The sequence below is a fragment of the Adiantum capillus-veneris genome, chromosome 26, assembly GCF_014529385.1.
Source record: "Adiantum capillus-veneris isolate H3 chromosome 26, ASM1452938v2, whole genome shotgun sequence".
Lineage (NCBI taxonomy): Eukaryota > Viridiplantae > Streptophyta > Polypodiopsida > Polypodiales > Pteridaceae > Adiantum > Adiantum capillus-veneris.
This window is the reverse complement of record NC_140956.1, coordinates 106,519,445-106,591,533: the sequence shown is the minus strand read 5'-3', so window position 1 is coordinate 106,591,533 and position 72,089 is coordinate 106,519,445. Positions and strand designations below refer to the sequence as shown.

The 72,089-nt window shown below is 42.8% G+C and overlaps 1 protein-coding gene across 1 annotated transcript; it reads right to left on the bottom strand.

The window, feature by feature from the left end:
- Window positions 1-15,841: 15,841 nt before the first annotated feature.
- Window positions 15,842-31,103, bottom strand: LOC147423951 (uncharacterized; the record flags this gene model as incomplete). The annotated part of the gene is made up of 8 exons (XM_086501532.1): window positions 15,842-16,008; window positions 17,709-17,813; window positions 21,409-21,534; window positions 28,647-28,728; window positions 29,980-30,086; window positions 30,197-30,334; window positions 30,470-30,570; window positions 31,069-31,103. Coding segments are annotated over 8 exons (861 nt in total), but the record flags the coding sequence as incomplete, so codon positions are not given.
- Between the last annotated feature and the right edge of the window lie 40,986 nt (window positions 31,104-72,089).

Here is a 72,089-nt window from a genome sequence, read left to right as displayed (position 1 = left end):
ACTAGGAGAGGGTAATAGAAGCAAATTTATCCCGAATTGCAATTAGCACAAGCTAGCATTTGTTTGTTTTTCCCTCATTATTTTGTATTCAATGTTGGGGGTGTAGGATGGCCTACACTCCTTGTGGAAATTTCTACATGAGGTCGATGTATTCATGATGCAGTGTTCGGGAAAAGTGTGCCTCAGCTTAGCCTTGAGCCGGTTGCAAAATCGAAGTAGCCGGTTGAGGGGAGGGCAAGAAGGAGAAAATTTTGCTTAAAATACATGAAAAATAGTTTAATTTTGCAAAATAACTTGCTAGTATTTTAAAATTTCCGGTTCAGATTTGTCTTGGAGGGATTTTGGTATGTTTGTGAAAATGATTTTTCCCGAACATTGTGATGCACCATATGTCTATATGTCATGTTCAATAGGTCAAACTAGCATCTCTTTATAGGCCCCATGAACCAAGGAGTATCAGTATAAAAACGGGTCAGAATTCTTTATGTATGCATCACTATGGTGAGCCCAAAATCCTCTCTCTCTCTCTCTCTCTCTCTCTCTCTCTTCCCTATATTACGAGCTTGATGTAACTCATTGATGCATGGTGGAATGTGATGAAAGAGGCCGCTTGATTATAATTATAAGTGGTTCTTTTATTAATGCCTCTTAACTCTACAATTGGTAATAGAGCTCTTAAGGGATTGAAATCTCCTAATCCTATACATCCTATCATCGATCATTAGTTGCACTCATTAGAATTCTACTTAATGGAACTTGGTCAGTATGCGATTTAGGCTCTTGGAAAAATGGTCAATAGTAGTAACTGGCCTTATAGATTGAAGTGTAACCCACATGATAGCATTGATCCCTAGAAGGCTAGGGACTTCTAAACATATGGCCAAAGATTATGCATATGAGAACAACATTGATTTTGATGAGTTTTTTTTGCCGCGCTAGTTGTATTTATACCATTTGTCCATATGAAACTTGTAATGGTTGATATATACATATGTACTTAAAGACTCCTTTTTTTTTTTTTATAACAGTTACTTGCATGAGGAAGTGTATGTAAGAGATCAAGACTCTTCAATGCTGAATCTCCACCAAACTACTCCTCTTATAGAGACCCTATCTCCAATTTTTTAATAGTTATTTGCATAAGGAAGTGCATATAAGAGATCACAACTCTCCAATGTTGAATCTCCACAAACCAATCCTCTTATAGAGACCCTAGCTTCTATCTTTAGGACCTTGCCAAGCGTCTACCAAGAATAGGCATCCCTCTGGTCCCATTCCCACTTAGCCCTTAGGACTTCGTAGCCTCTACACCTCAAGACCTTTGTCATGACATTACTCCCCTCTTTAAGAAAACTTTTTGTCCTCAAAAATATTATTGAAACTTTTTCCTAAAAGCACCAATGCCTAATGTCATTTAGTCTAACTATCTACTCATTATCAAAGGTTGAACCTTCTAAAAGTATTGATTGCAATCGTACTATCGACTCAAATGTTTAGAGAGAGTGCCCCTTTTGCCAAAAGGGCTCACCTAATACAAGATTCTACCTCGATTGACTATGCAAAACATATTGGTACTACTCTTTAAATAAATAGGTGGTCAAAACGTCTTTTTTTGAGTCTTATTAGGGAGAATAAATCAAGATTCTCACTTGAGTGAAAAAGAAAAAGGTCGTTCAAGTAATCAAAAGCACAAGTCAAGATTTGGCGGGTGGTGCATATAGAAGAACGGGTGGCCCGTGCAAGTTGTTCTCGTGAGAGCAAAATCGAGAAGTAGAATACATTTTTTCTAATCAATGAAAATAAGGGTAAACTTGAAATTATCCCGTTTTTTAGGCCGAAATTTTTGCTAGCTGATGAAAATAAGGGCAAACCTTGAAATTATCTTGGTTTTTAGGTCGAAATTTGAAGCTTTTGTCGATAATTACACTAAAAGAGGTTTATTAAATAGAATCTAAGGAAATGCTCGTGAGACCTTTGGGGAAAAAAAGAACAGTAGGGCACATGGAGAGAGAGGGTTGGGGGGAAGGTAGAGAGAGTAGTGCCCTGAGGGGATCTTTGAATGCACAGTTGGTTGGCCTCCCATATAGCAATACGAGTCAAGCTGAGAGAGGGGGAGAGAGAGGAAAGTGTTTGCAATGTGGTAGCATTGTCAGAACTCAGGGCGACCAAGAAGAGAGAGAGAGAGAGAGAGAGAGAGAGAGAGAGAGAGAGAGAGAAAGAGATTGATTTTTCTACCATGCTGTTGCACAATGCCATCGCCGGCGTCGATCTCATGCAGTGACGGACAGATGACGTCCAGGGTCAGTTTTGGGTTAGCTAGACTTTGGTGAGAGAGGTGCGGCATCCACTAGCATCGATACGAGGTGTCCTCTTGGAAGAGAAGCAAGCACAAGAAAGAAAGTGAGAGGCAGAGACAGACATTCTGATCGATAATGAGAGGGGAGGCACAAAAATCTTGGTGGGAAGTGAATGCCTTGAAGAGTAGGGCATAGCACATGCAGAGGCAGGTGAGAATGGAGAGATAGAGAGGAAGGCTCCAACCTCTAAGGGCTTGCGATGCAACATATGGTTTGGCGCACATGGGAAGGGGGTATGCCCGCTGATGGCGACTCTGCAGGGCAGTCACGGCGAGGGCACACTGTGTGATAGCAAAAGGTCCTTTTGATTCAAATTTTGAGATTGTATCTACTGGTCTCTCTCTCTCTCTTTCTCTCTCTCTCTCTCTCTCTCTCTCTCTCTCTCTCTCTCTCTCTCTCTCTCTCTCTCTCTCTCTCTCTCTCTCTCTCTCTTCCCCTTCCCCTTCCAAGCAAACAAGAGGTCCAAGTTGCGTGCAAAATACAGATGAACTCGGTACAAGCAGGGAATGGTGGTGAGATTAGCTGAAGGTGTGTCCATTCCGTAAGCAGTAGAGCCAAGCCGACGTAGAGAAGGTGCGGAGGGGGAGGGGCAATTGCATGACATGGGCATGAGGTTGCGTGGGAATCGCTGGAGCAAGCTACTTTTGATTTTTGAGATGGTTGGGAGAGGAATCTTGGGGTTTAATTAATTAATGATTGAAAAAGAGACCCAGTAGTAGTGGTGGTAGTGAAAACATGGAAGACTTAAATACTAGTGTAGATTAGTCAAAGTTTAGTGCCTTGTGTCTAATTCCTCAGGTACATCTACTCGTCACATGCAAAGTAAATCCAAAAACTGATGATGTTCTTTGCAAAGAAGAAGATCTCTATGTGGAGTGACTGAATTGAATTGAAAGGATCCGAAATACTTTTAGTAGTTAAAAGGAAATTTTGGTGCACTTAGGTGACGTCTTTTTGTTCAACTAACAAAATAGAAACTCAACAATATGGTGACGTTGGAAACTTACAAACCTTTGTATGTCATGAGAAAGCATGATGGTCTCAAAAACCCTAGGCAAAAGTGATGTGACAGCGGCCCTCATGTACCATCGTCTAATGTAAGTGCCTTGCAGACCCTAGTGGCCTAGCTTTGTAAAAGGTGGAATCCTGATTCCTTGGGAGGGCACACCACTTGGAAATTATTCACAATCTACACAACATAGAAATGGAAAAAAGGGCACATGAGTCTTGGCAAAACTCATGCAAACTTTTTTTTCTTTGGGCAAAACTCACAATGGTGAGTAAATTAGATTGACAATGACAAAAAGTTACATATTACTGCCATGCTCATACCTAGCCATTACAACTCTTACAGGTTCCTGATACAAGGGCTAAAAGGGGAGCCACCCGAACAATGCATGGTCCTTATCTATAGAGCTAGCTAAAGCAATGCGAATTATCTTGTTCCATTCACCAAAGTTCTCAAATTTCCCAAAGGGTAGGATCGCCCCCTTCTTTCTTGTATTATCTTTGTGAACCTGGCTGTTTCCATGGTTCTATCGAATAAATGACATTCCTAGCTTTCTAGACTTGTTTGAAGTAGAAAAATCTAACAATCTTTGTTGCAATAAGCAACTCCTGGCTTTGAAGAACCTTCCCTCCTGTAATGGAAATGGCCTATGAAGTTTGAGAGTAGCGAAATTAGGAAATTAGATGAAGCACTTTCGTGAGATTACTTTCTGAACATAGCGGGTGAACTTAATTGATGGTAGCAACATAAACATGGTACTTAGTTAACGTGGCATGAACAATACTTTTGCCAGAGAGAGAGTTTAGAGAACATGACAATAGTTGAGGACTGGATACGGAGCCGGTCCCCCCTCCAATAGTCATTTGTATTATGGATTCTCCCATCAAGAGAGACTTGGTACAATACAATCTTTGTGTTCCTTGTGACCTAGGTGATGCAATGAAGATGGAAAGCTTCATGCATCACAAACATAACATAAAATTTGTAGAAAGCATTAACTATCCCAAGCCTCAGTCCCAAGGCCTCAAACACCTTCGAAGGTAGAGAGAGCTAGCGGGGAATGACGGTAGGGAAGAGGAAGAAGAAACATTCCATAGGAGAAAGAAATAGTTTCTCACTTATCATCTCTCTTTTTGCTAGCATACATAATAGCATAGTAATGAAGATGGAGAAGATGGCAAGCTTAAGCATTGAAGCATGGCTCTTCGTTGGATTTGCATTCCATAGCCAAGAGTGTTGGTGTAGGCTCTCACTTCTCACAAGCTTGAAGAAGGAGGTGGAGTTCCTCAACTTTCACCAAGTGAGAATGATCCACAAAATGAGTGCGTGTGTGTGGTGTATACCCCCCAGCACACCCCCTGCTTGCTTGGGGCGAGTTCCAACCTTTTCACATGCTTCAAGCTCATTGGACCCCTCTCCCCCTAGCCAATCATATGTAGCATGCATTCAAGTACTTGGGTAGTCTTTGGATAAGTGTTCTTCTTACCCCTTAGAGAGAGAGAGAGAGAGAGAGAGAGAGAGAGAGAGAGAGAGAGCTTGAAAATATCTAGATATTTGTTGGATGGAACTAGAAGCTCATTGGACCCCTCTTTAGCCCAACCAATAGCATTCAAGTACACCATGTGGCTAAGCTTAGGGAGAGTCTGATATGTGTCCCATGTGCCCCTTGAGAAAAGGGGTGCCCTTTGGGTGAGTGGGAGGTTAAGTCAAAGATCTGCCTAACTTTGGGACTTTCCCAAACCTTTGTAGGGTCTCTTTTTGACTCAAGCACCTTACCCCCCATGCATGGGAAGCTTCTGAAGTACCTTCCTCATTAAGTTTGTAGGGTCTCTTTTGACTCAAGCACCTTACCCTCCATGCATGGGAAGCTTCTCAAGCACCTTCCTCATTAAGTATGACAAGCACCTCAAGTACCTTAGTCATCAAGCATGACAATCACCTCAAGCACCTTAGTCATCAAGCACGACAAGCACCCCAAGCACCTTAGTCATCAAGCACGACAAACACCTCAAGCTTAGGTCGGGTTCCCACCTCAAGCTCAGTCCTAGCCTTCAGTCCTAGCCTAAGGTCAAAGGAATTCTAGCACTAACCATTGGAGGTTTTTAATGAAGCTAACCCTAAGGTGTTTTAAGCTCCATTAGATGCACATTGCTCTTTGATAGAATACCTCCTTTTGGACCCCTATTGAGATGTAACCATCTCTCCTCTTGGTCCCCTGCTGAGGTAAGTCTAGAAGCACTTATTGCACATTGCTCTTCGATAGACCATCTCCTTTCGGACCCCTATTGAGATGCAACCATCTCTCCTTTTGGTCCCGTGTTGAGATAGGTCTAGAAGCACATGTCTTTATTCTAACTCTTGTTCCCGTTTATTCTCCCACATTAAATGATGAGTTTAAAATGAGAACATCATTTGGTAAAGTTAGATATTATATTTTATGACATTACCTCTCTCTTGAAATCATAGTCGTCCTCGACTATGAGGTAGAGAAGATAAGCTTAGTCATTAGTCCATGTTTCTTAGCAGGTAGAGGATCCCTTTTTACCCTACGACATCATTCCAAGATGGATGACTAGTCCATTTGGTGCTTGTGAGACATAGCTGCCGCAAGCATGTATGCTCTTTAGTCCATATTATACTTCCAAAGTAGAGTGACAAGTTCTACTTGGTGTTTGGGAGACGTAGTCACCACAAACATGATTCTAAGCATGCATACTATTTAAATTTGCGAACAATAAAAAGAGAACTAGTCTTATAAGACAAAAACATTTTTCATTTAAAATGCATTTTTATATGCTTACTCTAGTGCAACATTGTAAGCATTGACAAGGTTCATATTATCCTTAAGCTAGGTTCCTTGCATCCATTTAGCATCTTTAAAAGGATAATTCTTTAACTTAATAAGGTATCGTCAGATAATCTTACCGTTACTTAATACCTTGTCTTCATGTCATAGGATGGACTTAGATTGAAGTACTTCTTTTTTATCTTCGATTTTTGGAGGGTCTACAACCATTGATTTTTTTTGGTGGCGCTCCTTTGTAAGGCTTATGTAGGTTCTCATGGAAAACATTGTGCATGAGCCAATGATTGGGCAACTTCAATTGATAAGCCATCTCATGATTGGCTTTAGAATTTTAAGGACCATAGTATCTTTTTGCTAGTTTAGCGTCATACTCTTGGTGGTCCGTAGTACTCTTGCCCGTAGTATGCCTCAGATGAGCCTTGAAAAACTTTAGCAAGACCCAATCGTTTTCCTTAAAGGCTAAGGCGCTTCTGTGCTTATTAGTAGCAACCCTTTTTGCCTTTCCTGTGAGATGGACATAACCCCTTTAATCTTTGGAAAAGATTCTTATAGGTCTAGGCTATATTCATCAGCAACGAAGATCTTCCCATGTACTTTAAGTAGTAAGGGACTTTTGGATCTTCCTTCTTTAACCTCAAAAGGTACTTTCCCTATAGAAGTATGTACAATATCATTGTACACATACTCTATAAGAGGTAGGTACTTCTATCGTTGAGAACATTGATCTACTTCTATGACATAGGCTTTTAATATATCAAGAATCCTTATATTAGTTATTTCACTTTGGTCATCCGTTTGTGGATGATAGGCCGAAAGAGAAATTTAATCTACTTTCTAGATTCTCAAAGAGACCCTTCTAGAAATTAGTGGTGATTCTAAGATCTTTGTCCGATACTATGGGTGTTGGAAATCCATGATGCTTGAAAGTTTGAGATCTGAAGAGGATTGCCATTTGATGTGCCTTAATAGTCTTTTTGACAGGTATAGACTGTGTTTTCTTGTTAAGCCTATCAACTGAAACAATCCAAGTTTCTTCCCTCGATCAGATTTCAACTTTTGGTATACCACGCATTTTGAAACATACTCTTGTATGTTTACTTTTCATGGTAGACCAACATAAATACATTTCTACTCCTTGGAGAGTAGATTATGGATTCCCTCTTTGCCCCGCATAAGGAGAGTATGGGATTCATACATGACTTTCTTATTGTATGGGTGAGTAACACATAGCCTATTGCCGTTTGGAAGATAACATCCTTCAAGGTGAATGGTTTTTTTTTCTTCCCTATTACAAAAGGTACTTAAAGTTTCAGTCAGTAGCATACTCATCTATCATAAAAGATAGATCATTGTGAGTTGCTATAGACACCACATTTACCCTTGGTCGTTGTGAAAGGGCATCAACCACTTGATTGTGCTTGTTAGCAATGTGAGCAATATGAAATTTAAATTGAAAAAGAAAATTTGCCCACCTCATTTGTTTGTCGGAGAGCTTGGTTTGCATCATGAAGTTCTTGAGGCTTTGTGATCCATTTGTAGTATGAATGGAGTCCCCAAGAGATAGTGTTTCCACGTGTTTAGGGCATATAGAATAGCTAGTAGCTCTTTTTTGTATTTGCCCAATAGTCACTTATCGAAGTTGAGCCTTTGACTCTCATATGCTATGGCATGCCCTTATTGAAGCAAAATAGCTCTAAGGCAATCACCACAAAGCATCACATTGGACCTCAAATGGCTTTGAGAGATCTAGTTGTGTGAGCACACGCTGAGAGATAATATTCTCAAAATATTCTTGCACTTTTGCACTTCATGAATACTTAACGTTCTTTTTTTTGCTAAGTCATGTAATGGTCCTGCTATTAGCGAGAATTTTTTCTATGAAGCATCTATAGTATGCACACATACCTATGAAGCTTCATACCTCCTATAGATTCCTTGGATTATGACATCCTTTTATTAACTCTAACTTTGTTGTATCCATACGGGTGCCATCTTTAGAGATAATGTGACCTAAATATTGAATCTCTTGTAGGAAAAATTCACTTTTCTTTTGATTAATGACAAGCTTATTCTCTCTCACAACTTGAAAGATTACCTGGAGGTGTCCATTGTACTCCTTAAGAGAATTTGAATGGCCTGAAGATTTTTGTCCATCATGAGTTTGTATGCGTCTGGAGAATTTGTCATGCCAAAATTTGTAAATGATCAAATAGAACTTCTACCCGTGGGAGGAGAAATCTATTTTTGATAGTGATCTTATTTAGTGCTCTATAGTCGACACACATGTGATATTGTCATCTTTATTTTGCACTAAAAGCAATGGTGAACAAAATGGAGAGGAGCTAGACCTCACCATCCCTTTTTCCACCAATTCATGCACTTGCCTCATGATCTCCTCTTGTTGAGCTTGTGAAACTCGATAAGGAGGCTTGTTAGGCGGTGAGCTTCTTGGTAGGAGCCCAATTGCATGGTCATCATCCCTCATTTTAGAGGTAGCTCACTAGGGATGTCATGAATGAAAACATCTTGGAATCCATTTAGGAAATTAGACAACTCTAATTCCTCCTGATTCCCTTTATTGTAGGGATATGGTGTTTCCCAAGTCATCAGCATATATATACATGCTCTCTTCCCTGTAGGTGAAGTAGATTCTCCTTCTAGGGAGATTCATGTTGGAAGCCATGCGGTTAAACCATGGTGCCCCAACGACAACATTCTCATGTTTGAGAGGAGATATGAAGAAGTCCTTTTTCTCCACATAGCTTTGGACACGAAGCCTTAGTTTTCCAATTAAGGAAGTAACTGAGACGTCTTGTCTCTTGATAGCTCCATTGGCTTCCAATGCATCTCCCATCTCGTGGGCTTGTATGCATAACTTAGTGGTCAATTCCGTGGATATGAAGTTGTGAGTTGAACCAGGGTCAAAAAAAATAAAGGCATCATGCTCTTTTATCTTTCCCCAAGCATAGGAAAGGAGAAATCCTTGGCAATGAGCATCCTCTTTTGGAGCTTCAAACATAGAGGCTCTAGGAGTCTCATTGCGGGCAATTCTCTTGGGGCAAGGACGATAACCATGGTCTTGATCCCCACACTTAAAACATTTGTGGTCCTTACAAAAAGATTCTAGCTCTTTAGGAGAGAGTTTATATTTACCTTTGTAAACTACCTTCTCCTAGGACCGATTGTTGTTGTTGTTGGAATAGCCTTGGTAAGAATTTTGGGCATTGGTTTTCCTCTTGGAATCACTTTTGTCTTTATTTTCCATGGGCTTGACATACCGTCTAGCCCCTTGTTGAAAATTGATGCGCGAAGCAACCATGGTGTGGTGGATTACTTCGGTAATAGAACCAGGCCGTTGAGAGCTAACATACTGGGCCATCTATTTGGGTAATCCCGCATAGAATTGTTTCTTTTGCACGGCAAAGTCTATCTTTTGAAAGACAGTAGCCTTGAGATGTAAATCCCAAAACTTGTCCACATATTTATGGATAAACTCATGAGAGAGAAGACTCAAACTCCGCCATTCGGTGAGCACTTTGTCCTTTGCATCGCTTGCAAGGAATTGCTTCATGATGGAAACTCGTAGAGTTTTCCATGTCTTTGGGGCTTCGTCGTTGCCATGAAAGTGCATAGCTACATGGCGTAGCTTGGAGGACTCCATGAAGCCCTCCTCTCCAAAGGCCGCATCAAATTTTTGGATGAAGGCCAATACTTTGTCAGTAGCACCAAAGGTGCCATCATAGGTGAGAAAAAAGATACTCTTTCCTCCCTCTTTGAACTTCTTGAGATTTTGGGACCTTCGCCATGCAGAGTAAGCTTTGCGATGTCCTCCCTCTTGTATTCTCTAGGAGAATAGCCACAGCTTTCATCGGTAGAGGAGGAAGGTGAAGAAGAAGGAGAAGAGGGTGACCTCTTTCTTGCCCTTTTCTTCCTTTGTTTCCTCTCTTCCTTTTTGAAGTGATGAGGAGAAGGAATATGGGTTAATCGTTTCCTCTTGGGAGGAGTTGGTGATCGTTTGGTCCACCTTCTTTGTGGAGCCACATCTTTGGAGGAATTTAGGGATTCATTACTTTCTTGATCTTTGGATTCGTCCTCTCATATGGGGGAGAGTCTTCTTTTGGGCGTCTCATCAACAGGCCTCCTAAGCTCTCCCTCCTCTTGGAGAGGAAAGGAAATCCCTTAAGCACGAAGTTGTTGAGTAACTTCGGCTTGCAAAGCGGGGTTGCCCATAGCTTGTTGCAACCTAGTGACAAGATAATTAACAAACATGGGGGCATCATCATTAGCACCTTCATGTGCAAAATCAAAGTTATCAATGTTCATTCTACTCTCTCGGTTATTATCAGCCATGTTAATTAAACTTATGTGTTTACTTAGTGTATGCTTTGGCAATTCAAAAGCTTAGTTGCTACTCCTCTTAGCCTTTGAAAATAGGAACTTAAGTATCTACACCCACGCCTCAAATTGGTTAATTATAGAGAGTAGTGGAGTGAGTCTAACATAGCGAAGTTGCCGAGGGATAGCTCCTTTCGAACTTCGTATGGATCAATAATGGTAAAACCATAGGCAAGTCTAAAAAGACTCTATTATTAAGACCAAAGCTCTCGAGGTGTGCACCATATCTCACATAGTGGGCTCAACAAAACCGATAATAGATCTCAGTCCCACTTACCCTACTATAATTAACAAAATCAACCATTAATAGGCTACTTAAGGACCTCTCTTCTTAAGCAAGAAAAGAGAAACCAAATGCTCTGATACCAATGTAATGGAAATGGCCCATGAACTTTGAGAGTAGTGGAATTAGGAAATTAGATGAAGCACTTTTGTGAGATTACTTTGTGAGCATAGCGGGTGAACTTAATTGATGGTAGCAACATAAACATGGTACTTAGTTAACTTGGCATGAAAAATACTTTTGCAAGAGAGAGAGAGAGTTTAGAGAACATGACAATAGTTGAGGGCCGGATTCATATGGAGCCGGTCCCCCATCCAATAGGCATTTGTATTATAGTTTCTCCCATCAAGAGAGACTTAGTACAGTACAATCTTTGTGTTCCTTGTGACCTAGGTGATGCAATGAAGATGGAAAGCTTCATGCATCACAAACATAGCATAAACTTTGTAGAAAGCATTAACTATCCCAAGCCTCAGTCCCAAGGTTTCAAACACCTTCGAAGGTGGAGAGAGCTAGCATGGAATGAGGGTAGGGAAGAGAAGAAGAAACATTCCATAGGAGAAATAAATAGTTCCTCACTTACCATCACTCTTCTTGATAGCATACATAATAGCATAGTAATGAAGATGGAGAAGATGGAAAGCTTAAGCATTGAAGCATGGCTCTTGGTTGGATTTGCATTCCATAGACAAGAGCGTTGGTGTAGGTTCTCACTTCTCACAAGCTTGGAGAAGGCGATGGAGTTTCTCAACTTTCACCAAGTGAGAATGATCCACAAAATGAGTGTGTGTGTGGTGTATACCCCCCCAACACACCCCCTTCTTGCTTGGGGCGAGTTCTAACCTTTTCACATGCTTCAAGCTCATTGGACCCCTCTCCCCCTAGCCAATCACATGCAACATGCATTCAAGTACTTGGGTAGTCTTTGGACAAGTGTCCTCCTTACCCCTTAGAGAGAGAGAGAGAGCTTGAAAATATCTAGATATTTTTTGGATGGAACTAGAAGCTCATTGGACCCCTCTTTAGCCCAACCAATAGCATTCAAGCACACCATGTGGCTAAGCATAGGGAGATTTTGACATGTGTCCCATGTGCCCCTTGAGAAAAGGGGTGCCCTTTTGGGTGAGTGGGAGGTTAAGTCAAAGATTTCCCTAACTTTGGGACTTTCCCCCTCCTTTGTAGGGTCTCTTTTTGACTCAAGCACCTTACCCCCCATGCATGGGAAGCTTCTCAAGCACCTTCCTCATTAAGTTTGTAGGGTCTCTTTTGACTCAAGCACCTTACCCTCCATGCATGGGAAGCTTCTCAAGCACCTTCCTCATTAAGTATGACAAGCACCTCAAGTACCTTAGTCATCAAGCACCGCAATCAACCTCAAGCACCTTAGTCATCAAGAACGACAAGCACCTCAAGCACCTTAGTCATCAAGCACGACAAGCACCTCAAGCTTAGGTTAGTTTCCCACCTCAAGCTCAGTCCTAGCCGAAGGTCAAAGGACTTTTAACACTAACCATTGGAGGTCTTTAATGAAGCTAACCCTAAGGTCTTTTAAGTTCCATTAGATGCACATTGCTCTTTGATAGACTACCTCCTTTTGGACCCCTATTGAGATGTAACCATCTCTCCTCTTGGTCCCCTGCTGAGGTAAGTCTAGAAGCACTTATTGCACATTGCTCTTTGATAGACCATCTCCTTTTGGACCCCTATTGAGATGCAACCATCTCTCCTTTTGGTCCCGTATTAAGATAGGTCTAGAAGCACATGTCTCTATTCTAACTCTTGTTCCCATTTATTCTCCCACATTAAATGATGAGTTTAATATGAGAATATCATTTGGTAAAGTTAGATATTATATTTTATGACACCTCCCAAGAAAAGATCGTTCTTATAGTAGTCTATCCTCCAGGTCATTTGCTTCTTTTGCATATCTTACTCACGCGCAAGGCCACTGATCACAGGGCACTCCTTGAAAAGATGGAAAAGGTCTTTGCTAGCCATTCTGCATTGAGAAAATATTTCCGGGCCAATTCCCGTGGAAAGAGCCTTTACCCCGGTCGCAAGGCTCCCCATAGTATCTTCCAAAGAAATACCTTCATATTGAGTGGCCATTATGGGCACCAGATGTTCTTGGTGAATTCCTCCCATCTTAACTATGGCCACTTCATGCCTTACTTTCTAGAGAAATACCTTCATATTGAGTGGCCATTATGGGCATTGGATGTTCTTGGTGACTTCCTCCCATCTTAACTCTGGCCACTTCATGGCTTACTTTTTGTTCAAAGGAGAGAATCAATCTATCGAAGCCATAAGCGTGTGGTATACTTATTTAGTTTGTGGCTTAAAGAAGTGTCCTTCCTTAGGCGATTGCCATGCTTTCCACCCATACTCAGATTTGCAACTAGGTAGGCATCAGCTGTCCAACCGTTCCAGGGCTCTGCTGATTAGTACCCTTTCAGTCCCATCCAAGTTGTATCGGAGGACCATTTGGTATGTTCTTTTCTACCAATTACTACTATAATCCCAAAATTGGTCCAATTATCAAATGCCTTTGTTATTGGTCTTTCTAGCAACTTTCCTCCATAATGGGTTCAAAATGATGCTTTCCACCTTAGAAAGCCACATGGACCAATGAGATGCGGAGTTTTGAAAATACCTTGTAAGTTCTCCCCACGACAACATCTCTGTCGCTCTTTTGCATTTCCGAACAAAGCTCGTGCCTTGCACCCTTGAGCTTCATGCTAGCCCACCGAGGGGCAAGTAGTTTGTCGTGTACCTCGAGCCAACCTTGCGAGTAAAGCTTGGCATTGTCCATTATGGCACTGGCCATAGTAGCCCAAGGTTGGTCTTGCTTTGTAAATGCGACTACAAACTTAGCAGTTAGGGCCTCCATGTGGATACCAGGGTTAAGAATCCCGAGGACGCCTTGCTCGACCAGTCTCGCAATTGTTTTCCAGCTAGCCCACTGCCAGGGCATCGAGTCTTTGGTGTTGTTCTTCCATAGGAATCTTTTTACTGGTTTAAGGAACTCTTTCCAATTGCATTTAGCAAGTTTCAATAGTGGACCCATGAAAGCTATATACGGGAGCATGAACGAGTTGATCATTTTCACTCTACTCTGGAAGGGAAGAAGCACATACTTCCATCTGCACATCTTTCTTCTTATCTTCTCCATGACCCAAGTGAATTTTTGCTTGTGGTTAATACCCACCCCTAGCGGGGCTCCAAAGTGTCAAAATATCTTCCCTCAACTTTATGCAAACTTTTAAAACATTATGTGACTTTTGTCTTCAACAATGTTTGTGAATTTCATCCTTGGAAACTCATTGTGAAACAAAGCCCCTAAAAATTTTCTCATGGGGGGGGGGGGGGAGTGTGCACATTGCCCAAAATAGGGCATTGACTCTCTTAATATATAGAAGACAACCCAAGACCAAATATATCCTTCTAATCTTGCAAGCACGTCAAATTAGGGGAATCTGAGGAGATCTGGTGGTTTGGAAAAGGCGAAACTTGAAAGTAAAGCCAAAAAAGAAGAGCGGGCAGGTCGCTGTCATTTAAGCCGAGTGTCTAGCGGGTCTCCAACGGGTGAGGTATGGTGCCCCAGACGCTGCATGGGCCATAGGAGAGAGAGAGAGAGAGAGAGAGAGAGAGAGAGAGAGAGAGAGAGAGAGAGAGAGAGACGTGCAATGTGTCGGAAGGAGGGCGGTGACATAGATATTGTCGAGGGTGGGAGGCGACAACATCTGTGTGTCCGGGGTGTGTGTGTCTGTTACAGGCGGGACATAGGCTGCTCTTGACGGTGGTTGATGGGATGGTAGGGCAGAGAGCCTAAGGGTCGCACGCCAGTGCTACTCCCCAGCCAAGCTGTAGTAGCAGCCTCTCTCTCTCTCTCTCTCTCTCTCTCTCTCTCTCTCTCTCTCTCTCTCTCTCTTGCAGAGGAGGCTCAGGCCGGAGTGCACGTGCTGCATGTTATTGCGATCAAGGTAGGAGCCGGGTAGCTGACGATCTTTGTTGCGTGCAAGTGCTGAAGGCTTTTGGGATGAAGGTAGAGGTGTTGCTGATGAAGCAGAAGAGTTTTCCTTTTGAGCTCTTGATTCCAGAAGGAATCTTGGGTTCAAATTAATTAATGAAAGTGAATTTAGACCCAATATGTGGTGGCAGTGAGTAGCAACAAGAGCGAAAAAGAGAGATGTAGTCATAGCTTTTGCTTTGGCTTGTCGTGCAGAGTAAAAAAAAATTCGACGAGATTGAGGCAACCTCTTTTGTAAGCACATACCCGTGTTGCAAACGATGGAAGTTGACTAGTACTTTTTCCTCGCCTGAAGGTGCTTCTTACTTGTTGCCCTTGTCGAAACACATCGGTGCCCAAAAGAATAACCGGCTCTAGTTCATGTGCCAAATGAGCAACACCTGTTCATTGAAAGAAGCTCTAATACCATCATAAAAAAGCAGGACTCTCGTGTTCTAAATCTCCACCAAGCTACTCCTCTTATAGAGAACTTTGGCCTCTATCATTAGGAACCCTTGCCAAGCATCCGCTACTAGGAATAGGAGTCCCACTACCCTATTCCCACCTAGCCCTTACTTGTAGCATTTAGGCCTCATGACCTTTTTCTTTAAAGTGTTGGTCATGGTTTTGAAAAAGGGAAAGAAAATAAAGTGTCCAGGTTGAAAAAGGCCAGTATGTTGCCGCAATTTTTTAAGCATGACAAAATAAAGGGTATCTCATGAGATACCCTTCAAAAAGTGAAGCAAAAGGAAGAGAGAGAGAGAGAGAGAGAGACATGCCACGTGTCCACAGGCACTTGATCAGAGGTAGGGATTTTTTTTTTCCTGCCAGGTATCGCACAGCCGGCTCAGCCAGAGCGCAGGTCTGACGGGGTTTGCCTCGCCACAAGGCGGCTGCTGTCCTTGTCGAATTCAACGCCCATGCAGATTGGACCTCCTCTTGCTTAGTATGGCTATCGCCAACGTGTAACTCTCCTCAAAGGTCACCCTCTGTAAACTGCGTCACCCCTCGCAGATGCAACCGCCACCTTTTCTGATGCAACTGGCGCAGCCTCTACTGATCCTTTGCATGCTCGTGGCGGCCTCCCTTTGCCTTCACCGCCTTCCTCTGCAGGGCGACGAACTGCAGGGCAGATTCCATCGCCTTCAGCTGCGAAGCATAAGCTCAGCTCTCCCTCTCCCTCTCCCTCTCCCTGCTAACCATGTGGACCGCGAGGCTGGTGAACATAGGGAAGGAGGTGCAGGCGGCGCAAGGGGCATGGAGGAGGAGGACGATGCAGATATGATGCACGTCTATCTGCAGCCCCAAGGCAAACACGACCAAGCGTGTGCATTGCCTCCGACATAGACGCTAGTCTTCAAAGTTAAGGATTTGGAGGAATCTCTTAACAAATTAATTAATGAAAGTGATAACGACCCAAATATGTCTACGTAATATAAAGCAAACTCCTTATGTTTGGTACGAGAAGATACATGCTTACTTACTTGGTGAAGATGTTCTTCAAATATTACAACTTAAGGAACTTTCATATTGTATGTTAAGCATGCGAAATAGGCACTGCCAAATTTTGTTTTTGGGGTTGATTAGAGGGTATCTCAAAGGATCCCTCGGGGCTTATGAAAGGGAAAAGGTAGAGTTTTGAGTTTGTAGTAAGTAATGGTCTCGTGATGGTGCAACAAGTTAATTAGTGGGAAAAGAAAAGGAAATTGGTGCGCGCGCACATGTGAAAAGATAAGTTAAAAGCAGAACAAAACAAACTTTTCATCAAAATACTCCTCTAATTTGTGGAAATTCCGAATGTGCCTCTCAAGGTTTCAAATGAAAAGCATTGAAAAGACAGAGAGTAGGGGGCCGAGGACAGGTGGCAGCATTCTCTCTCTCTCTCTCTCTCTCTCTCTCTCTCTCTCTCACACACACACACACACACACACACACACACACACACACACACACACGCGCGATTGTGGCTCATCAAGGACACATGACCCAATCCGGCACAATGCGCAGCGATCGTTGTAGCTTGTCGGGGCTGAAATAAGAAAGGCTTCTTTGAAGAGAGTAGCAGAGTCTGCAGGCGGTGATGTCAATAGTCAACAGACGGGTACGATGGCGGTAGGGTAGCATGTTGTCACAACATGGGGGGAGAGATACGTAACCGAGGAGGAATGGAATATGAGCACGATGGTTAGGTGTCCCTTCCTATGCATGTTGGGATTCATCTTTGTGCATCTCCTGCAAGGTCTCTCCCTATCTCCATCTCTTGCGATCATTGGTGTGTGATTTGCACAGCTCGGCTAGGTCATATAGGGTTGGTCATGTGCGGGAGGGGGTAAGAGATTCCGCCTTCTGTAGAGTGGGCTGCCGGAGGTGTTATGTAGGAGTGTGTGTGTGTGTGTGTGTGTGTGTGTGTGTGTGTGTGTGTGTGTGTGTGTGTGTGAAGGAGACGCAATTGCCAGCAAGACAAAACTGCGATGGAAGGGCGGCAAACTAGACCATCTCGTCAAAGGGAACATATGGAAGCTCCGTGGTCGTGAGTGTTCTCCATCTGCGAGAGAGCTTCTCTGTTGTGTTGGGAAGCCTAAGCTCCGTGAACGTCGTCTAAGGGTGGGCACATGAACTAAGGCCATAAGCCCTTTTGGAGTTAAGTTTGGAAGGAATCTTGAGGCCAAATTAATTCGGTTTCGAATTTTTGGACCTACATGACTATCCTACTTGCTCTACTGGTTCCACTTTCTCACAACACATTAATTAGCCAGCGAGATTCTAAACGAATTTGGAATTTGAAGGAAAAGTCTCCGTGCATGTCGCTATCAGCGCCCTGCGCAGCCTGTTCACACCCTGCTTTGTACCTGCGCTTGCGTCTGTCTGCCTGCACCATTCGCTTCTCTCAGCACAACCACTCGCAGCATCAGTAATCAGTTGCATTTCTCCCTCTCCGTGTCTGTCTTGCAAGGCTGTCAGGCATCGCACAGAGCTTACAAACTAATTCACTCACCATCAGCACACCATGGCACAATGAAATCCCCTCAAGCATAGTTGCCTGTGCGCACTCCTTTACGCGCTTTCCTTTGATTGTTGCAGAGACGTTCCTGGCTGCTTCTCCGTCACGTCGGTGCTTCTCCGGCTCAGTCATGCAAGGCAGGACATCACGAAGGAGACACAAAGGCAGGACATCACGAAGGAGAGACAGAAAGAGGCACTGCCTCGTGACGGATGCCTGCAGCGCCACCTGGCTCTATGTCTATGCCTCTTGCACGCTGGATTGTGTCGATCTACCCCTCCCTGCAGGGCGGCAAGACACTAGAGAGACACATGGAAATTCCCAAAATACCCCTCCGATTTCAAAAATTTCCAAAACATCCTTGTATTTTGTCATAACTTCCCAAAATGCTCTTCAAATATTTAAAAATTCCCTAGTTGCAAGACTAAATCTCTCCAAAAATAACACACCCCCAGTAATACTTTGCCATAAATTCCCAAAATGCCCTTCAAATTTTTGATACTCCCAAAATACCTCCGGTTGTGAGGGGCACAGGAGGAGAGAGGGGACAGCGGCACAACAAGAAGAAGAAGAACAATATTTTATCGTCGCAGGAAACTATCCCAAGAGACCATAAACATCTATCCGACGAGGAGACTTGAACTGAAGACCTGTTATTCAAGACGAAAACGGCATTTTTGAAACGAAACATCTCATCGATGTGCCATGCCCATGGGAACCCCCCCTCTTCCTAGACTAACTTTCATCCAAACTTTTAAAGAAGCATCTTTTGAAACAAATGAAAAACAACTTTTTGGGACCTACCTTGCTCTACTTTCAATTTTCAATACATAATATCTTCCCAAGATACTTCAGCATCTCGAATTCGAATTAGATTCAAAAGCACCCTTAATCCCTAGGATTTGACCTCACCACGTAGACAGTAAAAAGACAAGCTTAACCACTAGGCTATTCGCCTTGGCTGCCCTTAGGGCTCCCTTAAGCACTTAAAAAAACAAATTACCCCCTGCCCCCCCCTCCCCCCCACCTACTAGGCCATTAGATGCCTTATTTTTGTATTCATTACAAGATTGTACATTATGTTGTCTCACAGGTGAGAAGATCAATGCATGGCCAAGGGTCTAAGCATTGGTAGGTTGTTGAGGGAATCTTTTGATGATGACTTTATATCTTGGGTTGTGGAATTTTTCACTCTCATGATTCATTGATGATGTTTCTTCCTATAGATCCCACATAGTGGGGAAAATGAGAATGTCATCCAAAAAGATAAAACACACACTTACCGACCAAGTCTACAACATTACGCATTGACGAGCGCAAAGCGTGATACAAACCCCGACGGCCTCAAAAATGTTGGGAGCCGATGCACGTTGTTGCAAGTCGATCACGGTGAAGTGAACATGGGGCACCACTTAGCTTTGAGCGACTAGGACGCAGACAACAATGATTGTGAATATCATGGACTCTCCACACACACACACACAGAGGAAATGACAGGTGATGAAAATCCTCGGGGGTGTGAGGCAGAATTATTTTCTTGCAATATTTACAGCAACCTTATTTACGACGAGGTGGCAATTCATGGTGATAGAGGGATAGAGGGGGAGATAGTGAGCCTACTTGGTGTGTTCTCTAGAGATGACTCACCGACACGAGAACCTTGCTAACATGAGTGCGTGTGCATCGACCATTGGGGTCGAGATGTAGACATAGCTTCTTTACATAGTACAAATTCCCAAAGAAAATTGCTACAGTAAGTCCCCTCTCTTGTGATGCAAATGTTGCCAATTTCTCCCACCCAAAATACTACTAAGTGCTGACCTCTGATGAACTTGCCCCCGCCCCCCCCGATAGTGACCTCTTAGTGCCTTTTTATAGGTGCTGGCTGCATTAGATTAGGGTAATCTGATTGGATTAGGGTAATCTAATGAGGGAAGACAAAGCAAGGCCGTGGGCCTTGGGTGGTTGACCCTTGCTTTGTTTTGGGAAATATTATAAGGAAAACCTCTAGGTGGGCCTTTGTGACCATCACCTAGAGAGATGAGAATTTACAAAATTGGGATTTTTTTACAAGATTTGGTTTTGAAACTGGAAAAATGACGATAACCTACGGATCTTACTGAAGAGGGCATCATGGATACAATGCCTCTGAACAGTGGCCTTGTTGGTGCGTTGGTGTAGCGCATTCGTCACTTTTAGGATCGGTCGGGGCATGCCTTCGATGCCTTTGCTTGTTTTGGTGTTGGCGACGCGCGACTTGACCGCCTCCTTTCTTTTTGTCGATGTCGTCGATTTCCTTCGGTTTTTTTTATATTATTTTTGGTGTGTGCGTATATGCGTGTGTGTGTATGTGTGGATCGGCTGTGTGTGAATGTATAGGTGTGTGGGTGTATATGGCAAGGTGTGTGTGGGAACGGACGGTATAAGAATATATATATATATATATATATATATATATAGATAATATACATATATATATTATGGGGTCTTTTTTTTTAATGTGCTGACTGCTACGCAGGGAAACAGAGAGAGGGAGAACGAGAATGAGAGAGAGGGGGGTGGAGCAGGTGCTATATGGGGGAAAGGGAGGTGTGTGTGTGTGTGTGTGTTAGAGAGAGTGAGTTGTCTGTATACTACGCCCGTATGGGCCGAGAGCGAGTGGGATGGCTGCCTGCGGGCTGTGGTGACACAAAGAGAGCGAGAGAGGCGGGGTGAGTGTGTGAGGGTGTGGTCCTGTGTGGTGTGAATAAGAGAGAGAGAGAGAGAGAGAGAGAGAGAGAGAGAGAGAGAGAGAGAGTTTCTGTGCATGCAGGGCGGCCTTCGGGCTGTGGGCTTGACACCGAGAGAGCGCCATATCACATGGCGGGGTGAGTGGCGAGGGGGGAGAATGGTGAGGGTGGATAAGAGAGAGAGAGATAATCATATCTACGCCTGCGCATGCTTAAACCAGGAGAGAGAGAGAGAGAGAGAGAGAGAGAGAGAGAGAGAGAGAGAGAGAGAGAGAGAGAGAGAGAGAGAGAGAGAGAGAGAGAGAGGGGGGGGGTTTTGTCAACGAAGTAGGTTAGGGAGGGTGTGGCTGAGGGAGGATTTGTGTAGGGGAAGAGAGGGAGAGAGAGCCGTGTACATGGCGGGTTTCTACACCAAGGGGAAGAGAGAGAGAGAGAGAGAGAGAGAGAGAGAGAGAGAGAGAGAGAGAGAGAGAGAGAGAGAGAGAGAGAGAGAGAGAGAGTGAGTGAGTGGGGGGGGGGGGGAAGAGAGAGAGGGTATGTGTGGGTGAATTGAGAGAGAGAGAGAGAGAGAGAGAGAGAGAGAGAGAGAGAGAGAGAGAGAGAGAGAGAGAGAGAGAGAGAGAGAGAGAGAGAGAGAGAGATATTCTACTTCATGCATGGTGGGGCCGCTTACTCGGGGGGGGGGGGGGGGGGGGGGGGGGGGTTTAAGAGCTAATTGAGGGAGGGGAAGATAGGGGGGGATAGAGTGGTGGTCCGCCGGTGGGAAGAAAACAATAGGGCGGGAGATGGGGGGAAGAGTGAAGCCGAGGGGGTGTGGACGAGAGGAGGAAAAAAACGAGGGGTGAGGTATGGCGGCCCGCTGGGCTGGGATATGGACGAGGGAAGAGAGAGAGAGAGAGAGAGAGAGAGAGAGAGAGAGAGAGAGAGAGAGAGAGAGAGAGAGCGCTTGTGAATAATGAAAGAGAGAGAGAGAATTTACAAAATTGGCGGCCCGCCAGGGAATAGTGGAAATGTTTTTTTATGCGCCCATTGGGCTGGGTGATGCAGCAGCGGCAGGGTAAGTGAGAGAGAGTGGGTTGGCGGAGCTGAGCAGCAGGAGAGAGAGGGCTCTATCTTCTGGCGATAATGGAGGGATGTGGCCAAATTGGTGGCGCCTTGCCAGTGGTTAATCATAGAAGGGTGGTGAATGTTAAAGAAACTTTTCTTTTTTTTGTTTTCCCTTGGTAATATGCTCTCTCCTTCTTGGGGTTTAGTTCTCGCGGTCACGGTTTTGAAAACCGGCCGTCATTAGCCCTCCCGTATGGCTAGAGGCATTCATGCTTCTAGCCCCACCTCTGATTCTTTAGTTGCGGAGTTGGAGGGTCCTCCCTCTTCTGGAATATCTAGCATGAACTCTGGATCAAACCTAAGGAAATACCTCTTTAGTCTCCATCCATTGACTCTAGTCTTGTGAATTCTCCCATGTGCTTCCATCAGCTTATAGCTGCCGTTGTCATAGCGCCTTTTGACAATGAATGGTCCTTCCCACATTGGGGTTGAAATTTCTTGTCCTTCCTGGTGTCAAATCCGTTGTCGTATCTCAATACTAACATGCCTTTTTCCAGGTCCTTTTCCTTAAGCCCTTGATTGAAGGTGAGCCGGCGTCTCTCTGCCTGCGCTGCATAGTGATTGATTGCATATATCTAGTTGGAGCCTTTCCAGATCCAGGATGTGATTGTGGAGATTTACAATTGGGCGCTGTAATTGGCTAGCCATGACTCGTAAGCTTGCTATCTGTACCTCAATGGGCAGAATTGCCTCCTTTCCGTAAACTAGATGGAAAGGGGTGAAACCTAATGATGTTTGGAACGTCGTTTGGTGGGCCCATAGAGCGGCCATGAGATGTTTATCCCATTCTCCTGTGTGGTTATTCACCTGCTTTGTGATGATTTTGCAGATCATTCCATTTACCTTTTCTACTAGGCCATTACATTGTGGATAGTATGGTGTGGAATGTCGGCGTGTAATGCCTAACTTTTTCATCAGTTCTCCCACCAGATCGCCTGTGAAACCTGGTCCCCTATCAGATATTATCTCAAGAGGAGTGCAACAGATGTGCTCAAATATGAACTTCGCTACCTCTTGGGATGTAATGCGGGTGGTGGCTGCTGCTTCCACCCATCGAGTCATGTAGTCTACACCAACTAGAATGTACAGTTTACTTGATTGGGCCCTTGGTAGAGGACTGATTGCATCTATTCCCCATTTCTCAAATGGACCGTATGCAATGATAGGAGTCTGTGGTTCATAGGTTAGTGTGCGATCACTAGCCACTTGACAGGCCTTGCACGTTTTACACCAGTGATGCACATCCCTGTTCAGGCTAGGCAAAGAGTATCCTGCCTGTAGAATCTTCCTACTGGTGATATCTAAAGCAAAATGACCGCCGCAGACACCATCATGGCAACTTGAAATTACCTCTGTGATCTCACTGGAGGTACTCGCCTGAGAATCTGATCCTTGCCTTTACAATACAAGTGGTCGTTTACAAGGTGGTATCTTGTAGCCTTCCTTACCAGCCGCTGTTTCTGGCCCCTAGTGTACCCTTCCAGACATTCTCCTGTGTCTAGAAAGCTGATAATATTAGGCATAGCATCACTACCCTGAAAGAGGGGTAGTTTTAGTTTGATTGCTCCTATGGGAACATCTTGTATTCTTTCCTTGGGTAGAGCATTTGCCTCCTGATTTTCTGTCATGGGGACATGAAATAATTTCACTGCTTTGAACTTCCTTAAAAGATCCTTAACTTGGCGTAGTTGACCAAGTAAAATCTGATTTTTACAAACCCAAGTGCCGTTTATCTGCTTTATCAAAAGCAGAGCATCGCCAAACACATTTAGGCGTTGAATCTGTTGCAAAATACACCGTTTTTACCCAAGAATTAAAGCTGCATACTCTGCTTCGTTGTTGGAGTGAGAGTGTAATAGCTGCCCGATGGAGAATACCCTTTCCTGTTGCTCATTGAAAATGACGATGCCAGCTGCGGACTGGTCCACTGTTCTCTTGTATGCTCCGTCAAAGAAAAGAGAGTGAGCTCTTTCTAGCTTAGGAATTTCTACCGTTGGTGTCTCTTCTTTTGCTTTCGTGTTGACCTTCAGCTTCTTCTCATAGTGGTGATGAGTAAGAATACCCGCTAAACTAGCCCTAGTGGATTTTTCTACTTGCATGGTGTAGTCAAACTCTTGTAACTTAACTAGCCATTTAGAGATCCTTGATGAGACATCCATGTGTCACATTACATACGGAAAAACCTCCTCGATTGTCAGAATCACAAAGGGTCTAGGCAGTAGATAGGAGCGGAACTTTGTGGTAGCAAACATTAGTGCGAGCACCATGTGTTCTACTGTGGTGAATCCCTTTTCTGATGGGGTCATGACATGACTAGAGAAGTAGATAGGACGCATGAAAGAAGTTTGGGGGTCCTTTTGTATTAGTACGGCTCCAAGTGTATCACTTTCTACACTGGGGTTCACATAAAATGGCTCGTCCCATATGGGAGGTGAAATAGTGGGAAGCGTAGCTAGGATTTACTTCACCTCGGTAAATTGCTGCTCATTTTCTTCACTCCATGAGAAGACATCCCTCTGGGTGACTTGTTGTAAAGGGAGGACCACTTGAGATAGCAAGTGAATGAACCTGCTTAAGTATCTTACCCTCTGAAGGAAAGAAACCAACTGCTTAGCGGTGGTGGGTGATGACAAAGATACCAAAGCTTGAATCTTGCTAGGGTTAGCCTCAATCCCTTTTGCTGAAATTACATGGCCAAGGAGAGTAACTTTGCTTTCACCAATGTGACACTTATCCACGTTGAGCTGGCTACCCAAGGTTTGCAACATGGTTAGGCCATCATAGACTTTGCTCAAATGGAGGGAGCATGAACTATAGATGCAAAAATCATCTATGAAGACCTATATTGACGTTCCAAAGTATGGTTGGAAGACAAAAGTCACATAACACTGGAATGTGGCCGGAAGCATCCTCAAGGTGTTATGAAAGTTGTCTTTTTCTCGTCTTCTTCCGCAATGCTAATCTGAAAGTATCCTGAGTAGCCATCACATACTGCCACTTCATTGAGAATTTCATCTTGGAACGGGAGGAGAAAGTGATCCCTCTTTGAGGCTGCATTGAGAGGTTTATAGTCAACACAGACTCCCCACAGACTCTCCACTTGCCATTCTTCTTTGGTGTTACCACTACTACTGGAGAGACCCATTCTGAGTCTTCGACAGGGTAGATGAAACCTGCCTGTAGCAAATTCCTCACTTCTTTGAGTAGTGCTTCTTGTTGGATTACCCCAAGTATTCTGAGCTTTTGCACTACGGGTTTACTTCCTTCCTTGAGTTTTATGCAATGTTGTACTACTGTGATTCCTGTGATCTTATCATAACCATCAATGAACAATGTAGTGAAGTTACCTAGCATGGAGACATATTCCTTCCTCTCTTCATCGGTTCACTCATTGGAGAGCATCCGATGTAACTTACTTGTATCCTCAAAGGATTGCGTACCTGATGGTCCCTCTTGGTTTGTCGGGGGTGCTTCAGATTGTGTCAATCTTTTTTGGTCTTTAAGGATGACCCCATCACTTCGATGCTACTGTCACTTTCTTCAGTTGTTGTTGTCTCTTCTCCTGAGGTGGACGAATAGTCACTGGTGGACTCATCTTTTGAAGCTTCCAAGATCATGTTGCGTTGCTTCCCAGTCCTCATGTCATAGAATATGGACTTCCCTTTAGCGTCCTTCATCTAAATCATTCCGGTACTCCAGTCTTGCTTAGCTTCCATAGCCATGAGCTAGGGTCTCCCAAGAATGATAGGGTAGCCCTCCCCTTTGTGTGGCATGACAAAAATGTCTACCTCCACTTCTGTATCAAATGCTTTTACTTTGACCGCATTCACGATGCCTATGCATTTCACTCTTACGTTATTTGCCATTTTGGCTCGGCAGGGTGTCAGCCTACTCACCTCTAGGCCTAGATGGTGCATCATTTTTTCGCTCATGACGCATATTTGCGCGCCACCATCTATGTAGACGTTTGAGATTCGTTGCCCCTTGATGTGGGCGTCCATGGTTGGTAGGATGTTGTCGAGATCCCTCCCAGAGATAGCCCCAGCTATCCTTGGTCTTGATTTTCTTGTACTTACCATCTTCGTCCATTGCCTCCTCTTTCTTGGTGCAAGATGGAGTAGTGGGGGCCAAGTTATCTTCGGGCCCTGCATCAACACATCCTGAACTAAGTCATATGGTTTAGCATACTCACCTAGTGAAAAATCCACGATGTCTATCTTCCGTCGCGGCTTAGATGCCTGCTTGCTAGACTCGCCTTTTCCTTTCATTTTCTCTTCTTTTTGAGAGGCTTCTTTGTGCCTGGCACGCTTCACCCCCATGGCATCCACTTCTTCTACTTTTGCTTTCCCTTTGTGCTTCTCTCGAACTGGTTCTTCTACCTTTGCCTTTCCTTTAGCTTCCAAGCTAATAACACTCACTGCTTGGTTTACACCAGCTGGTGGGGGTAGTGGTGGAATATGAGGTGGTGGTGGTGGTTGTTGTTGTACAGGTGGTCGAAGGATTTGGACCAATGGAATCGGCCCTGGTTGCCTGGGTGGTGGTGGTCTTGCCCTTGGCGGAGAGATTTGATTCTCTCTCCCTCTATTGAAATTATGCCTTCTTGGATGTGGACAGTAGTACATGCCATGGCCGTCTTCCCCACAATTATAGCAGTGGTACTCTTGGTTTTGCCTTCGTTGTCCTCTTCCTTGTTTTGGATTTTTGACAGGTGCATGCCCTTGCTATACCAGATGCACGGATAAACTCTCGAGTTGGGTAGTGATGCGACTCAATAGGTCTTGCTGCTCTTCTAATGCCTCTTGTGGTTGGGCTCTATGAACGGCTGTTGCAGTGGGGTTAGTCAGATTGAGCTCGATTTCTCTGACTCATTGACTCTTGCTTGCATGCGCAACTTCTTGTCTTTAAGGAGGGCTACTTCCACTGCCAACTCGTATGTTGCAGGAAACCTTCCCTTCACCTTCTCCTTAAGCGGTGACCACAGGCCAGCAATGAAACGGTCCCTCTTCAAGAAATTAGGCGCTCCTTCACCTTCCTCCAGTGAGGCAATCCATCTCTCCCACAAATCCACAAACTTGGACTCGTAGGTGGCATACTCTAGCAGACCTCCCTGCTTTAATTTTGTCAGTAGCTGCCATAGCTTTTTTGAAGTTGTGCCTCCACCAAACCTCTTCACAAAGGCAGCACGTAATACATCCCATGCATTTTTGGTAGCTTGGGCAAAGCATTCTACCAAGACGTGGCCTCTACTTTCATCACCAGAGGAAAAATTCATAGCCGTGAGGCGTCGTCATCCTTGTTGGAAACCACACAAGCGATGTCAAAATCATCCTGAAAGTCGGTGGTGACGTCTTCTCCCTTCTTCCCACTGAACGTGGGGAAAGAAACACTTGCCATGGTAGTGACTCAGGAAATTACAAACTTTAAAAAAAAAATATTTATAAGATTAATGACAGTAGCGGCTCATAGCAGCTTTTTACAGGTTGGGTGGATAGATTAAAACAAGATAAAGATGGAAACATTGAAGGAGTGGTGGTAATCCAATATGGAAATAATGATAGGGTTTGGGGAGCTTAAGGATTTCTCCTAGCACCGTAGCACCGAACAAATACATAATCTTCTGTTGGTAGAAGAGTTTCCTATCCACATAAATATTCACATGCATATGCTGCAGAAATCTAAACGGGAACGCTGTTGGCCCGTTTTCCATCATGCATAGAGGTTGGAGCACTTACTTATACTCTTACCGTTCCGGTGTTGATGAGTTGGCACATCCACAGGAGGTCGTCGCCTTTCATAGGCTCTACTTTATCTTCGTCGCTCAGCACATACGTGATGATGGAGACGCGTCTGACTACTCCGAGCCTTTTGGCTAGCAGCAACTGCAGATAATTACCGTAGTCGACGCGTTGCATGAACTCCACTCCACTCCATTCAGCTGTAACTCGTCCCCAGCCCACTAGGTTTCACCCGTGGTGGAGAGCTTCTTCAGGATGAGCTGTACGGGGAGAGGACGAAGACCCTCTACCCGTCCTCCAAAACAGCGAGAGCAGTAGCCAAACCACTCCTCTTTAGGACATGGAAACCTTCTTACCACTTCTGCTTCAGGATTGTCGAAATGGACTGGCAGTACTCGCATGCGCCGTGTGAATCGGTAGGCAACCTTCCGCCACTTAGCCTCGGATGACCTTCTCTTTGGCAAACTGGGAACGACCCGGCTTCCGAACTTGAAGCACTCGCATGGCCAGATGCTTCATCCTTTGGGGTCATGTGTTTCCAGACTGGTTTAGCCTTTCCTTACCTTTGGCTCGAGCAGCCCCTTGGAGTAGAGGTTATACCTTTGATTGAAGTTTCCTTAGGGAAGAGAGGCCTTATCATTTTCTTTCCTCCTTTGATATGGACGACCTCCTCACGGTGAATGTCGATGTAGACGATTTCAGCCCCTTCGCTGCCTTCGTTGCTGGCACTCATTGACAGTGTGTTTTGGTTGACAGCAGTGATGGCACCTAATAGACCTCCCACCTGATGCTCTCAATTTGTGGTTAGAACAGACAACACGAGATGGAGAGCTTACCTCTTGAATATTGACGACACTACAGCCTGGCATTAGTACTTCAATGAAGGCGGTTAGTGCCTCCTTAGTCTCCTCCTCTTCCGTCCTTCAGTTAGAGAATTCCTTAAGCCATTTGTCCATGATTGATGATGTGCGTTTCTTTCAGCATTGTAAACTGAGGATTTCTGAGAAGCCCTCCTCTGTGGGGGCACCAAATGATGAGCGCAAAGCGCGACACAAACCCCGACGACCTCGGAAACGCCGGGAGCTGATGCACGCTGCAAGCCAGTCACAGTGAAGCGAACATGGGGCACCACCTAGCTTTGAGCGGCTAGGACGCAGACAACGGTGATTTGAAATATCACGGACTCTCCACACACACACACACACACACACACACACACGGAGAGAGAGAGAGAGAGAGAGAGAGAGAGAGAGAGAGAGAGAGAGAGAGAGAGAGAGAGAGAGAGGAAAAATGACAGGTGATAAAAACCCTCGGGGGTGTGAGGGAGAATTATTTTCTTGCAATATTTTCAGCAACCTTATTTACGACGAGGTGGCAATCATGGTGATAGAGGGAGACATAGTGAGCCTACTTTGTGCATTCTCTAGAGACGACTCACTGACACGAGAACCTTGCTAACATGAGTGTGTGTGCATCGACCATTGGAGTCGAGATGTGGACATAGCTTCTTTACATAGTACAAATTCCCAAAGAAAATTGCTACACTAAGTCTCCTCTCTTGTGATGCAAATATTGCCAATTCCTCCCACCCAAAATACTACCAAGTGCTGACCTCTGATGAACTTGCCCCCCCCTCGATAGTGACCTCTTAGTGCCTTTTTATAGGTGCTGGCTGCTTTAGATTCGGGTAATCTGATTGGATTAGGGTAATCTAATCAGGGAAGACAAAGCAAGGTAGTGGGCCCTGGGTGGTTGACCCTTGCTTTGTTTTGGAAAATATTATAAGGAAAACCTCTAGGTGGGCCTTTGTGACCATCACCTAGAGAGATGAGAATTTAAAAAATTGGGATTTTTTTACAAGATTTGGTTTTGAAACTGGAAAAATGACGACAACCTGAGGATCTTTACTGAAGAGGGCGTCGTGGATGCAATGCCGATGAACAGCGGCCTCACTGGTGCGTCGGTGTAGCGCATTTGTCACTTTCAGGATCGGCCGGGGTATGCCTTCGGCGCCTTTGCTTGTTTTGGTGTCGGCGACGCGCGACTTGGTCGCCTCCTTTCTTTCTGTCAATGTTGTCGATGTCCTTCATTTTTTTAAATATTTTTTCTGGTTTGTGCTTATAAATGTGCGTGTGTATGTGTGGATCGAGTGTGTGTGAGTGTATAGGTGTGTGCGTGGGAATGGGCGGTATAAGAAAATTTAAAAAAAATAAATAATAAATAATAAATAAATAAATAAATAAATAAATAAATAAATAAATAAATAAATATATATATATATATATTATGGGTTTTTTTTAACGTGCCGATTGCTACGCAGGGAAACAGAGAGAGGGAGAACGAGAATGAGAGAGGGGGGGGGGGGGAGTGGGTGCTGTATGGGGGAAAGAGAGTGTGTGTGTGTGTGTTAGAATACTGCACCCGTATGGGCGAAGAGCAAGAGAGAGAGAGAGTGGGATGGCTGCCTGCGGGCTGTGGTGAGACAGAGAGAGCGAGAGAGGGCGGGGTGAGTATGTGAGGGTGTGTGAGGGTCCTGTGTGGTGTGAATAGAGAGAGAGAGAGAGAGAGAGAGAGAGAGAGAGAGAGAGAGAGAGAGAGAGAGAGAGAGAGAGAGAGAGAGAGAGAGAGAGAGAGAGAGAGAGAGAGAGAGAGAGAGTTTTTGTGCATGCAGGGCGGCCTTCGGGCTGTGGGCTCGACATCGAGAGAGCGCCATATCACATGGCAGGGTGTGTGGCGAGGGGGGGGGGAGAATGGTGAGGGTGGATAAGAGAGAGAGAGAGAGAGAGAGAGAGAGAGAGAGAGAGAGAGAGAGAGAGAGAGAGAGAGAGAGAGAGAGAGAGAGAGAGAGAGAGAGAGAGAGAGAGAGAGAGAGAGAGAGAGCGTTTTTGTGCATGCAGGGCGGCCTTCGTGCTGTGGGCTCGACACCGAGAGAGCGCCATATCACATGGCGGGGTGTGTGGCGAGGGGGGGGAGAATGGTGAGGGTGGATAAGGGAGAGAGAGAGAGATAATCATATCTGCCCCTGCACATGCTTCAACCAGAGAGAGAGAGAGAGAGAGAGAGAGAGAGAGAGAGAGAGAGAGAGAGAGAGAGAGAGAGAGAGAGAGAGAGAGAGAGAGAGAGAGAGAGAGAGAGAGAAGTCGGGCCAGCCTTCGACCGACAGAGAGTGAGGGAAGGGGGGGGTTTGTCAACGAAGTGGGGTAGGGAGGGTGCGGCTAAGGGAGGATTTGGAGGGGTGTGTGGGTGTGGTTGTAGGGGAAGAGAGGGAGAGAGAGCCCTGTACATGGCAGGTTCCTACACCAAGGGGAAGAGAGAGAGAGAGAGAGAGAGAGAGAGAGAGAGAGAGAGAGAGAGAGAGAGAGAGATATTCTACTTCATGCATGGCGGGGCCGCTCACTCAGGGGGGGGGGGGGGGGGGGGGGGGGGGGGTTGTAAGAGCTAATTGAGGGAGGGGAAGATAGGGGAGGATAGAGCGGTGGTCCACCAGTGGGAAGGAAACAAGAGGGGGGGTGATGGGGGGAAGAGTGAAGGCGAGGGGGTGTGGACGAGAGGGAAAAAAGGGGGGGTGAGGTATGGCGGCCCGCTGGGATGGGATATGGACGAGCGAAGAGAGAGAGAGTGAGAGCTTGTGAATAATGAAAGAGAGAGAGAGAGAGAGAGAGAGAGAGAGAGAGAGAGAGAGAGAGAGAGAGAGAGAGAGAGAGAGAGAGAGAGAGAGAGAATTTATAAAATTGGCGGCCCACCAGGGAATAGTGGAAATGTTTTTTTTATGCGCCCATTGGGCCGGGTGATGCAATGGCATGGTAAGTGAAAGAGAGTGGGTTGGCGGAGCCGAGCAGCAGGAGAGAGAGGGCTCTGTTGTCTGGCAATAATGGAGAGATGTGGCCAAATTGGTGGTGCCCCACTAGTGGTTAAGCCTATAGGGGTGGTGTATATTAAAGAAACTTTTGTTTTTTTCATTTTCCCTTGGTAATATGCTCTCCCCTTCTTGGGGTTTAGTTATCGTGGTCGCGGTTTCGAAAACCGACCGTCAGCATCATCATTTGGTTGAATGTACTAGGTGCACCATAAAAAACGAAGAGCATAACAATAAGCTTGTGGTGCCTATACTCAATCCTAAAGGCCATTTTCTAGATGTCTCACTTTGCAATACTTACGATCCTTACCTAGTGGTAGCCACTCTTTAGGTCATTTTCTTACCTAGTGGTAACCCCTCTTTAGGTTGATCTTTGAGAATATCTTTGCCCTATTTAGACACTTCAAGTTTACTTGATGCGAGGCATAGAAAACTTGTTCTTGACCGTCTTCATATTGAGGACCCTTTAAACCACACATAACTGCAATGAGCTATCCTGCTTATGAACAAAAAGAATAGGATCAACAAAAGGACTTACACTGGACATATAAACCCACTATCCCAATAGCTCACCTAGATGGCATTCTAGCTCCTTTTCATTAGCCTTCTTTAAACAATATGGAAGCTTACATGTTGTGCTCCATCCATGAGATCTATTACATGCAATGCATGTCACTCAAGAGGAAGTGTAGGAGGGAGATCATCCCAGAGAAACAAGTTCTCAAACCTAGCAAACAACTCACCATACATGTCAATGATCAGTACGGGATTGAAAAGTGAGCGCATAGTGCATGCCATGGAGAAGGAAGTGATGAGATAGAGAATGGATGGAGCTCAATGCAACAATAGGCTTCGATTCCTTATTCTTTTGCAATAATATGAATAGGGGCCAGTAGATGGATTAGTGGGTCGTCCACTCAGCCATTCGACCATTACCCTAAAGACTTTCCATTTAACGGTCAATGTGGCCTAAGTAGATTGAAACAAAGCTACATACAAACCTTGTATAATTTCAAAATTACAGTGGCTTCACTCTATACCTATCAACTCTATGAAACATGCAATCCCTCTATGGCTAAGCTCTTAGTAAGAGCATCCGCAAGGTTGTGATTAATATGGGCTTTGACAAGTTCAATCTATTTGTCTACCAACACATCTCGTGTGAAGTGATACCTCAACTCAATGAGTTTCATTTTGGAATGAAACACGAGACTCTTGTGAAGAGTGCATGCCCTAACGCGTGCATGTCGAGTGTGTTGTGCGAAGAAGGAGAACGCAGAAAGTTTTTGGTGGAGCTCTTAGTGAGGATCAAACCTTTATCTCTCCTTCTTGCTCTATATGATCAAGAGAATATGATAAGGTTAGTATGGTCAGTATGATGGGTGTCCAACCAGTTGGCTTGAACCCTAACAATCTTCCACTTGAAGGCCAATGGGGCCCAAGTGGCTATATGTGTAAGTATGTACGTCTATATATAACTGTGAAGCATGTTACCATATACATGTGGTAGTGATGTGTGTGAACACACTAGGACCGCCGGGGCATTTTTTCCCTCTTTAGGAGGTTCCCCCCCCCCCCCCCCCCCCCCCCCCCCGAGCATTGTATATACACCCATCACTCTAGGGCTATCTATCTTTCCATTGCACACTAAGTAACACACTCTCTATTGTGTGCCTTGAGCTTCCTTCCTCTTCTCCAAGCTGTGTGCGTTTCTCTGCAACCCTAATTCCAACAATTGGTATTAGAGCAGGTTGCGTCCTCACGGGCTCAGTCGCCAGCTGCTCCATCACACGCCTGCTCACTTTCTCCGATTACAGTGAGGTTTAGCGAGCGTTCGCAGGTTTGCTCAGATTTCTGATCTGGGCTCATTTCGGCCTCCGTTTCCACTACAGGCAGGTCTGCATAGGCAATTTTTGTTATTTTGTGTGGAAATTCTGACACTGTCATTTTCTGCATAACAGGTGCCTTATAGTCTTCTACGGTTTGTGCTATAGAGCACGTGTTGTTCCTGCTCCGTTTCTCCTATTTTTGGCCAGTTTTCACATCAGGTGCAACATTTATCATGGCTGACAACAACAACACAGATGTGTTCAAGATGTATGCTGCTGAGGACAGGTTGGATGGGGATAATTACCCTATGTGGGCTTATATGATGCAACACGTTCTTGTGTCAAAGGGCGTCTGGAATATTGTGCAGGGCATTGATGTACGTCCTAGTTCTGAGGATGTAGGCGGTGTTGAGAATGTTGCAGGCCTTGCTACAAGGATTGCTGCCGTTAGAGTTGTTTTGCCTACGGCTTGTTGGGATGTTAAGGATGCGCACGCTCATGCATTGATTGCGTTGTCTATGAAGCGCACCATTGTTCCTCACATCCGTTAAGCAAAATATGCAAAACAGGCTTGGGATATTTTGGCTGGTCTTTATGCAAGTCGCAATGAGGCTAAAATTGCTTTGCTGCGTAAAGAGTTGGAGTCGAAGATTATGCATGAGGAAGATGATATGGACACTTTTCTTGCTGGTGTCAAGGATATCAACGAGCAACTTATTTCTGCAGTTGAAGTCATTTCAGACAGTTCCCTTGTGCAGACTGTTCTTGATGCCTTACCAGATTCCTACTAGACTTTTGCTAGTACTTGGAGACTTATGACCCAAGGAAATCTTGAAGTTGTCAAGTTTGATGCATTATGCACATTGCTGTTGCAAGAGTCACTTTCCAGAAAAAAACTGGACTAGACAACGTGCAGTTGAACAGGCTTTTATTGCTTCTCAAAGAAAGGGTGGTAACAACAATGTAGCCACTTCTTATGGTTCTGCTGCGAGTGACAAAACTTTTGTTCCTAATGCTTCTGCTGGTAGCACTTCGTCTGGCAACTCTGGTGATAAGGGAAAAAAGAAGATGCGTTGCCATTATTGTAAAGCTAATGATCGCTTGATCAAGTTGTGTCCTAAGTTGAAGGCCAAAGGGGCTAAGAAGAAAGAGGGTGGTTCCAATGCAAATGCTGGTTCCACTACAAATGAAACCATTGTTGAGTCTTCTGTAAAAGGAGACTGTAATGCTGATGTTGATGCAGAATGAGCTTTTAGGGCAGAGTGCACTTACAATCCTGTTGTCCATGATGCATGCTTGTCATTTGCTACAGATTCAAATGTGTGGTATTTCGATAGTGGTGTGCTAAAGACAAAAGATGTACGGATGCACATCAAAGATTAACATGAAGAAGCAGTAAAGATTGGAGCTACACATTTTTCACGTTTTCCCAAAATGGTCACATATTGTAAATTCCTCATTTATTTCAAGCCATTGTAATATTGTTAATGTGTTACGGGCTCAATGGGAGTTCCAAGCTGTAAAAAATAGGCCAATTAATGTGCCTAAGTTGAAGATTCACTAAGTGATGGAGCCCAAAAGGCCTTGGACACCCGGACATTGCATATTTTTAATCTAGGTAGATAAAGCAGTGTGTAAAAAAAATTAGGGTTCTCAAGCTCATTTGTTAAGAGCACTCTTTGGTGAGAGCTCTTGAGGTGTGTGGCTATGGAGTCCTTGAGCTTCTCCTTGCTCATGAGATTTGATTAACACCAATCAATGATTCATTCTCTTTCACTATGCCTCTCTCATGCTTCTTATGATTGCCTATGATGCTTAGATTAGCTAGATCTTAACTAATTATTGGTTAATACCTCTCTAATCTTGTGTGATTGCCCTCTTTTGCTGGTGTGTGCATGTAGAATTTATTGGAATGTGGTGCTCGATAGATCTATGTGTAGGTGTTTGCGATTAATGTGTTGCATGATAGGATTAGTGTTGTGTGCGTCTTGCAATCGTAGTGTGTGTGATTGGGTTGATTGGAGGTGAAGAGAAGTGGATGTGGAGATTTCCCTTCATTGTGGCTTAGCTTCTCCATAGGCCAAGAAGCTCACCTCTTGAGTTAACCATTTGTGTTTCCATGATTAGCTCACGAACTGTGTGAGTGTTTCCATGCCCTAGTCAGGGAGCTCATCCCTCCGGATTGATAATTATGTTGGTCATTGGAGCTATTGCAAAGATGGAGCCCCCAACATTTGACGTCACTGTCGGAGACGATGGCCTACACTGGTGTAATTGTGGCATAATTGAATGCGTTCCCTCATTAATTTCACTACTAATTTCACTTGTGTGTTTATGTTTTTGTGGATTTTGGATGTGTGTGCATGAAGCAATGTGTTCATAATTCCCTAATTTGACACCATATCTTACCAATTATGTGTTTACACACTAACCCTTTGCTAATTTGACTAATTTTTTGCTAACTTACTAACTTGCTATGAAGGAATGGAGCATTCGACCATTCAATTGATCTTCAACGGAAGGGTATTCAAGGTGGTATTCTCAACCTCCCTAGAATCTAGAGATGTGTAGAATTGTGTAGAGATCCCACCATAATGATGCAATGTAATGCAATGCTATGTTGATGCAATGTAATGTTGATGCAATGCTATGTTGATGCAATGCTATGTTGATGCAATGTGGATTGAAAATTTTGCAATTTTTCGTTTTCACGCGGTCGTAATGCTGAAATTTTTAAGATTCGACGGCGTATGATTTGACAAGTTTCAATTGCTAATTGGTGATTGTAGGTTGCTAATTGGATACCTAATTGATTTAATTGCATGCTTGGATGGTCAATTTCAAGTGTGTGTGCACTAAAATCAAGTGTGTGTATTCTAATTGAGTGTGTGTATACTAATTTTAAATGTGTATGCACTATTTTGCCCATGTTTGTGCACCTAAAAATCAATGTGTGCCTTATGATTTTTCAATTGTGATGATTGATTTGTGTTGACCTCATGCCCAACTATTGATTTGTGAAGTCATATTGCAAATTCAACAAATTTAACCCTTTTGTGTGCGCACCTAAAGATTGGTAAAAACTGCCAATTTTTTAGTGTGCGTGTGCCTAAAAAAGTGTTTAATTTGCATGATTGATTCATATTTTGATTGCATAATTGATGTGTGCAATGATTAATTTATGAATTTTTATGCCCAAAATAGGGATTTACACATTTCAATTGCGTCAAATTTTGACCTAAATTTGTCGATAATTTTGCCGGTTTAATTGCTTAGTCTTGATTTTATTGATAAAATTGTTTGGCATTTGATGTTACCATATACATTTGATGTTACCATATACATGTGGTAGTGATGTGTGTGAACACCCTAGGATCACCGGGGCATTTTTTCCCTCTTTAGGAGGTTTTTTCCCCCGTGCATTGGATATACGCCCATCACTCTAAGGCTATCTATCTTTCCATTGCACACCAAGTAATACACTCTCTATTGTGTGCCTTGAGCTTCCTTCGTCTTCTCCAAGCTGTGTGTGTTTCTCTGCAACCCTAATTCCAACAATTGATATCAGAGCAGGTCACGTCCTCCCGGGCTTAGTCGCCAGCTGCTCCAGCACACGCCTGTCACTTTCTTCGATTTCAGTGAGCTTTGGTGAGCATTCGCAGCTCAGAATTTTGATTTGGGCTTATTTCGGCCTCCGTTTCCACTACATGCAGTACTGCACAGGATATTTCGTCATTTTGTGCAGAATTTCTGTCAGTGCCGTTTCCTGCATAACAGGTGCCTTATAGTCTTCTATGGTTTGTGCTATATAGCACAGGTTGTTCCCGCTTCGTTTCTCCTATTTTCGGGCAGTTTTCACATCAGGTGCAGCATTTACCATGGCTGACAACAACAACACAGATGTGTTCAAGATGTTTGCTGCTAAGGACAGGTTGGATGGGGACAACTACCCTATGTGGGCTTATATGATGCAACATGTTCTTGTGTCAAAGGGTGTCTGGAACATTGTGCAGGGCATTGATGTACATCCTGGTTCTGAGGATGTAGGCGATGTTGAGGATGTTGCAGGTCTTGCTGCAAGGATTGCAGCTGTTAGAGTTGTTTTTCCTACGGCAAAACAAGCTCGTTGGGATGTTAAGGATGCGCAGGCTCATGCATTGATTGCGTTGTCTATGAAGCGCACCATTGTTCCTCACATCCGTTCAGCAAAATCTGCAAAACAGGCTTGGGATATTCTAGCAGGTCTTTATGCAAGCCGCAATGAGGCTAAAATTGCTTTGCTGCGTAAAGAGCCGGAGTCGAAGATTATGCATGAGGAAGATGATATGGACACTTTCCTTGCTAGTGTCAAGGATATCAATGAGCAGCTTATTTCTGCAGGTGAAGTCATTTCAGACAGTTCCCTTGTGCAGACTGTTCTTGATGCCTTACCAGATTCCTACTAGACTTTTGCTAGTACTTGGAGACTGATGACCCAAGGAAATCCAGAAGTTGTCAAGTTTGATGCATTATGCACATTGCTGTTGCAAGAGTCACTGTCCAGAAAAAACAGGACTAGGCAGCGTGCAGTTGAACAGGCTTTTATTGCTTCTCAAAGAAAGGGTGGTAACAGTAATGCAGCCACTTCTTATGGTTCTGCTGCCAGTGGCAAAAATTATGTTCCTAATGCTTCTGCTGGCAGCACTTCGTCTGGCAATTCTGGTGATAAGGGCAAAAAGAAGATGCGTTTCCATTATTGTAAAGCCAATGATCACTTGATCAAGTCGTGTCCTAAGTTGAAGGCCAAAGAGGCTAAGAAGAAAGAGGGTGGTTCCACTGCAAATGCTGGTTCCACTACAAATGCAGCCATTGTTGAGTCTTCTGTGAAAGGAGACTGTGTTGCTGATGTTGATGCAGAATGGGCGTTTAGCGCAGAGTGCACTTACAATCCTACTGTCCATGATGCATGCTTGTCAGTTGCTGCAGATTCACATGTGTGGTATTGCGACAGTGGTGCTACAAAGCACATTACCTCACATCGTGAATTGTTTACCTCTCTCGAGTCTGTCCCTCATGGGAATTTAGTCACTTGTGCCAACAATGCCTCTTATCCAGTTTAGGGAGTTGGAAAGATTGTGCTCACTACTGCTAATGGCAGTTCCTTTACACTTGTTGATGCACTTTATGTACCTGGGATCAAGAAGAATCTCTTGTCTGTATCCGCACTTGCTAGACTTGGACTTGTAGTCAAATTTGTGGATAACAGATGTACAGTTCATGATCTCAGTTTTGGTGATGAAATTGTTGCATCTGGCCTTTTGTGCCGTGGGCTGTATAAGCTCACTTTGTATGACAAGTGTGGACAAAATTTTGCAAATGCTGTTGCAGATTCAAGGGCTATTTCAGATGCAAAACTTTGGCATGCACGTTTTGGTCATCTGAATTTTGCCAGTTTGCTGCGTTTGCAGAAATCTGATATGGTTGCTTCTTTGCCGCCTCTTGAAGCACCTATCAAACATGTTTGTGAAGGCTGTATTTTGGGTAAGATGCAGCGTTCTAAATTTCCAAAGAATGGTTCAGTTCGGGCCACATGCAGGTTGCAGCTTGTACATAGTGATGTTTGTGGGCCCATGCAAACTCCGTGCTTGGGCAATTACCTGTACTTCGTGTCTTTCATAGATGATTACTCCAGGCATGCATGGGTATTTCCGCTTAAAGCGAAGTCCGAAGTTTTTATGTGCTTCAAACAATTTCTGGCTATGGCTGAAAATGTCTCGAAATGTACTATGGGCACCCTCCGTTTCGATCGAGGGGGGGAGTATATGTCTCATGAATTTAATGCATTTCTGGCTAGTCGTGGGATAAAACACCAATGTACAGTGCCTCATACACCTCAGCAAAATGGTGTTGCTGAGAGGAAAAACAGGTCACTGACGGAAATGGGACGATGTATGGTCAAAAGTCAAGCTTTGCCACATTCTTTTTGGCTTGAGGCCATTATGTGTGCCACTTATGTACTTAACAGGTGTCCTACGAAAGCTTTGCAGTCTATTACTCCATATGAATCATGGCATGATAGAAAACCTTCTATTGAGCACATGCGTGTTTTTGGCTGTTTGGCATATGCTTTGGTGCCACAAGTGCAGCGCAGAAAATTGGATGATAAGGCTGTCAAATGTATTTTTGTTGGTTATAGTGCTGAAAGCAAAGGTTACAGGTTGTATCATCCGCAAACAAAACGTATTCTGGTTTCTCGGGATGTAGTGTTTGTGGAAGATTCTGTTCAGCCCTTGCTGTCATGTACTAGAGACAGTAATGTAAGCTCACATGAAATTTATGACACTTTGTTGCCTCTTTTCAGTGGTGGAAATACGAATGTAAGTTCCAATGAGGCAAATGTACAGCCTATGGGGGTTTCTGAAAATGTTCTAGATCAGCCTATTACCGATGTAGATGTACATGATGTACTTGATGAGGAAAGGGCTTAAAATGAGCACGCTAGAGGTATGCCAAAATGGCTGGTGCACACTTTGCGTGACAGTAAATTGGATGCACCTTTGTCTAGTCGTACTTGTTCAGGCTCTTGGCATGCATCTTATGCATCAGATTGTTATGCTTTGGCTGTGTCTAGCTTACATGATGTTGAGGAGCCTCTGACTTTTGATGAAGCACAAAATTCAGAAAATTGGATGGCTGCCATGCAATCAGAATATGATGCACTTATAGAAAATGACACATGGGACTTTATGTGATTTGCCTCCTGGCAAAAAGGCCATTGGTACGAAGTGGGTTTACAAGTTGAAACGCAAGCCGGATGGTGAGATCGATTGCCATAAGGCTCGACTTGTTGCAAAGGGTTATGCACAGTAAAAAGGCATAGATTATGAAGAGACTTTTGCTCCCACTTGTCGTATGACTACTGTGCGTTTTCTATGTGCATTGGCAGCTCATTTTGGTTGGGATGTACATCAATCAGACATTGTTACTGCTTTCTTGAATGGTGACATATTTGAGGAAGTTTATGTAACGCAGCCTCGCGGTTTTGTCATAAAAGGACAAGAGGACAAAGTGTGCAAATGTAACAAGGCTTTGTATGGGTTGAAGCAATCTCCTCGTGCTTGGTATGAGAAAGCTGACAGTCATTTGGTCAAACAAGGCTTTCGTAATAGTCCAACAGAAAGCACATTGTATGTAAAGTGTGAGGGCGATGTATTTCTCATTGTGGTTCTTTATGTTGATGATTTGCTGATCAATGGACCAAATGAGAGACATATTGCTGAATTTAAGGCTGATTTGAATCCTACTTTCAAGATGAAAGATTTGGGGCTGTTGCATCATTATTTGGGTATATAGTTTAAGCAGTGTGATGGTGGTATTGCCTTGTGTCAGAAAAGTTACATAGAGACATTGCTATGTAAGTTTGGACTTGAGGATTGCAAACCTATTGCCACTCCCATGGAAACAAGTTTGAAGTTGAGTCTACATGATGCTGGTGATCCTGCTGATGTCACTCTTTAACAAACTGTTGTTGGCTGCCTCATTTATGTATGCAACACGAGGCCGGATATTCAGTTTGCAGTCTCACAGGTCAGTAGATTTATGCATAGCCCAGGGTCTAAGCATTGGCAGGCTGTCAAGAGGATTTTCCGCTACCTTAGTGGCACTTTACATCTTTGCTTGTTTTATCCCAAGGGGGGATCATTGCCGCCATAGTTACATGCTTTTTCAGACTCAGATTGGGCTGTTTGTTTTGACACGCGAGTGTCCACAAGTGGTTTTTGTTTCATGCTTGGCAGTTCATGTATATCATGGTTGAGCAAGAAGCAACCTACTATGGCCACTTCGAATTGTGAGGCTGAGTACAGGGTAGTCTTCACAGCTACGGTTGAGTGTGTATGGCTCAGACGCCTTATGGATGATTTGGGTGTTGGACAGGACACGGCCAACACTATCTACACTAACAGTCAGAGTGCATTGGCAGTTGCGAGGAACCCAGTTTTTCATGCTCGCACAAAGCACAGTGAGGTGCATTATCACTATGTCAGGGAGAGGCTCTCAGCAGGAGAGATCAGCTTGGCTTATGTGCCAACACAGGACAACCTTGCAGATCTTTTCACAAAGGCATTGTCTCGTGAGAAGCTTGAAGCTTTCCGCAAAGCTTTGGGCTTACTCCCCTTTGTGGACTGATCCTGTCCTCAAGGCATGGCACTTCCCTTTACTCATGTGCCAGCTCTCGTTCACCGCATCACTCCAGGGGGGATTTGTTACCATATACATGTCGTAGTGATGTGTGTGAACACACTAGGACCGCCGAGGCATTTTTTCCCTCTTTAGGAGGTTTTTTCCCCCGTGCATTGGATATATGCCCATCACTCTAGGGCTATCTATCTTTCCATTGCACACCAAGTAATACACTCTCTATTGTGTGCCTTGAGCTTCCTTCGTCTTCTCCAAGCTGTGTGTGTTTCTCTGCAACCCTAATTCCAACATTTGAATCCATGTGATTTGTGTAATTTTATTTGGCTGCACTATTCCCCAATGTGTGGAGAATTTGTAGAAGGTTTTTGGATAATTTTTATAAATTTTTGGTAATTTTTTGCTATTGTTTGCATTAATTTTTGGATAATTCTATAAAAACGATTTTGCAATCTTTACGAGCTATTTTGTGTGCATAATTACGACATCATTTTGTTCGCATTTGTGCCCTCCGTGGTCAATTTCTGAGCGTTTTACTATTTCGGAGGGTCGGGTGGACAATTTCGTCAAAATTGGCATTTCGTTCAAAAAAATCTGCTATTTTCGGTGTGCTTTTGCATGTCAGAAGTTTTTGGTTGTAAATGATGACGATTTTATGAGGTTTCTAGAATTTTCCAAATTTTTTGACGAAATTTTGGATTTTCGGGTGATTATCAGCGTTTCGGCTAATTTTCGGCCTAAATTCGGTTTTTTTTTTTGGTTTTCGAGCGTGCCTTTCGGCGCATGGACTTTCCTCATCGGATAGATCTTTACGGTCTCTTGGGATAGTTTCCTACGACACTAAAATAATCTTCTTCTTCTTCCGCTTTCGTCGCTGTTATCGCGCTTCTTGGCGTGTGAACCCACCCTTATACACACAACACAAGAAGACAAAAAGGGGACCTCTTCTCAAAGTGCCTGCCTGCCTGCTGGGAGCCTTTTGTCTTTTTGCCTTTTTTTGTGTCATTGAGTTTTGTATTGATTCGTTTCATTTTAATTTCATCTTCTTTTCCTTTAGATTTCATTTCATTTCAATTCAATTTCAATTTTCCCCTTTACATTTCATTTCAATTTCATTTTCTTTGTTTTCTCACTTTTATTTCATTTATTTGTATATTAGTTAAAAAAAAACACAAAAAACCATTAAAAATCATAAAAACAATATTTTTTTTTCAAAAACCCAATAAAAAATAAAAAAGACTTAGAAAATTATTAAAAATAGAAAACTCAGTAAAAAAAAGAGTATAAAAAAGTTTAATTTTTTTAAAACAAGAAAAGAGAAAACATAGAAAATTTACAGAAAAATAAAAAACACATAGAAAATCACAAAAATATCAAAAATTCACAAAAAAATTATAAAATAGTAAAAATTAAAAAAATTCACAAAAATCCTAAAAAGTTCAAAGTTGATCGGAAAAATTTCAATAAATCATAAACAGTTCATAAAAACTCAAAAAAATTTCGTAAAAATTAGAAAATTATCAAAAAAATTAAAACTTTTCCAAAAAATCATAAAAATGCAAAAAATAGAAAATACAAACTTTTACAAATAATTAGGAAAAATAAAAAGGAAGTCGCAAAAAGTGCCAGAAAAAGCCAGAACGAGGCCGAAAATTAGAAAACAACGTCGAGAAAAATAGGAACGCCAGGGAAGCTGCGAAGTAGTGTATCGCATACCGAACAAACCGCGAAAAAGCCAGAAGAGCCGTAAATCAAGCAAACCGTGCAAAGTGAACCAGAGAATAGCCGGAGAAAGTGAGAAAAAAGACCAACTCACAGTCGATTGAGCGTCAGTCAAAATTCAAAAAATTTACATGCTAGGAAATTGCTAGTGCAAGCAATTGCATTGCAAATTAGCTTCTAATTGGACGACAGGGACAACTCACATGTGAATGCAGATTAAGCTAGTACGAGTAGCAAAAATTCTGCGAATTGATACCAAAATCCGCTAGGAGATATTTTTTACAAACCAGTCAACATGGACTCAAATCGATCCGAGAGTTGAAGTACAACAGGACAAGCCAATAGCAGTGGCAGCACAAGTGCAGCTGCATCCGACCAGATTTTAGAACTATATGGCTACAATGGAGGCAAAGTCTTGTATACAGATTCGGAGGGCCATAGATAATTAATGAGCAGTAAAAGCAGCACAAAAGCCAAGATCTTATTGATCAGAGTAAATCCAGATTCAAAGAACTCCCAGATGTTCACTGACTTCAGTGGAGCCAGGTATTGCAAGCTTAAAGATGAAGTGCAAATACAAGTGCAAAAAATCGACCCAAATGGTTATCCAGAGATTTGCACAACCCAGGAAAGCATTCATTTAGTGCATATGCAATCAGGGTCATTGTATATGGATTACAGTGGTCAGATCTACAATCGAGAACCAGAAATGGAAGATCCAACAGATCAACCAATAGAAGCGAATCTAATTGGAGAACCGAGTCAAAGACGATACAAAGGTCAAGATGGAGCAGTTTACAGCTTGATGCTCAGTGTTTTGAAAGAAAATGCCGACAACATGGCAAGCATAGAAACAAAAACTTCTCAGCAAGAGCTCGACATGACAGAACCAGTTGAAATACCACCAGTCATGGCGTATTGCTCAGATTGTGGACGCAAAGGTGGACATTTTTTGAAGAATGTCCAAAAAATCCAGACAACAAGGATACATCAACTGCCAACAAGCAATGCACAGAGCAAATTATGCGAATCTCGATGTAAGTGCATCTAACTTGTCACTTTTGATGCAATCAGATGATTCCGCATTACCATTAGAAGCACCAGTAAAAGCACAGCAAGTTCAAAATCAGCATAAAGATATACAGACACCGGAAAAGCTTTAAATTGATTCTTTGAACAAACAAATTCTTGCATGAATTTAGTAAAGGTGTCGAGATATCACCAAAGGTTGAAAAGACTATTAGGTTTGCAAATGATTTTGCATCCACTACCACAAGTGTGCAATCATTCACGAGCTTAAGGGACACATCAAACAGAATGATGTTAACATTGTATGGTACACATAATTCATATGCAAGGGAAAAAAAGGAAAACTGTACAAAAAGGATCAGCGAGTGTTTGAACGGCCCACATACCAGCTCATAGAAGTACCTCCAATGATAGGTAACAAAGGATGGTTCATTTTAGAGGAAAGAATCTATTATAGCCCATCCTCTCTAGAGCTGAAGGATATTACCCAGGTGAACCCATAAATTTGTTCAGATCCAAACTCTCCTCCATCGAAATCAAGCTTCGATGCTGTGACCAAATGAGCATATACTTTGACCAAAACAGTTGTAGATATATACGAGAGTCTAACATCTATGATGCCTTGGATCCTGAAACCACAAAAGCTCATATCATAGGAGACCCATGGGATAGACAATATCAGGGCAAAGATAATCCTATCTACAGCTTTACTTGGAGAATAATTTGTCATGTTTCAAGAAGATACTGTAGACATGTAGTAGTGTTAGTGTGTATACGAGCTTCACCAGGGGCACTTTTCTCCCACTGGGTTTTTCCCCTGGACATCCGGTGTGAAAGGACACCTTATCTCTTAGGGTTTCATATAAGCTTTGTAGCTCTGAGTTTGTATACTCTATTATTCTAATACAGAGAGACAGACTACAGAGATCTCGTACACAAGCTCTGTGTCTTCTCCTTCTCCATCTTCTTCCTACTCCGAGTTGCTGTCTTCCTTCTGTTTCCTGTTTCATCATCTTCAACAATTGGTATCAGAGCAAGGTGATTTCCAGAGCCTCTACTTGCGTTTTCGCGTCCGCGCGCGCAATCGCAGTTTTCATGCAGTTTTTGGAAAATTTGCTCGTGGGAGCATCCTCGACGTTCCGAGAATATTCTGAATAGGTGACCTGAGGTTTTACCCCCCTTTCGAAGCCGTTCGAGCCCTCAGAATTTTGTTCTGAGCAGCGTAGCAGAAGTTACTTTTCGGAGGCGTTTAGATCAAGAGGGTGTGCTTTTTGACAGATTTTCTTCAGGTAAACAGTTCTTTTGGGAAGCAGCTTGTCTTAGCTTTGTGCTGAGATTTTGTGTAGATTTTTGCTTGGATTGGAGAGGAGATTTGTGAATCTCTTGGAGATTCTTTTGCTCTCTTGTGTGCATCCACAGTATGGCTCAATCTACGGAGAAAGAGATTTTTGGTGCGTTTACATCCGAAGACAAATTGGATGGTACCAACTATTCTCTTTGGTCTTTTATGGCCAAAAATGTTTTGGTTGGTAAAGGATTGTGGGATTATGTATCTAGAGATGAAGTTCGTCCAGTTAGCATTGCACTTGCCACGCCTGGTCGTGGTGCAGCTGTTGGTGCAGGACCCTCACAAGTCACTCCAGAGCAAAAGAGATGGGATACTAAAGATGCACAAGCTATGGCTGTGATTGCCTTAACCGTAAAGAGGACAATCACACCACATATCAGATCTTGCAGAACTTCTGAGGATGCTTGGAACACTCTGCAAGCTATGTTTGGAGGAAGAAACGCTGCCAGAATAGAGTTTTTGAAGAAACAACTTGACAAAATACAGATGAACGAAGGTGACGATATTGTCGAGCATCTTACAAAAATCAGGGATCTTAAAGAGCAATTGCTTAGCATTGATGAAGTGATTCCAGAGAAGGACTTGGTTTCCAAAACACTCAATTCACTACCACCATCTTATTTGACTTTTCAGACTTCTTTGACTCTGTCTTTGTGAGCTAATCCTGAGCCTCTTCATTTTGAAGAGTTAGTGGCTTTGCTATTGCAGGAGGATCAATCACGTAAGAACAAGTCTTTACAGGTGGATGGTATGGATCATGCTCTTGTTGTACAGAACAAAAACAAGGGTAAAGAGAGTGCTCATTACTCCAAGTCTAGTGCAGGACAATCTTCAGAGAAGTCTAAAGGTGATTCCGACAAGTCCAAGAAGAAAGGTAAATGTCACTACTGCAAAAAACCTGGTCACTACATTAGTGAGTGTAAAAAGCGAATTGCTAAAGAAAAGAAGAAAGAGTCAAGTTTGGTTGTTTCAGCTTCTGGTGATTCTTCTACAGCTAAAGAAGAGTCTGCAAACTTTGTGCAGGATTCTTATGCTTTCGTAGTATGTTCAGATTTTTCTGCTTACAGTGTTGACAATACACAAATGATTTGGTACTTTGATAGTGGTGCATCCAGGCATATTACTTCAAGGAAGGATTTGTTTTGTTCATTGGATGCAGCTCCAGCAGGAAAGAAGGTGACATGTGCAAATAATGCTTCTTATCCAATCAAAGGCGTTGGTAAGATTTTGATTACCATTTTAGATGGTTCAGATTTATGCTTGCCAGATGTCTTATATGTTCCAGGGATCAAGAAGAATTTGTTGTCTGTATCCTCTCTTGCAAAAAATGGTCTTCGGGTCATTTTTGAGGATGACAGATGTGTTGTACGAGATCGAGAGAATGGTTATTCTCTTATCACTACAAGTACGCTGGAAAATGGACTATTTGTGCTAGATCGTTATGAAAAGCAGATTCAGGTATGTATTGCAGAAACAAAGACTCAGGCAATGCAGGATGCTGAGTTGTGGCATGCTAGATTTGGGCATGTTAGTTATGGCAGTTTGATGACTTTACAACGTCATAATATGGTGCATGATTTGTCTTTATTGGAGATGCCACCAAGACATGTATGTGAAGGTTGCGTTCTTGGAAAGATGCACAGATTTGCATTTTCGCAGGATGGTTCAGTTAGAGCGACACGAAAGTTGCAGCTTGTACACAGTGATGTATGTGTTCCTATGAGGACGCCATCTTTGGGAAACAACCTTTATTTTGTGACCTTCATTGATGACTTTTCCAGGTTTTGTTGGGTGTATCCACTCAAAGCAAAGCTAGACGTGTTTGCAGTTTTTCAACATTATGTCGCCATGGTTGAAAATGAAACAGGTTGCAAAGTACAGACTCTTCGTACCGATCGAGGAGGTGAATACATGTCAGGTACATTTAAGGATTTTTTGGGAAAGAAAGGCATTAAACACCAATGCACTATGCCATACACACCACAACAAAATGGTGTTGCAGAAAGGAAGAACAGGTCTTTAATGGAGACGGCTAGATGTATGCTCAAGGCTAAGAGTTTACCTCATAAGCTATGGATGGAGGCAGTTGCTTGTGCAGCACATGTTTTGAACAGGTGTCCTACTCATGCCTTGAAGACCATTTTCCATATGAAGCTTGGTATGACAGAAAACCTTCAGTCAGTTATCTTCGTGTTTTTGGTTGTCTTGCTTATGCTCACATCCCTCAGCAGTTACATGGGAAGCTTGATAATAAGGCAATCAAATGTATATTTGTGGGGTACAGTAGTGGAAGTAAAGGTTATAGACTTTACAATCCTGCTACAAACAAGATTTTTGAAAGTCGTGATGTAATTTTTGCAGAAACTACTGCTCAACCTATGGTTGCTTTTGATGTACCGCATATGCAGACACATGATGTATTTGAAGGTTTGCTTCCTTCTTTTGTGGAGAATCAAGAATCACAACAGGTTGATAATCTTGATCAATCTTTTGATCAGCATGTGACACCTCATGATGTAGAGGAAATTGTGCGTGAAGAGCAAGAAGTTCTCAGGGAAGAAAGAACCTTGCCTAAATGGGTTCAGAAAACTTTGCAGGATAGCAAGTTGGATGCACTGTTGCCACGAAAAACACGTGCTGGTACTACTTTTGGCAGAGAGCAAGTAGATTGGATTGCTTTAGCACTCTTTGTGATGCAGATGAGCCTGATTCATTTGAACAAGCTTTAGAGTGTGTTCAGTGGAAAGATGCTATGCAGCAAGAAATTGATTCTATTCATAAGAATCATACATGGGATCTAGTGGACTTGCCTACAGGTAAAAAGCCTATTGGTACAAAGTGGGTTTTTAAGGTAAAAAGGAAACAAGATGGTACTGTTGATAGGTACAAAGCAAGTCTTGTGGCAAAAGGCTATGCGCAACAGAAAGGCATAGATTATGATGAAACCTTTGCTCCTACTTCTCGTGCGTCCACAGTTAGATCACTAGTTGCAATTGCTGCTCATCATGGTTGGAAAGTGCATCAGTTGGATATCAAAACTGCTTTTTTGAATGGTGATTTGCAGGAAGAAGTTTATGTAAGTCAACCAAGTGGTTTTATTGTAAAAGGTCAAGAGAAAAAGGTATGTAGATTGCGTAAAGCTTTGTATGGTCTCAAACAGGCTCCAAGAGCATGGTATGAGAAGATACATACTTATTTGATTGGCCAGGGATTTCAGAATAGTCCAACAGAAAGTACTTTGTATGTCAAAAAGAGAGATGGAGTTCTCATTATGCTAACACTTTATGTGGATGATATGCTTCTTATAGGCAATACTGTAGATGAAATTGAAGCGTTTAAAGATGCTTTGAGAAAAACGTTTGAGATGTCTGATCTTGGTTTGCTACATTATTACTTGGGTATTCAGTTTGTGCAATCAGAGGATGGTATATACATGTTGCAGGCAAAATATTTGCATAAAATTTTGGACAAGTTTGGTATGCAAAATTGTAAGCCAATCTCTACACCCGTAGAAACTAGATCAAAGTTGAGCATGCACGATGCTGGAGAACCTTTTGATGTACATACTTATGCAGCAGCGGTTGGTTGCTTGATATATTTGGCAGGCAACACTCGTCCAGACATTCAATTTGGGGTTTCACAAGCAAGCAGATTTATGCACAGCCAAGGTATGCATCATTGGCAGGCTGTGAAGCGCATACTTCGTTACCTTTCAGGTACCTCTAATCTTGCCATGTTCTTTCCAAGGGGGGATATGTATGGAAAGCACAGTTCTATGCAGCTTCTTGGTTACAACGATTCAGATTGGGCTGGTGATTTTGACACACGACGTTCCACAAGTGGCAATTGTTTTTTTGTGGGAAATGCATGTATATCTTGGCTAAGCAAGAAGCAACCCACAGTGGCTACATCAACTTGTGAAGCTGAGTACAGGGCAGCTTTCACGGCAACAGTTGATTGTGTGTGGATACGCAGGTTATTGGCAGATCTTTGTGAGTGTCAACAGGCACCCACTACCATTTTCACTGACATTCAGAGTGCTATGGCAGTTGCAAGGAATCCAGTATTTCATGCAAGAACAAAGCACATAGAGGTTCACTACCACTATGTCAGGGAAAGGCTACATGCAAGGGATATCACACTAACTTACTGTCCTACACAGGATAACATTGCAGATCTATTTACGAAGGCGTTATTACGAGAAAAGTTTGAAGCTTTCCGAAAAGCTTTGGGCTTACTCTCATACACATGATGATCTGCTACCTTGTACGTATTCACACTATCACTACAGGGGGGATTTGTAGACATGTAGTAGTGTTAGTGTGTATACGCGCTTCACCAGGGGCACTTTTCTCCCACTGGGTTTTTCCCCCTGGACATCCGGTGTGAAAGGACACCTTATCTCTTAGGGTTTCATATAAGCTTTGTAGCTCTGAGTTTGTATACTCTATTATTCTAATACAGAGAGACAGACTACAGAGATCTCGCACACAAGCTCTGTGTCTTTTCCTTCTCCATCTTCTTCCTACTCTGAGTTGTTGTCTTCCTTCTGTTTCTTGTTTCATCATCTTCAACAGATACATAGGAAACTATGTAGAAGGTTCACAAATGTCAAACATCAACAATGCTACCCGAAGTGTACCTTCATAGTCTTAAAAGGTGAGACTAAATTAGAGCCAAAAAATTTGAACTCTTATATGAGCAGACTATAGTGATCACCATAGGAAGGGGGGAGCTGCAAATTTATTTTAAATCAACTCTAGTACAAGGAAATGCTACACCAGCTAGAAGCCCTAGAGCCTCTAGCCAACAAACCCCTTCAAAGCAGAAACCATTGAAAGATCATATGGTTGTTGGAAGTTTCCAATTGACCTAGATTCCATCAGAGTCTACAGATAAATGCTTCTATTAAGATTATCAAGGATAGAAGTTTCAACTGACCTCCACAAGTCAAAGCCACAATCTGACAAATCCAATAGTGTGCAAACAGCTACATGTGATCAAGCTCACATATGCATATCGAGATGCACATGGTAACGAATATCAGCAAGGTCAAAACCTTGTACAAGCACCTACGAATGGCCCGATTGAAGTCAAAGACTATCTAAAGAAGCTGCCAGAGCAGGTGACACAAAAGTCAAAGTCAAAAGAACCTAAAGTTCAAAAAGCTACACAAAGGTCACCACCAAAATTTCCACAGAAGAGACAGATTCTGCCAGAAAGTACAGTGGATCTATTAAGATCAAGGGTTACCCAAATGTAGGAGGACAATGCTCAACAATTGCAAACAAAAGGTGCAGTATCACAGCCAATGGAGTTAACATCAATTGAAGCAGGTGATCAAAGCAAAGAAAATGCAAATAAAGTTCAACCAAAGGACACTGCCACAACAAAATTAGTCAATTCAGACACGAATCCTGAGAAGATCAAGTGCAACATCATAAGTGACAACAAAGAAAAGCTGTCAAGTGAAGTAAAGCTAGAGTTTGAGCCAAACAAGAACCTCATGTCTTTTTGCACTTGGAAAAGATGTAACCAACCACAGGTGGAAGATGCTCTTGAATTTGTGAGCATATCTGGAGACAAATGAGCAGAATGCTGAGAAATCATCTCCACCACCATTGAAGTAAGTTCACAGATCATCATAGCTCAATTACATGTGATCACAACAAAAGATATTCCAGATGACATCATAATGGGAATGCCAATGGACCAAAAGGTCCTAGAGATACAGAGTTCAATGAAGATGGAGTCTTCAGAGACAACTAATAATGAAGACCAAGACTGGTCACTTGCTGACGACAACACAAAGTCCTCAAGTACAGTTAAAATAGAGACTTATATCAAAGCATATATTATTAAAGACGATTCATCTCCATCAAATAGAATTTCAGAAGAGCTTAAAGCAAATCAAGCAATAGCAAGTACAGATCAAACAGAGCAAAGGGAAACCACAATAGATATTGAGCAGAGGATGCCACCAAAGCCAGAAGTAAAGAAGAACAAAGTCACAAAAAGCCAGGAAGCAATAGAAAGTCCAAAGATCAATCAGACATTGCCAATTAAATCAATCGATGTAAGTCAGAGTGAAAGACAATGTCCCAAGCTACCCTCCATAGAGACACAATTAGATCAAGATGAGACCATGGCAAAATCAGGACATAAATCTTCAATAGAACCTCCAATGAGAATAGCTATAGTTCTCAGCAGTACAAAAGGAGCAAGTGTTAGATGCAATGCTCTATTGGCTAAAGAAGCAAATTGCAATATGGTTGCAGAAAACATCCAGAGTATTCTAGAGATTACTCAAGGCAAGCCAGATAATAGAGACATCATGGGTAAGGCTACAAGTAAAAAAGAAATGGTTATTACCCTTAGCATCCAACATCATGAAGAGCAGGTAAAGTTTCACGTGAAGCCTTCAAATGACATGCATGCAAATGTCATCCTTGGACATTAGTGGTTGGACCATCACAAGACCTACAAAGAAGATAAAATGCTAATACTCTCTTTTCCAAGAGATATCAAGCAACAGGTACAGGTACCGTTAATGCTAGATTCAGAGTTGCAAAAGTCACAAGAATCGAAGACAAATCTTGCAGACTAAGGTAAAGCTAAAATGGACCCTCCATCGATTAGCAAAGAAGATGTGACAGCATATGCCTCTACATCAAATAACCTTCATGGATCAGATGCTTCTAGCAACTCAAGGTTTCAAAACTTCAAGTCAATTGCTAACCCAACTGAAAGCTTTAATGAGTCACCCGGAAAAGCAAAGATATTTCAACCAAAGTACTCAAGAAAGAAAAGGAAAGCCAAGCAAGTGTTTGTTCCGAGCAATTTAGTCAAAGTCAAATGATCCAATTTGGATTAAAGACAGGAAATCAACACAGAAAGACAAACACATGGGATGGATAGCATCACAATGGAGCTAAAAGAATAGGAGTACTATGGAGGTAATAGACAGATATGGGTTCCAAAACCGTAGGTTAGGGCATATAAGGTAATGTCAAGTCCCTTCCAAAAAACAAGGCCCACAAGGTATCAACCTTGACAAAATTCTAGGATACCTAAGAAGCAGGTATACAACAGAACAACATCGAAAGATGTTGAAGTCTACCACAACTCACAAGAGGATACAAAAAAAAGACGGATCTCAAAGAATCTTCCTCTTGGACAAGGATTTTACACAGGTTATACAAAGATTTGGCTACCGGTCAACCACAAGCCCACTGCAGGTACACCAGAACTGCATGAAGATCTCAAGAAATCAACAAGACCTAGAGCTAAACAAAGTCAACAATGGAGTTACAATGGTCCTCAAGAGATTTTGATTCCTAAGTCTTCCAATGCTCCTAGTCAAAAGCCAGATGCCGACAGTAAAAAGAGGCCTACAGCAACATCAAAGACTCCTTACAACATGCCCAATTGGAGAATCAAACAAATAATGGAGTCTTCACCGTCAAAGAAGGAGAACCCAACCAACACGAATGCGGATTCAAAGACGATAAAATAGGTATGGCAAAAGAAACCTTCAATGCCAACTTGGTCCTTCACTAATTCTCTTTTTGAGGATTCAAGCTTACTTTTACTGGAAGAAATGTTTGTAGTAAACACAAGAATGTAAAAGTCAAGTCGCCAAGGTGCAAAAAACACTCTTTGGCATAGTCATAGTCGGACTGTTGAGCCATAAAATGAGCAAAGCATTAGTCCTAAAGATTCAAGTCATATTAAACTCTGTGCTAAGAGTCATAGTTATTAGGCTTACGCTCAAGCTGGAAGAGTTGAGCATATCTAGAGTCATGTTTCTCATGCTGGATGAGATGAGCATAAGAGTCAAAGTCTATTAACTTACAAGTAGTGGAGTGTCGTAGAGTCCGACACTCACACCAGTGCACAATAAGATGAGAGCACATATCCTCATCAAAACTAAAATCATTCTTAAAGGATTCCATCTTGCAAAGCCATGTCATATGATTTTATAGCTACACCATCTTTCTGAAGAACCCCTCAAAATCTTTTTTGCACATCGTATTGTTTTCCATGCATTTCTGTGTATGCATAAATAGGATGTCCCACCATTGGACATATGCATTAGACACTCTTTTTTGCTTCCACCTATGCACCCTTGAGTGGACTACAACAGGCAAAACAATGTTCCATCATGCTACCCTCTCATATTTCGCTGCCTTTATAATTCCATATCTATCAGCAAATAATCCCTTGAGTACTTTATTAATATTTTCCGTGCTAATAAGTACTCCAATAATGCGCTTATCCCAAAGGCACTTTTTTTCCACTGGGTTTTCTCCCTTTGGTCATCCAGGTGTTAGACCCTAATTTAGAACGCCATCATGCTACTTCTCTTGTACATACTTTTCATAAATAAATAGCAGCCTCATCATTATGCTATTACAACAGACAAATGCAACATCATCTCTCACATTAGACATATTCGGACCAATGAAGATGCTGCAACAAATTGAACCTCATCAACAAATCCAACGACAAATGAAGACGTGATCAGCCATCAAAAACCAATCAACACCTTCCCTTGCCTCCACAGACACTTTTCAACAGTGTCCGAGGGCGGGCACTAAAATCGGAAGGGGCGAATGTTAATTGAGTCAACGTCAGTTAACAGAAGCTGCTAAAGACAGAAGACATACGGATGCACATCGAAGATCAACATGAAGAAGTAGTAAAGATTGGAGTTACACATTTTTCACGTTTTCCCAAAATGATCACGTGTTGTAAATTCCCGATTTATTTCAAGCCAATGTAATATTGTTAATGTGTTGCGGGCTCAATGGGAGTTCCAAGCTATAAAGAATAGGCCAATTACTGTGCCTAGGTTGCAGATTCACTAAGTGGTGGAGCCCTAAAGGCCTTGGGCGCCCGGACATTGTATATTTTTAACCTAGGTATATAAGACAGTGTGTAAAAGAAATTAGGGTTCTCAAGCTCATTTGTTGAGAGCACTCTTTGGTGAGATCTCTTAAGGTGTGTGGCTATGGAGTCCTTGAGCTTCTCCTTGCTCATGAGACTTGATTAACACCAATCAATGATTCATTCTCTTTCACTATGCCTCTCTCATGCTTCTTATGATTGCCTATGATGCTTAGATTAGCTAGATCTTAACTAATTAGTGGTTAATCCCTCTCTAATCTTGTGTGATTGCCCTCTTTTGCTTGTGTGTACATGTAGGTTTTATTGGAGTGTGGTGCTCGATAGATCTATGTGTATGTGTTTGCGATTAGTGTGTTGCATGATAGGATTAGTGTTATGTGCGTCTTGCAATCGTAGTGTGTTGGATTGGGTTGATTGGAGGTGAAGAGAAGTGGATGTGGAGATTTCCCTTCATTGTGGCTTAGCTCCTCCATAGGCCGAGAAGCTCACCTCTTGAGTTAACCATTTGTGTTGCCATGATTAGCTCACTAACCGTGTGACTATTTCCATGCCCTAGCTGGGTAGCTCATCCCTTCGGATTGATAATTATGTTGGTCATTGGAGCTATTGCAACGATGGAGCCCCCAACACCACACGAGTTGCGGCGTCACCTCTACTCAATATGAAGCTTGAAGGGAAGCATGAGGTAGAGGAAACAATCACTATAAATGTGGATTTGCAAGACCATATATCAGCAACAAAGAAAATGGTTTATACCTTTAATGAGAGGGTTCATGAGAAGAAAGAGCAGTTGGAGAGAATGAATGTAGACTTGGAGGCAGCAGAGGCAAACATGCATAGACCTAAAGGTCTCTCCAATGGTGTAGCTGTATTTTGAAAGAAGCAGGTAGATTCTTAATGCCAATTGGAAGCAATAGAGGAAGCGGGTGAAACTGCAAACACAGAGGAAATAATAAGACTCCATGCTAACATTAAAGTTGCAAAGAAAGTTTTACAGATTCTAGGAGCTTCAGGTTGCCTGACTATGAGAAGCGTGTGATAACTTGCCAGGCAGAGAGGGATAGGGTGCAAGAATTGCTTGACGAGGATGTCCGCAAGCTGGAGTTCTACAAAGACATACTTTAAATGCTGAAGCAAAATCATGTGTACAAAATTTATCCATTTCCCCCGTCTGACAGTCATTGATCAAGTTGTCTCATCATCGAAGACGTTTGTGCATCTTGTGGCTTGGGATTTCCTGACATTGAGGTAGTGGGTGTTTGTATGCTCGAATGCAAACACCCCTACCATCTCTTATGTTTTTCACATCTATGTGGAAGTTGCAATGCGTGCATGTACAATGGATGCAATCAAGTAATTATCGATGATGCACAACAAATATGTCCATCCTTAGTTGCCAAGAAGTCTCTATTAGGTGGTATGTTCATTTGCAAACCTGGTTTGCTTTAATACGTAGTAGATTTCACCTAGACATTGGTGGGGGGAGCACCTAGTGACATAGAAATTATTTTATACTTGGTAGACACCTCCCATAGAGTGGTAGAAACCATTATGGTATTGGTGGAATCCACATTGGACATACTAGAAATGATCCTTGGAATGATAAACCATAAGCTTGGGACAAGTAGAAAGCACTAACAGACCTGCTAGAAACCTCAATTGTCTGCACTATAAAGTAGTGAAGGCCTAGGTAAAAACCAATGACCTGGTAGAAACTAGTCTAGGAACCACACCAAGAAATTATCTCTACCACTATGATGGTAGTAACTAGTAGACTGCACCTGGACATTGGTGGGAGGAGCACCTTGTGACATATACTTGGTAGAAACCACCCATGGAGTGGTAGAAACGATTCTGGCATTGGTGGAATCCAAATCCCTGGAATGATAAACCATAAGCTTAGGATAAGTAGAAACCACCAATCGACCTGCTAGCAACCACAATTGCCTGCATTAAAAAGCAGTGACGTGGTAGAAATCAATCTAGAAATCACACTAGGACATTGTTTCTACCATTGTCATGGTAGAAACCAATAGATTGCAGCTGGACATTGGTGGGGGGAGCATAGAGTGCCATAGAAATGATCTTATAATTGGTAGAAACCACCCATGGAGTGGCAGAAACCATTCTAGTATTGGTGGAATTCACATTGGACCTGCTAGAAATGATACTTGGAATGATAAACCATAAGCTTGGGATAAGTAGAAAGCACAAGTAGACCTACAAGCAATCACAATTGCTTACACTATAAAGCAGTGAAGGTCCATGTAAAAACCAGTGACCTAGTAGAAACTAGTCTAGGATGCACACCAGGACATTGTTTTTACCATTGTAATGGTAGAAACCACCATAGAAATGATTTTATAATTGGTAGAAACAACCCATGGAATGGTAGAAACCATTCTGGTATTGGTGGCATCGACTTTGGACCTAGTAGAAATTATCATTAGAATGATAAACCATAAGCTTGTGATAAGTAGAAAGCACCAATAGGCTTGCTAAAACCATAATTGCCTGCACTATAAAGCAACGAAGGCAAGGGTAAAAACAAGTGACATGATAGAAACTAGTCTAGGAACCATACCAGGATGTTGTTTCTAACAGTGCAGTGGTAGGCACCAATAGAAACCATTTTGGACATGGTAGAAACCCAATTGCTGAAAGAAACCATTATGAACTACTTGAAAACAAATGGAAAGTGGTAGAAAACATACACCTGGGATGAGTAGAAAGCCCAAGTAGACCTGCTAGAAACCAGAATTGGTTGCACTTTAATTTAGTAAAGGAATGGTGAAACCCATTGACTTGGTAGAAACCTATTGAAACTTGTAAAAAGATGGTGAGTTCTAAGATTTATTATTGGGGTACCTCAGTCCTGGGTGGTTGAAACCACCAAAACAACATTTGAAACCACCAAAACAACATTTGAAACCACAAATACAATGGTGGAAACCACGAATACAATGGTGGAAACCTTGAAAACAGTAGTTGAACCCACCAATACAGCAGTTGAAACCACCAATGCACTGGTGGAAAGCTATGGAAACTGGTCAAAAGTAGCTGGGTTTTAAGATTTCTCAGTGGGTGCTGCATTCTGTGGTGGTGGAATTCACCAATATAGTGGTTGAAACCACTAATACAATGGTGGAAACCCTCAATATAGTGGTAAAAACCACCAATACAGTTCTAAAAACCATCTATACATTTTTGGAAACCACAAATAGAGTGTTCCAAGTCTTTTTTGTACATTGTGCAGGTGGTCTTGAAGGCTCACAAGCTGGTTCTTTCACTGAAGGCTATCAAAACACAACATTTTAAGAGCATTCCCAAAGTGCAAGGTGTGAGCCCCAGTGGCACCGCAAGTAGTCCTCGAGTGCAAGGTTTGAGCGACAAAGAGGCATCAAGCCTGCCAACTAGTGATGGCTTTGATAAGAGCAACACGGATGTTGGTGATAAATATTTGGGTGTTGTCGTCGATGGCATTGAGAAGTCAATACCATGTGATGACAAAGAGTCTCCCATTGGGGTGACTCTCTAGATCTTCCTTTCTTCCAAGAAGAAGCACACCAGTGAAAGGGAGAGGCCAGATGTGGAGATGATCGAGAAATTGTCTCAGGAGGTTGGTGAGAAAGGTGTGGATGTTGTTGTTGATGAAACTAAGAAATTGATATAGCAAACAACATATGCAAATGTCAAAGAATCTCCGATTGATGTGACCTTGCAGAGCTTCGTGTCTTCCAAGAAGAAGCACACAACTTGAGTGCAGCATAGTGGTACTACCAGTACTCCCCCCCATCCTTAACCCTACAACTTTACAAATTGCGTTATGTACTTACTGTTGCCTTTTTTGTCCATGTAGAGCCAAAAAAGAAGAGACATCGCTTGGAAACAAGACATTCAAAAACCATCATGGAAGGAGATCTCGAATAAAGGGAGGGGCCAAATGTGGAGATGGCTGAGAAGTCGTCACCGGACCACAAAAAAGTAAAATCCAAATCACACGAGGCCCATGCACTTAAAAAGCTTTCCTCATGAGCATGAAATGCTTGCCGATATATCTGTACATAGAAATGTGTGTGACAACATAGTGTGCATTATCATGCGAGCATGAACTATGTGTTGTAATATCAGTGCATAGTTTTGTATGCCATTGTGCAATTGAAAAGCCTTGTAATTCTAGTGTGCGTTAACCTTGTAATTCCTTTTGGAAATGAATAGAACAACTAGTTTTTGTCCATTCCCTTTGTTTGACTCAAGTGTCGTTAAATTGGTTTGAGAAATTAATTTTGAACAGATGGGCATTTTGGTTGTTCATAACAGGTACATCTAATAGGTTTTCACAATCCTGCTCAAGGTGTAAACTCCAATGCAAGAAATGATACCATTGCAAAGGAGAAAAAACTTGCACTGTTTCCCTTGCATGATGTGAACTATGCCATTGCATGGGAAATGGCCCATACATGGCAAATCAGAAAGGCCAGGTGGCTCAAAATAGAGATAACTGAGTCCAAGAAGTGCCTGGAGCACAAAATTATGTGCAAGAAAATTGAATAGTACTCTAATTACGTTCATCCCTCTAGGGATATCATTTTTGTTGAGTGGTATCCTTTGTCGGACCCAGTATGGGTGACAAAGTTGAAGGAGTACAATAAACGGGCCCTCATACTTGATTTGAATGGCCTTTCACTTACCATTGTAGAGACCCGCTTTGGTGAAAAGCCTCCTTCATATGTAGGAGAAATGATAAATCACACATGCAGTCTGTGCTTTTGAGAAGTGTATTGTTGCAAAGACGGCCACAAGTTCTTGGATTTGTGCATCATATTTTTCAATGTGTTTATATGGAGCAGTTGCATGATGCCTAAAGTGGAAAAATTTCTAGATAGTGTCTTCAAATCAAAGCGGCCTTTGCTATTAGGTGTTATATCACAACAAGATTGCATAAGGGCGTCTTGGCTGATGCACAATTCTTTAAAGACTTAAATTTATTTTGGAGAAAAAACCCAGAGTCAACACTCTTATCATTGATGATAGTAGATACAAAGTGTGCCAGAACGATGAAGGAACTTGGCTTCTTGCTCCCAAGTCGGAGCACCAGATTGAAAAGCACCAACAAGACTTCTTGGCAGACACTTTAAAAGATTGGTTGTTTCTGTGGTTACAATCGGAGGACCGTAATGCTTATACGACTGGCTACATATTTGATACCGGCAAGGATGCATTTTTTGATGCAGTCATAAGCCAAATGGCAAATGATAAGAGAGCTCCCGATGAAGCCCAATGGAGGGAAGCAATCCGGCAATGAAAAATGGAGACCAACCTAGAAACTCAGAGGCATGAGAAGGAATGGCTAGAGAGGGAAAGAGTGGAGAGAGAAATATAAGAGCATCTCAGGCGGAAGGAGAAAGAAGAGAAACCAAAGGTTAATTACAAATGCCTGCGGCAAAGTAAACCATTGAAACACCAACAAAAATAGAAAACCTTTTGTAAACTCTCTTAATAGCCCCATCAAAAAACTTGTAGTAAACTCAACTGATTAATTAATGTAATGAGGAAATCACCCTTTTAATATACAAAAGGTTTCATCAATGATGTTTCTGAGGAAAAATTTCTGTGTAGCTACTAGCAAGTTTGCTGCTTTGTTTCTTTTGTAGGTGTTTTTGAATAGAATTCATATTTTTAATGATAGAAACCACTCATGGAGTGGTAGAAAGCATTCTGAGATTGGTTCAAGCCTAGTAGAAACTAGTTTAGGAACCATAACTAGTTTAGGAACCATAGCAGGACATGGTAGAAACCATGTCCTAGTAGAAACCAATAGAAACCATTTTGAACATGGTACAAACCTAACTGTTGGAAGACCTTGCATTGAGTTACCTGAAAGAAAAGAGAAGAAACAACATAATTTTTATAGAAACAGTGAGATGGTTTGAGAGGAGAAGAGGCAATAGCCAAATGTAGTACATTCTTATGATTGAATTGAGAAGAGAAGAGGCGACAACCAAATGTAGTACTTTCTTATGAATGAATTTGAATACATTGTCTGTATTTTTCAACACTCATCCTCCTCAACATGTATTCTATTATCTAGCTTGAGATCTATCAACATGCTATTATATACCGCCTCATAAACTTCTAATTTGTAATGAGATTCTATATAGACTATTTCAACTCTCCATTTCTTCCAAGGGAATTTTGATAGCTCCCACAAGGTGCGAGTACAAAAGAGCAGGTGGATTTTACTGGAGGATGGTGTACGTTCTTCCATCAACTACTTTATAGAACATCCCCGTTACAAAGTAGGACCCCCTATCAATAGTATTTTCCCATCAATTTGCATGTGCCTTTTGGCCCTCTGCTTCGACTCAATCCACTTGAGAACGTAAAACTATGCACCTTCATCATCAGATGGTTTTGCATTGACTGCAAAGTTATCTCCAACTGTGAGAGCATCACTCAAAGTATCATGATGGCCTGCGTACAAGGGCTCATCAACATCCTCTTCATCATCACTACTTAATGTATCAATATGGACAATAATATGATACATCCAACTTCCAACATAGGCCTCATTTGTGCATCTTCTCCAAGCCCCCTGCAAGCACCAAGTGCAGAAGCATGCCAGCCACCTAAAGCTAAGTGCTCGGGCATTGTGAGAATCATATTCATTAACACTACGAATGGAGCGAGATTGAAGAATAGCTTCACGATCCACTTGATGTTGCGGTCTACATCCCTTCTTTGATCTCCCAAAAAACCCCGCCTTCTCCATTTATACCTGAGTACTTGAGCCGTAGAAAGGCCACAAAATATCTTGCACATTTCATAGATACAACATCTACCTTGAGTTGCTCTTGTTGTTAACGCTCTCTTAATAACTACATATGCTCCATCATGTTCACTCTTACCATGACCTGAGGAAAAGAAGTTCCATAGCATTTCAGTACCCGTGAGCTGTATGTATCGTGCAACAAAGTAAAACGATTGCTTTGCCTTGAATTGGGATGCTGCTCCCTCTGACCACACCCAATGATACTTTGGTGCCAGCCCTTGCTGTGAGCTGCTTTGCCTTGAATTGGGATGTTGCTCCATTTGAACACACCCAATGATACTTTGGTGCCAGTCCTTGTTCTTTGAACCATTTGTGATGTATCAATCAATGTTGAAAAAACAATGTAGATTCATGCTTTTTGTCATCAGATATATAGAAATGAACAACCTGTTTGACCACACTGTTCACCTAGAAGTGGTTTATATGCATCTGAAATGTGAGCTAGAAAGAGTGCCAATGCATGGATTGGATTTTACTTCGCTCTTTAAAAGTGTAATCTTGGCAAAGTCAATGATGGAAACAGTTGTATCAGTTACATTAAAGAGACTCCTTAAATTGTTTAGCTTGCCACCTACAAATGAAAGTGTGTTTAATGAACTTCTGAAGGTGCACATATGGAGAAGCTCACTGTAAGGTAGTTTCTTGTGCAAAAGATCCTTTCTTTTCTCCCAATTTGATTGCTATTAACAACGACATTAACAGCGACTACTATTTTGACATCCTCAAAATCTTTGACGAAAACCTTTAAATCCTTCTCGGCAAGCTCTGTTGGACACAAGGACATTTTTTTGGTGCCGCAATCAGCATAGTTTTCCATCAAACAATTGTACTTGCGAAAAGATGCATTTGTGGGAATGGGACACACAACAAACTCACATAGAGTTGTAGTACTCTTGTATGCATGGTAAGAAGCATTGCAAGAAGTAGTGTGTAAGTCAAGGGCATTAAGCATGTGGAATCACAAGAAACTCCATGTAGGACAAAACACTTATGTTGCATGTGATTTATTGCTTCCCTTCAACAGCTCCAGTCATGGGCATTAAGCATGTGCAATCACAAGCAACTCCATGTAGGACAAAACACTTATGTTGCATGTGATTTATTGCTTCCCTTCAACAGGTCATTTGCACATGCACAATGCAGCAACATGTAATTATTTCCGTGAGCTTGCACACAAAATACGGCTTCAAATACTCAAAACATCATTGTTGAATTTGAACGCCTGGATAAGCATCCTTGAACCTTTCAAATAGCCCCACCTAAAAAACAACACAATGATTAAATGCCTATGAAGTGCTACAAACCTGTCAAAGAAACCAGATAGTCCAATCACCAAAGCACAACAGTGGTACAAACCACCAGAGAAGAAATCTCCCAAGAACTGCTAGAAGCCTCCCAAGCAGTGCTGGAAAAAAAAAGAATATATTGCTACAAACCTCCGAAGCACTATTAATAACAATTTAATTGCCACCAAAGAACTACTAGAAAGCACCTACTTAGTGCTAGAAACCAAAAACAAGTCAAGCACTACCAAAAAACACACATACAAACAATAACTCAAAGCTAGAAACCAGGTAGTCCAATCACCAAAGCAGAGCAGTGCTACAAACCTCCAGAGAACCGCTAGAAACCTCTCAAGAAGAGCTAGAAACGTCCAAAGAACCGCTAGAAACCTCCCAAGTAGTGCTTAAAAAAAGAATCTACTAAAAAACAGAGTTAAGGAAATGATTTTTGAGCCAAACTGTGCAAAAAGTAAGTTGTAAAGTCTGAATCTGAGTTTGAGAAGCCCTAGGTATAAAGCCTAATTTTGTAAATGTGAAAGAACACAATTATCATTATCAAGGTTTTTAAAGTTTTGGAGCGTACCACTGAGAGAGGCTACTCTCTCGCGCATTGTAATCCATTTTTCTTTAGCTTTGGTAATCCAAATTCAATTTCAGTACTCCTACTCATCATATGGGGTTTTACACTTGTGAATGGAAAAACGCTTCACTGTCACACACGGACTAGCAAACGCTTTTGTCACCTCAAAAATCACTCAACCACCAACAACTACTCTAATCTACAACTAGCACTACAGATCCTAACTAAATCTATCTAGTTGTAGACCCTGGGCAAGACACATGCTTTTTGGCTGTCCACTTGATTTTGGAATATCCTCTTCGGGATCCACTTAAGAAAATTGCTCTCTTTAGTGGAAACTAAAGCAAGCAACCATCACATGAGTGTCCTTTTGTCCCCGACAACGGTGCTAATGTTGTGGGAGTGAATCACACCACCTCTAAAAAACACCTACTCAATGCTAGAAAACAAGAATCTACCGCTAGAAACCTCCCAAGCAGTTATTGATAACCATTTAATTGCTACTTGAAACTACTTAGTCAAAGCTAGAAACCATATGTCACATTGCTAGAAAACAACCTCGTCATAGAACTACCAATCATCTATTCTGTACAACAAACCACATAGTTGCAACTAGAAACCTCTCCACAAGCAGTACAAACTTCCTAACAACTGTTAGAAAGCACCTATATAGTGGTCCTCTAAGAAGCCTGGGGTCCAAAATTTTGACCAAGTGTAGTGGACAACAAGTTGTTTTTTTATTATAACTCTTTACTTGTGCAGAATTTTCATGTGACACTCACAGAGAAAATGTTCTAAATGATGTGTATAATCTTTGGTTTAATTGATTCAACTTGATTCATAACAATTTGAGAGATATGACCAAAACAACGTTCCTATCGTCTACTTGACATAAACAAGAAAGCGGACTCTTTTCACTAAAAAATACTAAAAATCATGAAAAGCTAAAAATAATGTGAAAAGCATTCGAAAAGCAAATTTTTACAAATTCGAACCATAACTTCATCAAAACTCGTAGATTAATGATCCGGCCCTACTTTTTGAAAAAAAAACCAAAAAGTAAAAAAAGCATAAAAAACCTAAAAAAACAAAAGTTGTTAAAATTGAATCTTTGGTTTAAAGGATTCAACCTTATTCATAACAGTTTGAGAGATATGAGCAAAACAGCGTTCCGATCGTCTACACGACATAAACAAGAAAGCGGGTTCTTTTTCACTAAAAAATACTAAAAGTCATGAAAAAGCTAAAAATAGCGTGAAAAGCATTTGACAAGAAAAATTTTATAAATTTGAACCATAGCTTCATCAAGAATCGTAGATTAAAGATCTGGCCCTACTTTTTGGAAAAAAAAAAGTGGAAAAAATATACAAAAGCTAAAAAAAAGTAAAAGTTTTTAAAATTAAATCAAAAATCCATGAGAGTTACCATAAAATGACCTTGCTTTTTACTTTAAAACCGTACAACTTTGTCAAAAAAAAAAAAAACTAAAATTTTACGAAACGAAAATCGTTTTTCTTAGTTTTAAAAGAGACTCAAAAGGGGATCTTGCATCCTCCCAGACTTGAAAAATTTGAGGTGTCCTCACCTTGATATAAAGTTTGGATAAGTAAGTTTAAAATCCTCTATAAATATAAGCTAAATTAAGTATTCCATAAAATATTCAGTTATGATCCTTTCTTGGAGCGATTTCGGTTACGACAGTATGTAATAATGCTGGAGCATTAGCAAGTCCAAAAGGCACCGAAAGTTCTTCATTTTCTCCTTCTTCTGCTGTGATTGCATGGACACAAACAATTGATGGGTTTTCTGTACCTGGAGCATTCTGAGTTCTATTAGTTTGGGTTCCTTTTTGAGATTATTGATTTTCTCTTGAACGAGGTGGTCTGTTGGTTGGTCCATCTCTTGTAAAGACTGGATTTTCAGATATGAAATTCCCTTGGATTTATGGTGGAATTTGGTCTTGATGTAAGTTTTATTGTGCCAGTATTAGATCTAATTTGTGAGTTTTTGAAATTTCTATTAGTGTCCATACTTCCAACATCATTTTGTCTTACAAATTCATAGTTGTCTGGATCATTAAACGGACAATTTTGAGATACATTTCTAGGCTCAAAACAATTGAAGCAAAGGTGATCTCTTATTTTCCTTCTATGTAACATGTCCTCTCGATTCTAAGAATGGAAAGATCTAAACTCATCCTCTACTCGAGGTCTTTTACTACTATTTGATGTTTCGAACTCAATGAGTTTAATTGCATCAAGAACATCTGCAAAATTTGTAAGTCGCAAACTCTGGAGTCTAGTCTTCAAAGGATTATGTAGACCAGACACGAATCTTACCACTTTAACTTCCTAAGTCATCTTCAGTGGAGCATACTTGACAAGATTCAAGAAATGTGATAGTATAATTCTAGATCTCTGGTTCCCCGAGTACAATCAAGAAACTCATTCATATGGTCAGAATAATATACCTTGTTTTGATAATTCTTCTTTAATTGTGCTTTAAGATAAACTCAAGTGACATAGTTCAAATCAAAGTAATCATCCATGCGCTCAATCTACTCCTCAAGAACTTTGTCTACATCTTTGCCTTTTCTGCTAAATTTTCAAGGTTGTGGCTTTCGAAGCATAGCATCCATGTCACGATCAATGATAGCCAGCTAAGGTACGATTGCCATTAGTAGCCACTCTATTTTTTCTAGGTGACATGATTAAATACTGCATTATATCAAATTCAAAATCTTATATTAAATGGTTAACAATATATTACATTAATCTTTCTGCAGTGTAAATAAAAAAGGGCGGGTAGGATAGAAAAAATTTAGGCCATAATTTTCTAAGAGAAAGGTAGTCATGTACACCTAATCAAAAGACAAGATCTAGTTAGGAGGCGTCAGAAATCAATTATACTATTGTTCAAACCTCCTGCCCTTTTTCTAACATAATCAAAAGTCATCTTGGAAGACATTATTATGATATTTCAATTACGTCATTGTAATCCAAGACCACATAAATACATACAAGAAGATAATTGAAGCAAGTGTTACCAACTAATGTTACTCATAAATGGATCGTGAATATAATATTCTTTCTCAAATAGTATGCATGATGCATGATTAACCCGAGTAGTATCAAACTTTATGCTATCTCCATAACCTTAGGCTTTGATAGCAGGTGAGAGATACCCCTCCCCAGATGTCTATGCAAAAAAAAAAAACAATTTATACTTTTATACAATTTCAATATATATCAGAGTTGCAAAAGTGTTTGCATAGGGGAGGAGTTCTTAGCGCCCGACCTAGCATGGAGTCTAGGCCATGAGTTAAATTGCATCATGAGGCACCTCGTGACTAGTGCTACCTCTGAATTGGTGATATGAATGAAAGCCTACTCAAGAAAATAACAATATGGAGGGTGAATATAAATGTACACCACATTGCGGATATATATATATATATATATATATATATATATATATATATATATATATATATATATATATATATATATATATATATATGAGAGAGAGAGAGAGAGAAAAAAAATAGTGGAAGGTGAAATAGAGTGCGTAGAGACACAAGAGAGTAACTAAAGGAATCTTTAAATGCTCCATCTAAATGAAACAGACAATCATGTATTAATGCAATAACAAAAACTGGGTATACCATAACATCAATAACATCAAAAACATCTGTGTAGGATCGACTAGTTCACTCATCCACTCCGCTCTACTATGGATAGAGTGAATTTTTTGTCGCAGAGAGCGAGCCAGAACATCTCCAACCCACCTAAGTATGTTCTCCAACCCACCTAAGTCAGATAAATCCTGAGGCTGCTTCGCCTCCCTCCATGAACCTGAGCTCTGAAAGGATCCCAAATACTAGTTGGTGGTAGGGTATCAACACCAACCATACCAATTTAGGTGCTACGTCTCTTTTTTTTTTTTTTGAGAAAAAGATCCTTCTATTAGTTAATGAAACTGTCCATAGGGCTACAACCACCTCTGCGAGAGAGGGCTAAAACAAGCATGATAGGGAGACTCTCCCAATGAAAAAACATCAAATGTACAAAGAGGCTAAGTCAAGAGATGGGAGGAGGGAAAAGCCACACTGGTGGTCGGTAGTGCCATCTGAGTACACCCTGGGCCATGGTGTAAAAAGGCCCAGGATGCCAGAGTCGAAGGAAAGCCTCTCTATGCTCCCGCATGCGATCGGAGCTGCCCTGTAGTCTCTCGAGCTATCCTCTGAGAGTGTGGATCAGCTCTAGCCAAAGATCTCGAACGGTCTCTGCTGGTGGCACAGGGCAAGCCTCAAAGATGCGGAAGCAACGGGCCCGCCAGATGAACCAGAGTGTCAAGCCCCTGATGAGATCCCAACACTCCTCTCTCTCACTGCACCACTCTTGTGGAGTAAGCTGTGTGGCAGACTGGAGTGTGGTCGCCCCCCTGCATCACTATCATCCTACTGGTGGAAGATAGCTCAAACTGAAGTGCCGGGCCCGTGAGGGTGGACCAAGCAGCTGCTCTCTAAGTGTACTGTTGAGCCGTGGAAAGAGCAGGCATCAACCGAAGAACACGAAGCCACACCTACTGCGTCAAAGGACAGTCCCAAAGACAGTGATGCTGACTCTCCACAAGATGGTCACAAGCTGCACATGCGGCTGAGAGACCACTATGCACTAGCCAACTCCCAATTGCTGTAGCTCTATGTGCGACCAACCACTGAAACAAGGTGACTCGCGTCAGCTGTCTGGAGTCCCACAACCTCTCCCAAAAGGTTGCCAAGAACTCAGTTGTGAGACCCTCCTCTTGCCAATGAGGTGCTGCAGCAGGGCGAGCCTCTCTTTGTGGTGCCAATATGTGACGTCCCAGTCGAACAGTGTACTGAAAGAAAGGGACACCTGGGTGGTCTGCAAAAGAGAAGGGGTCCCTCCAAAGCCACTCTCCAGGATCCCACTGTACTCATGCCAGTGGATAGCACTCCCAAGCACATAGTCTCCAGTGTCTAGTGTCAAGAGTTGCTGGGTCAGGATTGATGACACAAGTCCTCCCATAGATGCCCACCACTCGGATCCTCTAAAAACAGCACTTTGCCACCTGCGAGGCCTCTACTGCAACTCGCTGTAAGCGTCTCTCACCTTGTAACTCGAAAAAAAGAGAGGGAACAGTCTCTGAGCAGGCCCGGACTGAGATGAGAACCTCCAGTCGTGTGAAGGCTCCCATCCATCTGGGTGCTACTGGCTCGAGAGGTGTGAGCCACTCAGCTGGAACTGCTTGGGAGATGTCCTGACACATGCTTTGCAACTCCTCTGACAAGCCTGAAAACTCTCCCAGTCACCTAAAGAGAATGCTGGACCCGCTGCCATGGAACCCCAGGAAACATGAGGCCGACTACCAACCACGTGGCCTCTCTGAGTGCTAACCATGGGGTTCCAAACAAGGGGCTGTTGTAGGCGCTCCTCTGTGCAAGTAGGCTGTCGCTGCTCCAAGCCTCGCCGCAAATGCTCCCAAGACTCACAACAAAGCGGTCCTACAGTCTCCTGCTCAAACCAACTCTGTGCATCTCTGTGAAGATCCATCTGGTCGAAGGTCGCCAGGGGCCTCCAGCATAAGGCACCCTAGCACGAAGCTGCTGTAGCAAGAAATCCTTCCAGGGCTCCTTACCTGGAAGAAGTCCTTTGACTATGAACTTCCCAAGAAGAGCTTTGCTCTGTTGTGTTGGGTCAATGATCCCAAGCCCTCCCTGTGAACAAGGAAGAGTGATGACCTGCCAAGCCACTTTGGCTCAGGCTATCTGAGTGTCACGTCCTGACCAAAGGAAGTTCCTGATCAGCCTCTCTACCCGGCTGATACAAGAACTCGAGAAGATCTAGCAAGAATTGATGTACCACATAGTCACCAACAACACCTGGTTGGCCACTACTACTCTACCAGCCAAAGAAAGTCGTGCTGAGCTCCAATGTAACAACTTCCTCCTGATAGACAGGAGGAGGGGAGAAACCTACTGCTCGGGAGACAAGTCCAGATCAACCTGACAACCCAAGTACCGAAGTGCAATCCCTGAGGGAATCTACATGAAACCCTCACCTTGCATCTAATCGGACACAAGAGCACTACCAACCGAGAAAGCCACTGTCTTTCTCCAGTTGATCAGTGTGCCAGATGCACAACAGAAGGTCTCAAGAGCCTGCTCACACCTATGAAGGTTGGCCTCCTGGCCATCCAAGTACAAGGCTGAGTCGTCAGCAAACTCAGCGTCCAGTAGCTCATCTCCCCGAATAGAAAGTGCTAAGCTCCGCAAACCAACTTGCTGCTGTGACACCAAAAACCTGCTAACCACCTCAGCATAGAACAGAAAGAGGAAGAGGGCAAGAGGGCAGCCCTGTATGACCAAACGTGTGAGCACGAAACGATCGCCTCTACCTCCTCACAAAAGTACCTGACTGTGTGCTCGTCTGTATAAAGCTGACACCCCTCTGATCCAAGCATCTGAGAAGCCCATCCTGCGTAGAGTGCCCTCCAGAAAGTCCCAGTCAACTCTGTCATAGGCCTTCTCAAAATCGAGAAGAAGAATCACCAGATCCTCATCAGGGAGCCTCGCTAGGGCAGAAGCCTCCCAAAAAGTAAAGATGTTGTCAATGATACTACGCTCCTTAACAAAACCAAGCTGGGTCCCATGTATAAAGATCTCTAGAAGTGGCTGGATTCTCAAACTCAAAGCCTTGGCAAGAATTTTGTAGGCTGAGTTGAGATGGTGATGGGGCGCCACTTTCGAATTTCATCCAAGGAGCCACCCTCCTGGGAATGAGGTAGATCAGACCCTCACTCATGCTGTCAAGCATCTCTTCTGTGTGCAAGATGTACTGGAAAGCACTACAAAGATCAGGGCCAAGCAAGTCCCAGTACTCCAAGAAAAAACTGGGAGTCAAGCCATCCTCACCTGGACAGGTACCACAGGGAAGTGCACTAAGAGCCGTGTGCAACTCCTCAAGCTGAAGTGGAAGCTCAAGTCTGTGACGCATCTCCTCAGTCAGAAGGCAAGGCATCTGTGCCCACACTTGCTCCCTGCATGCACCCTGACGCTCTGACTGAGGCTCTGCAGGTAGTAACTCACGATAAAAGTCAGTAGCAACTGCACGCATGTCCTCTGGCTCAGAAGCAACTGACCCGTCGGGCCTCCTCAACTGACTGACCTTGGCATGCTTATGCCGAGGTCCCACTGCCTCGAAGAAAGCACCAGTCACTCTGTCACCCACCTGCGTCCACTGAGATGCCTGTCGGTGAAAAGCAAACTGATGGCACCGCTCCTCTGTGATAACAAGCTCTTGGCGAGCCTGCTGTAACTGCTCCTCCAACCAAGGACTGTCTGGATGCTGCTCTTGCATCCTCTGCAAGGAAGCAACGCCTCGTCTGATAAGTTGCTCCTTCTCTCTCGCTACAGTCAGGCGAGTCAAGGACTCCTGGAGAAAGAAACGACTAAGCTGAGCTAGTCCCGAGGCCACTCTGTCAGCAGGAGAATCCTGCATGTCCAAGCTCTTTGTCCAAAGAGCCTCCACTCGCTCTCCGAGTGCAGAGTCCAACAAGACCCTCTCAGGGATGCGTAGCATTGTGCTCCCCCGCCTCTGCCTATCTGTCACTATGAGGATCACTGGTGCATGGTCCGAGAAGAAAGTCCCTGCCAGGATGCCAACTGTCCCACCCAAGTCACAGAAAAAGTCACTAGTGTAGAAGCGATCTATCCGCGATAGATTCACTCCTCCCACTCTGTGGTCCGAATGAGAGAAGGCCAGGTTATCTGGGGGCCTCACAAAGCTAGAGTACTGCCACACATCCGAAACTCTCAGAGTCATACAAAACCTCTCCCAAGCTACCAACTCAACTCCCTGCACAGTAGCGTGGCTACCACCAATCCTGTCAGAAGGGTCCTCCAACATGTTGAAGTCACCTCCAATGCACCACTGCTCTGCTTGCGGCAGAGACTCAACAATCTGTGATCAAAACTCTGCTTGTGCACTTGCCACATTGGGCGCATATATGTTCAGGAAGCCCACAAGGCAACCCTGAACCTGCATAGTGATCCACTGCGCCCTGCCTAGCACAATAATCCCTCTACCCACAATGGCCTGCTATAGAGACTCCGCAATAGTCATACATACCCCACCCTGGATGCCTCCAGGTCCAAAGAACCTGACCAAAAAGTCTCATAGCGACCACGCAAAATCTGACCACAACGCCGAATGCGGCTCTCACAAAGATGGTGCTCCTGCAGCATAAGAATGTCAATCTCACCACCCACAAGGCATCTCTGGAACTCTTGACGCAGCCGACCCCTCTGTCGCTGAAATTGGGGCCCTCCTAATCCTTGCACATTCCATGAGATGATCCTCATGAAGTCAATGAGAGAAAACAGATGCTGCAACAGCAGCCAACCTCGCTATCTTTGAGGCCGGTTTGGATGGGGAGTAATCCGCATCCGAACGACCTCTAGACAAGCGCGCAAGAAGTGACTGTCCCGCCCAGGCCCAAGCCGAGCATGCAGCACGAAGGGCTACATCCTCTCTCCAAGAATTCTCATGCACAATATAACATGGAGGGCACTGAGTGTCAACAAACAAGTGCACCACAATGTGCCTGCAACCCGCTGCATTTGGAGATGTCACGCTGAACTTGGCAAGAGGCCAAAGTGTCTGCACCAGATCTGTCACTGCTAAGTCCCCTGTGTGATGCGAGAACTCAATAGCCTGGGTCTGCAGCCAGTCCAGGACTGTGTGCTGGGTCCACTCCGTGGTATCCCTACCACGCAACGGAAAGGAGAAACCCACCGCTGTGTCCAGGGCCTGACTGCCTCTAGCTGCAAGAAAGAGGACGTGGACTAGAAAGCTGGCCTCCTCCAAGTCGAAAGAGGAATCACCCAGAAACCGAGTGAAGCTGTAATCGAAGAAATCCCAACGTCTGCGAATGTTGAAGCTAGTTAGACCTCTGGGGATCGCTGCAAAGGGAGAGGTGAGCACCAAAAAAGGCGGCGTCAGGTGGGCCTGTCCCTCATGAGCCACACGGCTTGTAGAGAAAGCACTACCAAGAGAACGCCTCACGGAAG